Below are 72,089 nucleotides of genomic sequence, written 5' to 3'. Positions count from 1 at the left end.
GACTTTGTGTTCTTGAGCTGATTGACAAAATGACATAGAAGTTATTTACTGTCGCAGCTAAGATATCTGCTGTCTTTAGACCTTAGCGAGATGCTACAGCTAAATGAGCCTCTTTAAGGTTTGGATCTGCAGCTCATACACTGGATTCCTCCAGACACATGATCTGTCCAGCATAAAGAGCTGCAGGGTTTGACCTGGTAGTGGCAAGTGCAGGAGAGGACGCAATGCACCGCTTGGTCTCTAACCAGGGTGTGTGCTCCTCCTCCTCCTGTTGGTATTTAACCTTGTGCAGTTGTCAGTGTAAATATGGAAGAGTTGTTTTACAGGTTTTAAATCAGTGTTGATACTTGGATTCATCAAGTCGTTTTGAGATGAATAATTAAGAAGCTCCAGTTATTAAAACTTGGATAAATGTGAGTTGCCCAGATTTCACATTCATGTCATTGTGGTTGAGGTTTTTTGCTCCCGTCATAATAATTAGATCTTGAATCATTTTGAGTTTATGACTCCGTGTCCTTTTCTCACTCTTTAACCTTGTGAATGGTTCTCTAACCACACCAGTTAAAGAAATGAAATCTGACAAGGCGGAGACAGACTCCTTTAGCAAATACTCAGATTGTCTCAGCTGGGCTCTATCCAGATAGCACACGATGTTAAATCAAAGTTGAAAAATAGTTAGAATCGTTCCTTTTTGGTTGAAGTCGACAAATGATGGTGGAACAACCATCAAACAACCATCCAATCAAACCGTTGAAACTGTCAATGAATCAATGTTGTTTTGTGGTTGAAATCTAATGACTGATATGCCGAAGTCTGATCAACGTCTGATCAATGTTGAATCAATGTCAGCTGTTTTGCCACACACCTTCTTCCCCTCCTCCTCACCAGAGCTCTGGGTGAGAGCATTTTATTACTGAGCGGGGTTATCACATTTTTAATAACACTGTAGAGGATAGTGAGTGGTGTTTACTTTCTGTAGACTTTTTTTACTTGAAATAAAAATTCTTACTGTTAGTGTGTGATATATTGACACGAAAACATCTACAACTTAGTATGAGCAGTGAAGCGGTCCACCCCTACCATTTATGAGTGGGATGGTCCAAACTCGCTGTTTGCTTGTTTGCAAAAGTTGTTAATTCAATGTTGAATTATGATCACAAAGGTTGAATTTATGATTGAGGTCAATGACAGAAGCTGGGTAGGTTGACATGATTTTAATTGATGTCTGATTAACAGGGTTTTGCTGAAATGAAAACACGCAGGTCAGTTTGCCTTGAGGACAAGGTTTGGGGAAGAACTCGTGATCTAAATGTTCAATCAATGTACGCTGTTTTTCACAACCCTTTACACACACCCTCTTCCCCCTTCCTCACCTGGCCCCATCTACCCCTCAATCTCCTCCCCCTTTCCATTCTCCTCCCCTCCTCTTTGGGCTCTGGGTGAAACAATTTTAATTTTAGGTGAGGGTTTCAAATTTTCACATTTTATTTTGCTAAAGATGCTTTTTGGCTCTAGTGGCCTTTATTTGATAGTTAATTGACAAGAAAGGGGGTAATGAGAAAAGGGGGAAGACATGCAGCAAAGGTTGCCAAGGCCGGGAATCGAACCTGCGACAGCTGCGTCAAGGACTAAGGCCTCCAACTACAGGTGAGGGTTAATCACGTTTTAACTTAAGCACTGTGTGTTACGATTCTGTTCTGTACCCAGATTGCACATGATGGCAATTCAACATTGAATTAACATGTTTTGCCAACAAGCCAACAGCAAAGCAGCTATTTACTCATGTAAATAGCAGGGGTGGACCACTCCACTCCTTGTAGTAAGTTGTAGATGTTTTTGTGTCAAAATATCACAGTCAGTAGGAATTTTTATGAACAAGTAAGAAAATGTGCAGAAATGAATCATCACCCACTATCCCACTATTTACAATGTGATAACCCCCACTCAGTAATAAAATGCTCTCACCTAGAGATCTGATGAGGAGGAGAGGAGGGGAAGGGCAAAACAGCTGACATTGATTCAACATTGATCAGACGTTGATCAGACCTCGGCATTTCATTCATTAGATTTCAACCACAAAACAACATTAATTCAATGACACAGTTTCAACATTGGTTACTTGGTTAGAGGTGGATGGTTGTTTGATGGTTGATCCACCATCATTTCTTGACCTCAACCAAAAACCAAACTTTCTGACTATAATTCAATGTTGATTTACCATTCTGTGCAATCTGTGCAGTTTGTTGCACCCCTCATCACCTTCTCATCTCCCCCTACTCCCTCCCAAAGCTCCCTACACCCATCTGCTCCTCCCAGCCTTCCCCTCTTTACCCTCTCTCATCCCCTCTTCCCTCCCCCATCCTTGAGCTCTGGGTCAGAACATTTTATTACTAAGTGGGGTTGATCATGTTTCAAATTACGCACTACATGTTGAGAACATTGGGTTGTGATTCCTTTAAGTACATTTTCTTACTTGTCTATAAATATTATTACTGACTGTGCATAATGTTTGACAGAAAAACATCTCCAAGTCTCTACTAGGAGTTGTTCAGTCCGACTCCCCCTTTTTACACTAGTGGTTTTTCCCAATCAAACAGCCACTTTGCTGCTGGTTTGTTTGCAACCGGCTTCTGAATTAAATTCTCCTCTGAGCAGTTTTATAGTAAGTTTTTCAATATTACTTTGATCTCAAATGTGTTTATTGAAAAATAAGGTCATTGTTTTGTGCCTATAGTAATCCTGGTTATTTTGGGGCAAAACGGATATTTTTAATAATTGAGGTCATGTCTCATTTTGCATTATTTTCATCCTGCCCACCGCACCAGGCCTAAGTATGAAATCCTGTGAGATTTTGTGAGATTTGAGTTTTTAAAATAGGGTGGGGCCTATTGTTTGGTCTGGGAGAGCATGTGGTGGACAAGGAGTATAAGGCTGGCTGCTCCAGGTGGGTTTTAAATTGTTGTGATAGTAATCACTTGTTTTTCCTTTTTTTATTATGATGTGTCTCTGTTCCAGAACAACTGAGTTAGATGATTGCATGACAGTAGTGATGGGTAAATGAGGCGTCATGAGGCGTTTCGACTCATAGCAACACTGTATTGATACTGTGTCGATACTGTGTCACTCAATACTGACACCTGCTGGACATTAAAAATTCCTACAGGCAACGTAGTGATTTGATGACCAAGTCTATACAATAAGATTTAAGTCTTTGTATTTTATTGAACATTATATGTTGTATTATGTCATATCTTCAGTTACATTTAAAATATATTTGATATACAGTCAATAAAGAATGTGAACATGTACCATAAAGTGACAATTTAAGTAAATGTGTTTGGAATGAGGATGCATGGACTGTTTTTTCCCACACATTTTTATTAAAAAAATAGTTTTTACAACCTTTTGAAATTGAGCCTGTTACGCTTTTTTGGCAAAACTTCTGCTGAAGAAGAAAATGAAGAAAAACACTACATTTACAACGAACCTTTGTTTTTCTTTGGGGTTGCGTTCCGAAAATAACTCGTGATAGGCGAAATCCGTGAAGTAGTTACCTTTATTTTTTACAGTTATTGCACAGCATAAATAAATACTCTACATTGAAACCAAAGAACAAAACCTGTTTTCAGGTCAGCGCATGTGCGTGTTCATCAATCGGGCATTAATGTGATCTGGAGTCATGTCATTAAAGCTTCTTCTCCAAGCTGCCACGCCAGATTCACAGCTGTATCTACGGCAGAGCGACGGATCTCATTAGACGAGCCTCCGGTCGGGTTTTGCGCTGCCTTTGGTCACAGTTTTTTTTTTTCCAGCAGACATTGAAAGTTTCAGTTTCCATCTCCTGAGTGGCCAATCTGTATTAAACACCGTAACGTTATTGGCACTCAGGTAGCGCGGAGACTGTTTTTACCAATCATATGGTCAATTAGGACGAAGAACACTGTGGAAAAAAAACTGCACAAAAAAATCTGCGAAGCAGCGATACCGTGAAAAGTGAACCGCGTTACAGCGAGGGTTCACTGTATATGAAATAATTTATAAAAAGCAACTGAGTAATTTGTAGAATGGCTGCATATCTGAGTTTATCTAGGTGTATCTGGGACTTCATTCTCATGCCTGGCCTCATAATGCCTCAGCATTGAAAAGGTGGATTTATTTAAATAAGACAGTTTAGTTAAACATATGCGACACTTAACCTGCAGAACATAATATAAAAGTAAACTAAAAGTCAGTTTCAGCTGAATTTGGGTTCAGATTAAGTAGAAACTGACAAGAACCGGATGAAACGACAAAAATGAAAACAAATTTATTTTCCAATATAAGATCAAAATGGTCCCACACTGTGGAAACATTTCCTTTGAAGCTGCTCCATAGATGACAATGTAAAAGATCAAGAATTTGTTTGGCAAATGCTTTTGACAGATTTGCTTCCTTATAAACATCCAGTGTCATTTCGAAAAACTTCCTGTATTGGTCACCTGACTTGCTGAAACCAATACGCGCACCGACACGGGTGTTGGTCTGTGGGCTTGATGCATGTGCCGGCGCATCGGTGTTGTTGGACCAATCACTACATGTAGCTTATAAACATGGTGTTACATAAAACCTAAAGATAAAATGTACACTTGTCATTTATAAAGCTACAATTTTACCGGTCGTACTCCATGTTTCTCTTTCTTGTTAAAACTCTGACATGCTAAACAACCGTTGGAGGATGGTTGTGGGGAGGATCGGTTCAACATGATGCGTTCTGATTGTGTCTTAATGTGACTTTTACTACTTTTACTACTATGGAACTCCAGTGGTGTCCAATAATAAAGAAGCAAAGAAAGAAGGCAGCAAACGTACATGTTGGTTCCACAATGTTCCCCTGAAAATATGGATAAAATCAGACAATACAGGGTAAAAGTAATTTGAACAGGGGGGAAGCATATAAACAAGTCAAGTCAATAACAGGTCAATGACATGATGCAAGCTGCATTTTTAACTCAGATAACTTAACTTTTTTTTTTACCAACTTAATACATTTAAATTGCTGCACTGACCTATTGTAAATTAGTGTTTTATAAATCAACTGAATTGTATTAAGAAATTTTACAATTTTCCAAACAGACTGGACTGAAGAGAAATGATGTGTTATAGCTTGATGAAAGTAAAGATTGGTATTTATTTGGTAACATCAAAAGTTCATTTTGAGGCAAAACTACTAAATTATATAATTTTTCCAATACATTTTCCCACATACCATAACTTGGTGTCAGAGCAGGTAAATTTCATCCCTTGCAATAATAAGAAGCTGTTGTCAGATTCCATGATCTTAAGTTTCGCATGCAAACAATTTTGAAAGATATAAGTCATAATATCCTAACGGTTAATGGGCTCTGGTTGCTGGTCAACATCTGGCGCCATCTTGTGGAGAAAAATTAACACTGAAGCAGATAATTTAAGGTTTCAGCATAAACTGTCACCTTAATTGGTTCCATTTGCTAATATTTATTATAGATGGATATTTTGTTGTCAAATCATACACATTTGGACCAGTTTAACTCATACTTACCCAAAGTTGCTTTATTTTTCAAGATGATTGTCATGGCGAATTTATTTTTGCACTAAAATCACCAATTAGATGAATCCGTTTGGTGTCGAATCATAGCCTAAATGTTTTAAACACTTTAAAAAAAGAAAACAAGCAGAAGCTAAATATAAATTGCTCCTTTTAAAAATTAGCAGAATTTAACACCAACCATTAAAATTATTGTAAAATCAGTGACACAAAGTCTGTGAAGCACGTCTTCATTCCCTCCAGGTGACTAATCCATCCAACTGTTCATCCAACTGTTCATCCAACCAACAATCCATCCAACTGTTCATCCAACTGTTCATCCAACCAACAATCCATCCAACTGTTCATCCAACCAACAATCCATCCAACTGTTCATCCAACCAACAATCCATCCAACTGTTCATCCAACCAACAATCCATCCAACTGTTCATCCAACCAACAATCCATCCAACTGTTCATCCAACCAACAATCCATCCAACTGTTCATCCAACCAACAATCCATCCAACTGTGCATCCAGCTCTGGAGGTGTGTGGTTTTCTGAACAAGATAGCACCAAAATGTATAAAATAAATAAAAATTGAGAGTTAAAGATTAGAGAAAATGTTGCTTTGCAAAGGTTTATAAAATCTGAACAATTTCCTGCCAGAACCAAAATAAAATGGGAAAAAAAAAATTATATCGCAGCAGGTAAAGAAAACCACACTCTAAATCTATTACTTATTAAATATTTAGTTAATATTGCAGTTTGAATCGGGCAGAACTGATCTGATCGTTTCCATAGCAACGATCAGAAGCAAGACCTTGCTCCAGAACTACAGCGAGCTCACTGATGAGGTCATAGATTACATCATATTCATCACAGCAGATCAAAGACATTCAGAGGTTTTGAATGCTGGAATCTCAACACATCAGCCAGAATCCAAACGCTTCTCTAAGATTAGTTTCTGTCTAGTGAGTATTTTACTTTTTGAAGATGCCATACCCTTTTGTTTTATCACTCGGCTTAGGCGTCGGGTATCTGGTGACAAAAGGAATGAGGAAGGTTTTTGATCATTTCTTCCCAGGAGACGAATCGGACGAAAGGAGCGGGGACGAATTGGACGAAAGGACCACTCAGGACGACAACGAGAGAGATTTGTTCTTGGACGGACTTCCATCCCATCCCACCCCACAACCTGACCCGGCTGGGGATGAAGATAGAGATTTGTTCTTGGACGGATTTCCATCCCGTCCCGAAGCACAATCTGACCCGGCTGGGGAGGATGAGAAAGATTGGTTCTGGGACGGACTTCCATCCCGTCCCAAACCACAAGCTGACCCGGTTGGGGAGGATGAGAGAGATTGGTTCTGGGATGGACTTCCATCCCGTCCCAAACCACAAGCTGACCCGGCTGGGAACGTTTGTGTAGAACAGGCGGCAGATCCTGAGTCTACAGAGACTTTACAAAACAGGACTGCAGAGAGTCGAACTGATCAAACCGACCCAGCTGGAGAGGTTTCAGGGAACGTCACAGCTTCCAAGCTGTTTTTGGGAGGGACTGTTCCCAAAAACAAAACGACCGCGGACAATACAGATCACTCGAAGGATCAGGAAAGACTAAACCACCCAGCATGGGGTGGTTCGACATCTTCTTCTGAAGATAGACTTTGGGCCCAGGTTCTTAACGGTGCACAAAAGAAGAACCACCCCTGATGGGTGGCTCATCGTCGGAGGAAGAAGACAGACTTTTGGCCCAGGTTCTGAACTGTTCACTGATGAAGGACCACCCCGGACGGGGTGGCTCACCGTCGGAGGAAGAAGACAGACTTTGGGCCCAGGTTCTGAATGGCGCACAACAGAAGAACCACCCCGTCCGGGGTGGCTCACCGTCAGAAGAAGAAGACAGACTTTTGGCCCAGGTTCTGAACGGTTCACTGATGAAGGACCACCCCGGACGGGGTGGCTCACCGTCAGAAGAAGAAGACAGACTTTTGGCCCAGGTTCTGAACAGTTTACAAAGTATGAACCACCCCGGACGGGGTGGCTCACCGTCAGAAGAAGAAGACAGACTTTTGGCCCAGGATCTGAACTGTTTACAAAGTATGAACCACCCCGGACGGGGTGGCTCACCGTCAGAAGAAGAAGACAGACTTTTGGCCCAGGTTCTGAACAGTTTACAAAGTATGAACCACCCCGGACGGGGTGGCTCACCGTCAGAAGAAGAAGAAAGACTTTGGGCCCAGGTTCTTAACGGTGCACGAAAGAAGAACCACCGCGGACGGGGTGGCTCACCATCGGAGGAAGAAGACAGACTTTGGGCCCAGGTTCTGAATGGTGCACGAAAGAAGAACCACCCAGGACAGGATGGCTCACCGTCAGAAGAAGAAGACAGACTTTTGGCTCAGGTTCTGAACGGTTCACAGATGAAGGACCACCCCGGACGGGATGGCTCACCGTCGGAGGAAGAAGACAGACTTTTGGCCCAGGTTCTGAACTGTTTACAAAGTATGAACCACCCCGGACGGGGTGGCTCACCATCGGAGGAAGAAGACAGACTTTTGGCCCAGGTTCTGAACTGTTTACAAAGTATGAACCACCCCGGACGGGGTGGCTCACCGTCAGAAGAAGAAGACACACTTTTGGCCCAGGTTCTGAACAGTTTACAAAGTTTGAACTACCCCGGACGGGGTGGCTCACCGTCGGAGGAAGAAGACAGATGAGGAGAAACTCTGGGACCAGTTTTTACTGTGTTCCCTACAGAAAATCTGATCCAGATGGTGAAGTTTTCTATGACTTTCTAGAACAAAAAGATTATTTTGTGATTACAGCTGCCGTAAAGATGGGAGCCTCATGACAACGACGGAGGACAACCTCTGTACAAGTTTCCCAACAGTCTCAGAAATTGTTGGCAGTTTTTAAAGCGTTCTGAAGACGACGTGTACAAGAAGGAGATTCATCATGAAAATCAAACACATGAAGAGAAACACCACACGCTGCAGAGAATCCTAGCTAACGATTTCTCCTGCCACTCCTCTCAAAAACAACCAAGTTGGTTTTTGGAGAGGAGCAGGAAGCATTGAATTTTGTGAATAAACTATAAAAAGTTAATATCCTGTTTGCAGGTTTCTCTCCGGACGCTCCGGCTTCCTGCTAGAAATCTAAAGTCATCATTGTTGGGTTGATTAGTCTCTAAATTTTCCTTTGGTGAGAATAAAACATTCATTTTGTGAATAAAACATCAGGGCTGCACAGTGGATCAGTTGGTACCACTGCTGCCTTGCAGTAAGAAAGTCCTGGGTTTGAATCCCAGCCTGGTTCTGTCTGCATGGGATTTTCTGCTTCTCCAGCTTCATATGTGGGTTCTCTCTGGGCGCTCCGGCTTCCTCCCACAGCCCAATAAGATTTACTGCACTTTATTATGGATGGGTATTATATTATATTATATTATTATAATAATATAATAAATAATTATCAATTATACATAATCATAATTAATTATAATTAATTAATAATTAATTATATATATATATATATATATATATATATATATATATATATATATATATAGATATATATATATATATATATATATATATATATATATATATATATATATATATATATAAATTCCCTTCTCACCCTCCGCGGGTGGTCTGTTTCATCCTCTGAGCTCGGGTCCTCTACCAGAGGCCTGGGAGCTTGAGGGTTCTGCGCAGTATCTTGGCTGTGCCTAGAACTGCACATTTCTGGACTGAGATGTCTGATGTTGTTCCTGGGATCTGTTTGAGCCACTGCTCCAGTTTGGGGGTGACTGCCCCGAGGGCCCCAATGACCACAGGCACCACTGTGGCCTTCACCTTCCAGGTCTTTTCCAGTTCCTCCCTGAGGCCCTGGTATTTCTTCAATTTCTCATGCTCCTTTTTCCTGATGTTTTAGTCACTTGGTATATATATATATATATATATATATATATATATATATATATATATATATATATATATATATATATATTTCACTACAGGGTTGAGAAAAGGCTCTAAAACATCTCATTCTGAACTGAACATTACCTAAGAAGGATTTTAAATAAAGAATATAATGAACATTTTTTATGTTCATTTTTTATGTTCTTTACATAAAAAATGTTTGGGTCGGTCTGTTGGGTCAGCCAACAGACCGACCCAAACATTTTCAGGTCACTTTTAAAGTGTATGGAAGTATTTTGGTGTCATGATCACGTTGATGTCGTCTCGTCCAGAAGCCGATGTGATCATGTTGATCCGGGTGGATCCATAGCCAGAAGTTCTGCTGCTGCCTGGACCGTCCTACCATCCAACCGGGTCGTGACCCCAGTCTGTTGTTCTGATGTTCTTCTTCATCTCTTTGGATCGTTTGAACAAACTGTAAGTTTGCTTTGTTTCCTACTTGAACTTTGTCTTCAGGAACTTTCCTGCTTGTTTCTTCTCTCTGATGTTTGGAGAAAATGTTCACTTCTGATTTAAACTCAAAGTTTAATCTCTCTTCCTTTGGAAAGTTAATCTGCAGGATGATTAGATTACTGATGAACTGGAATCAAACAACATGATGAACAGCTGATGTTTCTCTGTTTTCTTCTCTGAACAAAAGTTTCAACAAATTTGAACACTAAACATCTAAATAAAAACTAGTAACATAAAATTACAACTGTAAGAATGATAACAAACATAATAATTCTAACACGCCTTATACTGAGTGTGTATTGGACGACCTTTAAAATATTTGGGATGTCATGAACTCAACATCTGCTCCTTCTCAGAATTGCCGAATAGACAAATTTATCTCAGATTGTTAATCTTATCTTGTCCAGAAAGGATTCTTTCCAAGTCAGTTTTTGGTTCCATTTGTGCTTTGCACGCAAATGGAAGGAAAGGGGTCAGGTCAGGTTGACCAACAGAGGCGCCAAAATCCTTTTGCAAAAACAACTCCTTAAATAGTATTTCCACTCTTACATAATCCACACTATTCCGCTTTCAAGTGGAATCCTAATTAACCTTACCAGTTGTTTTTGTTAATTGCTATACTAAGTTTACATAGCTTCCCGAGAGTACAACTCTGTATATAAACCTTTAGAAATATACATAAAGTCACCTAAAGGTGAAATAAATGAATAGTGAGGTTAAACATTGTTTTCTGAGTAAATGTAACTAATATAATAACTCCAATACATTGATTATACACAATGGGCCATTGCTTCCATGATTGTTCTTCCATTTGTATAAGATCGAAAACTCTGTTGGCCTTTTGTTGATTTGTGTTATTTCCAGGAAAAAAGCTACCTTATGGCCCCCGCTCGCCATGGGCGACCGCCAGTTTTCCATAATCTGGCACAAATGTAATACAATCATGGATCCACAGTGACCCAAATCATAGATATTCATGGTAATGTCTAATACTTCAACATTGATACATAATCTTGATGACAATTATGAATAAATGTCCATAACGCACATATAATCAGAGTGATTGTGTGATTGAAATACTAATCATAATAATCAAGGTATTGGTTGCTTAATGCTTGTGCTCATCCACACACTCTTACATTGTCATTCATACTCACATTCTCGTTCATACTGCCTCACACATTCAGGCTCACTCACATGTGTTCCGATTGTGTTAGCTATGTGTGGGCCACCCGTGTTCCATTGTATATAAATTGTATATAAATATGTGTAATGGTGTATAATGGTGAACGCAAATCGTGTCTGTCCCATGAGTCAATTTATTCCAACCCAAGTTCTGTTTCATTTCCCTTGAACCTTTTAAATATTTCAACATCCCATAAGCACTTTGAGTTCAGGCATCAATTGTCTTTGAGCTCAGCAGCCCTTTGAATTGGTTATGGGTTCACTGGTCCAAGCGGCCTTGTGCTTAGTCAGTCTCATGTTCACTGTCCTTGGTCATCCATCTGTATACAGTCCCCAAGATCCATTTCCTCATAATAGGGATCACACAACACACAAGCAAATAAATAACAATTAGTATTACTATCAGAGTTTTACCTTTCTTTGTTGCTAAGGCTCCCCATTCACCTAAAATTTCCTCCAGACTTTTCCATGACCAGGTGTCCCTGCATTTCCTTTAAATTCTGATTTCAGTTTCCTCAACTTAGTCATTACCGCTCTAAATGTACCTTTTGGTGAGGTATTCATTGGTATATAAGTGCAGCACTCATTGGCAAACATATGGCAAACTCCTCCCATATTGGCCAAGATCAAATCTAATGCTTGTCTGTGTTGTTTTGCCATTCTACTTGTTTCATGGAGTTTTTCTCCTAGGGCCATAAATCCTTCAATGGTAAAGTTGACCATTCTCTGTCGGTTGTAATAAACATAATTAATCCATTCAACATTTTTTTAAGTGTGATCCAAGGTAATATAGATTCAAAACCTGCGCGGAGTTCATGTTGCTCCTTGAATTCATCTGGAATTCCTCTTGGTTGACCTATAAGATTCAAATAAACTGCTTCATTCAACCCATAATATCCCAGGCTTCTATGAAGCCTTGTTTTATTATGGTGAGTACCTATTAAGTCTTTAACTCCTTCATACACTAGGGTTACTGGTACTTTCATTTGAACAAGGGCACAAAGGCCTACCCATTTTAAGGGCAATGTGTTGATTAAAACGTCATCACCACACATCCAGTAGCTGTCTGCTACCGGATATGTTTGATCACATAGAAAAAATAGTGTGGGAACAGTCCTAGTTAAATTTTCACAATTTTGTTCTTTAAATTCTGGATTTTGATACCACACAGGTGTTGCAACAAATATCGGTGTCATCTTAGCATGTTTGAACCAAGATAAAACCCAAGTAACATTACATTGAACTGTTGTATTACCTACATGTATTCCTCCATCATTTTCAAATCCTCCATTTGCAAAATATGGACCTTACCAAGCTCTGCCCTGAAACGCCCCTCGAAAGTCCCATGTGACTTCATGTCTTACAGTAACAGATTAGCTCCTATGTCTAAAAATAGCATTTTTCGTTTCGACTGACTCTGCAGAGTATTTCTGAGTCGATTAGTTTAGCATTTCTGCTGGATTTTCACAAATATCAGCCACGACAATGAACAAGGGAACCAACAAATTTATGTCGTCTTTTTGGATGACATCAAGGTGTTTTAGCCACGCGATGCCTCTAGCATTGTCACAGCTAAATGCTACCAGTCGATGGGGAAAACAGCAGATTCTCACACCCTCAGCATAAATATAGCTGTGGACAAGATCACTGACGCCTATTGTTCTTGCAAGCCTGGGTAAGTCGGACATTCATGGTTTTGAGGGTTCGAATGTGCCTCGGCCTGATACACGGTACTCGGGGCTAGCATGGCTAACACGATTACAGTTTAGTAAAAGCCTTTTCAGGTGAAATAAAATCTTTAATGTATGTCAGATACGGTACACATTGCATATTGATATGTTCAGCTAACGTAACACTGTAATAGACAGGCTTCAAGATGTAGAAGTTGTATCGGTACTGCCATTATGCTGTACTTGGCTAAAAGGTTTTCATAATGGATGTGTTTATTATTGACTTTATTTTTTTCATTCACTAAACACAAAGAAAGCAAAGCAATAAAACTTACGCCAGCAGACAATCCTTTGTTCTTATTGATCCTACGACGGTTGAGCTGCAAATGCGGTCGTGCACAAGCTTTAATCCAAGCAAGGCTTTCCGTTTCAGATTTTGGAAATCTGTGAATTTAGTTCCACAAACACGATCAGGATACCTGACATCGCCTGTACAGATACCCCACTGACGGTGGTGCATAAAACAGAGACTGAACAGCTGAATTAGAACAGCTGAGTCAAACCAAAGAGGAAACGTTGAAACATTTAAAGGAGATTCTGCTCTGCTGTGACAGAGATGAAGAAAATATAATAGATGCCAGTTTCAAGCGGTGAGGACTTGGCATTTTATTTCAAGACCAGTCGAGACCGCAACTGTCAAACTATCACTAAACATATAGCATACTGTCCAGTTTATTTAACATCTTTGTTCTCAGTGGATGCAAAATGCACCGATTAAAATCCAACCAATTACGTGTTTCTGTTTCTCCACAAAGTAACAGAAACAAGTGTATGACGATCTGACCTAACAGAACACTGTTCTTGTAATGCTCTGCGTACACTGCAGTAGCTATCAATATTTATTTAATTATGTACATTGATATTTTTTGAATTAATAAATAACTAAAACACAAGAATGAAAGAGCACACAGAGCATGCACATTGCTCTTTGGTTGTTTTAATTCAAAGTGGCAGCTGTAATGTGTGCCATGGTCTCAGACTGCCTGGCTTCATGTAGCGGGAGAGAGAATGAAAACAGTCACAATGAGTGCCTTCTGTTTGGTTACTTCTTGGTTGTTGCTCCTTGGTCAGTGTTCATAGTTGAGCGTTATTTACCATCAGGGCATTGCCTCAATTGCTATGTTTAATGGTGCAGACAGTGGTGATTTCTTACATGATCAATAAGGGCAACCGCCCAGGGCGTTATCTTTTTAGGGATGACACGAGACCACCTCGGATTATAGCAAAGAGATGGAATATTTAATATTGGTAAAATGTATTAAGTATTTAATATCTACATGTTTTTATGGGAATATGGATCTTTCAGATCAATTTGAGAAGCAATTTGATCATATTTATTATTGTGTCATGTAGCGCCGGGCGCTGATCTTGGTCTCGTCTTGGGTTAGGTGGTCTTGACCACAGCACTGCATTACAAACTGGAAAACTGTAAAATGTCTAATTAAGTTGACCAATAAATCATAAAACCAACAAATACTGAAGTTGATCAAAGCATCAACCATTAATCTTTAAAAATTACCCACATCTAAACTTATAAGGAAGTTTTGGTTTGTTGCATCAAAATGAAAATAATTCATTTAAATAAAACTACAAAATAACAAAATCAGGTAAAAAAGTTTCAAAATAAGTTTCTTTAATATGAAACTGATGAAGTTAAAAACTGCAGCTGTGAAGTTTGGTTAAAAGCTCATCGTTCAGTGAAGTTACTGAGTAGGTAAAGTATCCAGAAACTTTACTCAAGTAAGAGCAGCAAAACTTCATCATAAAATGACTCAAGAAGACATAAAAAGCAGAATGGAAATGTTCACTCTTTTGAATTTATTTACAGCAAGTTGACATTTCTACAACCAACATATCAGAACTGAGTTTATGGTTTTCACTGGATAAAGAAACTGTTGAAGATTTAGGAGGTTTAAGTTTGTCCTGGTTTACCTGTCCTTTGTTTTCCAAGATGGCGCCCATCACTTCCGGTTCAGACTTATCGTTAACTGTGAGTAATCTTAATGTCATTAGGAAAAATGCCAAGACATATTTAAATGGATCATCTATAATAGATTTAACAAAAAGAATCACTGATGTCTAACAGAGAGAGTTAGCGTGGCAGAAACCAAGTCGAAAATACAGTTTATTCTTTCCTCTGCATTTATTTAAACTCCAAAACATTGACCATTACTCTCTACTGCCCTCTGCAGTTTGAATAATTCATGTCAAACGAAATATACTGAGGAAAACAACGTGGAAATTCTACCTACCTAAAAATAATTATGCATATTTTTAATTTAATTGATTGTAAACATATGATTAAAATGCATTTAACTATACATTATGTAATAGTACATTTATTTATTCATGCTGTATTACTTAGAAATATAATTTGTCCCTTTTAGCCCTCCATAGACCTGATGGGTCACATCGCTAAGATTCTGAAAATAATTTCACGTTCTGTCACTTGGTGTCTTGTGACCCTAACTGGGTCCCTGACCCCCACTTTGGGAACCCCTGGTATAAAAACAAACTGTATTTAAATGACCTGGATTCAGTTGAGTTACATTTCAAATGACATTTGTTATGAATAGGAACCATAAAGTCAATTATGATGCTTCCATTAAATAAAAACACAATTAAAATCCCCAGTTATTACATCTGTTAACAGATAAGTCAGTAAAAAACGTGCCACAGCTTTGACCTCCAACTACTTCCTGTTGTTTTATTCTTCATGGTTTCTGGCAGTAGCTGATGGTCATGTGACTGGTGTGATGTGGCTATTTTGTAAAGCTTCTTTTACAAAATAGCTAAAAACTTTGTTTTTATCAAAAAACTTGAGTTGTTTTCAAAATGGTCATGTTTTCATTAAGCATTTTATTTTTGTAATTCAAATTTGCTTTATTTTATGGGTAAGAGAAACAGAATAAACCAAAGTTCAACTAGGATTACCAAAAAAAGTTATATTTGCTGAATGCCAGAATAAAATAATAGTCACTCAGCTATAAAGATTGTAAATCAATTTAATTCAAAAACAAGAGCGATCCAGAGAAGTCCTGTCAATTTCACTTCCATGCTTGTTTGATATCTTGCTGACTAGAAAGATACCAAGTTGGCAAAATAGTGCTGTTATAAAAGCAAATGTTGATATAAAGCCCAGAACCTCCCACGTAATGTATTACTAAATGAATATGTTAGCTGTGTTGCTAGCGAGCATTGGTATTGTCTGAAACAGCAACGTGACGTAAAGCTGCTTCCATTAGCCCCGCCCCCCGGCCAGACGCTGACGTCATTGGCTGCAGTCACATAATTGTTTAAACTTTGTCAGTAAATATTAACAATTTAATAAACTGAATTACATGTAAAATGTCTCATTAATTTGATCAATAAAACATCAAACCAGCCATAAAACCAACTACACTGTAAAACACTTGAAGGTGATTTAAATTGAAAATTAAAGTCAATTTACTGTTTATTTTACTGGATAAAGGTCCAAATTATGAGATTATTAATATTAACCTAAGCAGTTTTATAGTTACTCATGACCAAAAGTTGTACTTCAGTTAGAGTGAAACATTTAAACAAAAGTAAAAAGTTTCCATCCAAATGATTCAAGAAAGAGTAAAAATCTATTTGGTAAAAAATCGACTCAAGTCCTGATCAGAAGATCATTAAATATTAAAAATTACATCATTAGACAGAACAAAATATAAACTTATGAAGAGGTTTGGTATTTTAACGACTAAAATGACAATTATCCATAAATGTAACATAAAATAACAAAATCAGACAAAAGAAAACTAAATATTCAGTTTGGAGCTAAATAATTTAGTCAGCAACATAATTATGTAGTTTGTAAAATAAACACATTCCTGACATCATTTTGCTCACATATTCAATAAAATCACATTTTTATACATCAGTTACTGAAAAACAGAAATAATTACCCAGAGATGAACAAAAAAACAAGACCTCTCACTCTGAGTGATTTTAGAATCAGAGCTGAACTCAGAATAAAGAGTCAGATGAGAAAGATTAACGCTGCCCTGCTGCTTCCAGCAGCCTGGAGATGAATCTGAATCTGATCAGAGATGAAGAAGATGATCAGATCATCTCTAGTTTCCTCTTTAAAACTCACAGTTTCAATCTGATCAATACGTTTTTATCTGGACTTTGTTCTTCATGCTGAGATCATCAGAGCTGCTGCTTCATCACTGAGATCTTCATCGGTACGATCTTTAATGTTTATCAGTGCCGTAGTATGGAAACATCTTGTCAGTGAAGGTGTGTGTGAAGGTGTGTATGTGTGTGTTAGTATCCAGATCAGAGAAGGACAGTTTTCCTCTGTCCCAGTCCAGATTCACTCTGATCCTCTGGAGATTCTTCTGGACTGAGAGACGAGTGAAAGGAGCTGATGGAGAAGATGCTGAGTATTGACCTGAAGAGAACAATATATACAACAATCCAGACTCTATATTTCCCTTCCTCTTAACAGACTCTTCTAACACACCAAGTATCCAGTATAAACTGTCTCCAACATCAACATCCCAGCTGTGGTTCCCTGAGTTGAAACCCTCAGAACTCAGAACAGAACCATAGTAAATATCATCAAATCTCTCTGGATTATCAGGAAGCTGCTGTTTCTCTCCTATCCTCCCATTGGTCAGATCTTCAGACAGATGGACTAATGAACCAGCCGTGTTTGGGTCCAGAACCAGAGGAGTGTAGGTCACCATGGTCTCCATGTGGCTCCAGATGTTGAAGGCCAGGTTGCCCAGATGTTTGGCCTGGTCTATCAGAGCTCCTGAGGGCAGCTGTGGATCCTCCAGCAGGGGGCAGCGCTGGACTCTTTCCACTGCAGCCTTGTAGTTGTGCAGGAATGAGACGTCTGCAGCTCTCAGCTCCTCCTCTGTGGCTCTGACTGTGTCTGAAAGAGCTGCTATCTCTCTGCTCAGAGCCTCCATCTTCTCCTTCATCATCCCTCTCTTCTGCTCCTCTTCCTCCCTCAGTGCAGCCAGCCTGGCCTCCTCTTCCTCTGCTAGAAACTGATGAAGCTGCTTAAACTGCTCCCTATTCTGCCTCTCTGTGTGTCGGGCCTGGACCTTCAGGTGTTCTGCTGTCTGATCAAACTCCTCCTGAACTTTCTTCCTGAGCTCCAGCTTCTCCTTTAAAGGCTCCAGAGTTTCCTGAAGCTTCTTCTTGTGTTGCTGAGCAGCTTCATCGATGGGTCTGAATCTGTGGTTGGTGTGTTTTTCTGAGTCTCTGCAGACGAGACAAACTGGCTGATGATGGTCCAGACAGAAGAGTTTGAGTTTCTCAGAGTGCAGAGAGCAGAGATCCTCTGAAGCTTTTGGTTTCTCTGCTGTAACAAAGACTCACACAGATTCTTCAGAGCCAGATTACAGGGTGGATCAGTTTTAGATGATCTCCTCTTACAAACTGGACACTCCCTTACTGGTTTCTCTCTCCACCAGTTCTTCAGACACTCCTTACAGAAGCTGTGGCTACATGACAGAAGAATTGGATCCTTAAAGATGTCCTGACAGATCGGACAGTAAAGATCATCGTCTGATCTGGAAGCCATTTTTTTCTCAGAGTGAAGCTGAAACCACAGCAGACAGAAAGTTAAACCAGGAAGTCAGTTTCCCTCCTGCAGAATCTTTATTCTCTTACTTTCACTTTGATTTCCTTGTTTTTCCTCCTGCAGCAGTCTGTGGTCCAGCGTCTAGTTGTTCAGTTCTCTGTTCTCCTTGTTCACTGTTAGTTTGATTTCAGTCAGAGACGAAGGCAGGAGTCAGTGTTCATCCTCAGGGCGTTTCCTCTATGAGTTTTTCTCTATGAACTGTTTCCGGGATTTTCCAGGTTTTCCTGTTGGAATCAGTCCAGAGGCGGAGATGTGGCGCCCTCTAGAGGATTTAATCTTAATCTGCAGTTTTATTAAAACACTACAGCTTTTCTGATTCATGACTTGTTCCTACTTGAAGTGAAAATATATTTTTCCTCTCATAAAACTCTTCCATGGTCTCCACTATCTATGAAATTCAAATGAACACATTTCATGTTCAGTTTCCTTCTGTTTGCTGTTTTTCTGTCAGTTTCAGACTCTGGAGGTGAAAATGATGTTTGGTGTTGAGGAAAGTTTGTCCTGTTTTCACAACTGGATCAGAATCAGAAATGTTTTGATTTAAATTGAATGCCATTTTTATTACTGTAGCTGAAAACTGGAAAACAGTAAATATTACAGAAAGTATTTTTTACCAGTTGTACCAGGGGAATCCGTCATGCACTGTTATTTTGTCCCATTCTTTTCCTTTTTTTCTTTTTTTGTTTTGCCCCTCACGAGAATTTCATTCCCTGACTGCAAGATCTTTGCCAGAATATGAGAAATAAAGGCAACCTACTGCGTGAACCTCCTACCTGGTTTCTAACTCTAATGTCATGCATGAATGGTTTCCAGCCCCTTGAACGAGCTGTAAGCTTAGAGCTGCAGGTTGTATTGGGGTTGAGCAAAAATCAGCTGAGAAAGTTCAGCTGCTGACAATATTTTCAAGTCACAAGACGTTTGAACTTGCTGCAGAGGAACTACTAGGATTACATGCAGTAGGGGTTGGATTATTACAACCTGCTACATATACTTTGATCTCCTGCCGTGCTCCGTCTTTCTGTCTGTCTGCCTCGGACTGATGTGACGGAGGACTTTGTGTCCTTGAGCTGATTGACAAAATGACTTAGAAGTTATTTACCATCGCAGCTAAGATATCTGCTGTTTTTAGACCTTAGCGAGATGCTACAGCTAAATGAGCCTCTTTAAGGTTTGGATCTGCAGCTCATTCACTGGATTCCTCCAGACACATGATCTGTCCAGCATAAAGAGCTGCAGGGTTTGACCTGGTAGTGGCAAGTGCAGGAGAGGACGCAATGCACCGCTTGGTCTCTAACCAGGGTGTGTGCTCCTCCTCCTCCTGTTGGTATTTAACCTTGTGCAGTTGTCAGTGTAAATATGGAAGAGTTGTTTTACAGGTTTTAAATCAGTGATTTGTTGTTGATACTTTGATTCATCAAGTCATTTGAGATGAATAATTAAGAAGTTCCAGTTATTAAAACTTGGATAAATGTCAGTTGTCCAGATTTCACATTCATGTCATTGTGGTTGAGGTTTTTTGCTCCTGTCATAATAATTAGATCTTGAATCATTTTGAGTTTATGACTCCGTGTCCTTTTCTCACTCTTTAACCTTGTGAATGGTTCTCTAACCACACCAGTTAAAGAAATTAAATCTGACAAGGCGGAGACAGACTCCTTTAGCAAATACTCAGATTGTCTCAGCTGGGCTCTATCCAGATAGCACACGATGTTAAATCAACGTTGAAAAATAGTTAGAATCGTTCCTTTTTGGTTGAAGTCGACAAATGATGGTGGAACAACCATCAAACAACCATCCAATCAAACCGTTGAAACTGTGTCAATGAATTAATGTTGTTTTGTGGTTGAAATCTGATGACTGATATGCCGAAGTCTGATCAACGTCTGATCAATGTTGAATCAATGTCAGCTGTTTTGCCACACACCTTCTTCCCCTCCTCCTCACCAGAGCTCTGGGTGAGAGCATTTTATTACTGAGCGGGGGTTATCACACTTTTAATAACACTGTAGAGGATAGTGAGTGGTGTTTACTTTCTGTAGACTTTTTTTACTTGAAATAAAAATTCTTACTGTTAGTGTGTGATATATTGACACGAAAACATCTACAACTTAGTATGAGCAGTGAAGCGGTCCACCCCTACCATTTATGAGTGGGATGGTCCAAACTCGCTGTTTGCTTGTTTGCAAAAGTTGTTAATTCAAAGTTGAATTATGATCACAAAGGTTGAATTTATGATTGAGGTCAATGACAGAAGCTGGGTAGGTTGATATGATTTTAATTGATGTCTGATTAACAGGGTTTTGCTGAAATGAAAACACGCAGGTCAGTTTGCCTTGAGGACAAGGTTTGGGAAAGAACTCGTGATCTAAATGTTCAATCAATGTACGCTGTTTTTCACACCCTCTACACACACCCTCTTCCCCTTCCTCACCTGGCCCCATCTACCCCTCAATCTCGTCCGCCTTTCCATGCTCCTCCCCTCCTCTTTTGGCTCTGGGTGAAACAATTTTAATTTTAGGTGAGGTTTTCAAATTTTCACATTTTATTTTGCTAAAGATGCTTTTTGCTCTAGTGGCCTTTATTTGATAGTTAATTGACAAGAAAGGGGGTAATGAGAAAAGGGGGAAGACATGCAGCAAAGGTTGCCAAGGCCAGGAATCGAACCTGCGACAGCTGCGTCAAGGACTAAGGCCTCCAACTACAGGTGAGGGTTAATCACGTTTTAACTTAAGCACTATGTGTTACGATTCTGTTCTGTACCCAGATTGCACATGATGGCAATTCAACATTGAATTAACATGTTTGCCAACAAGCCAACAGCAAAGCAGCTGTGTGTTTGGGCCATCCCACTCATGTAAACAATAGGGGTGGACCGCTCCACTCCTTGTAGTACGTTGTAGATGTTTTTGTGTCAAAATATCACACGCAAACGGTCAGTAGGAATTTTTATGAACAAGTAAGAAAATGTGCAGAAATTAATCATCACCCACTATCCCACTATTTAAAATGTGATAACCCCCACTCAGTAATAAAATGCTCTCACCTAGAGCTCTGATTAGGAGGAGAGGAGGGAAGGTGTGCGGCAAAACAGCTGACATTGATTCAACATCGATCAGATGTTGATCAGACATCAGCATTTCATTCATTAGATTTCAACCACAAAACAACATAAATTCAATGACACAGTTTCAACATTAGTTACTTGGCTAGAGCTGGATGGTTGTTTGATGGTTGATCCACCATCATTGGTTGACCTCAACCAAAAACCAATCATTCTGACTATAATTCAATGTTGATTAACCATTCTGTGCAATCTGTGCAGTTTGTTGCACCCCTCATCACCTTCTCATCTCCCCCTACTCCTCCCAAGGCTCCCCACACCCACCTGCTCCTCCCAGCCTTCCCCTCTTTACCCCCTCTCATCCCGTCTTCCCTCCCCCATCCTTGAGCTCTGGGTCAGAACATTTATTACTAAGTGGGGGTTAATCATGTTTCAAATTACGTGCTACATGTTGAGAACATTGGGTTGTGATTCCTTTATGTACATTTTTACATGTCTGTAAATATTATTACTGACTGTGCATAATATTTTGACACAAAAACATCTACAAGTCTCTACTAGGAGTTGTTCAGTCCGACTCCCCTTTTTACACTAGTGGTTTGTCCCAATCAAACAGCCACTTTGCTGCTGGTTTGTTTGCAACCGGCTTCTGAATTAAATTCTCCTCTGAGCAGTTTTATAGTAAGTTTTTCAATATTACTTTGATCTCAAATGTGTTTATTGAAAATAAGGTCATTGTTTGTGCCTATAGTAATCCTGGTTACTTTGGGACAAAACGGATATTTTAATAATTGAGGTCATGTCTCATTTTGTATTATTTTCATCCTGCCCACCGCACCAGGCCTAAGTATGAAATCCTGTGAGATTTTGTGAGATTTGAGTTTTAAAATAGGGTGGGGCCTATTGTTTGGTCTGGGAGAGCATGTGGTGGACAAGGAGTATAAGGCTGGCTGCTCCAGGTGGGTTTTAAATTGTTGTGATAATAGTCACTTGTTTTTCATTTTTATTATGATGTGTTAGGGACGTGCTTAGATGTGTCTCTGTTCCAGAAAATCTGAGTTAGATGATTGCATGACAGTAGTGATGGGTAAATGAGGCGTCATGAGGCGTTTCGACTCTTAGCAACACTGTATTGATACTGTGTCGATACTGTGTCACTCAATACTGACACCTGCTGGACATTAAAAATTCCTACAAATTCCTACAGGCAACGTAGTGATTTGATGACCATAAGACAATAAGATTTAAGTCTTTGTATTTTATTGAACATTATATGTTGTATTATGTCATATCTTCAGTTACATTTAAAATATATTTGATATACAGTCAATAAAGAATGTGAACATGTACCATAAAGTGACAATTTAAGTAAATGTGTTTGGAATGAGGATGCATGGACTGTTTTTTCCCCACACATTTTTATTAAAAAAATAGTTTTTACAACCTTTTGAAATTAAGCCTGTTACGCTTTTTGACAAAACTTCTGCTGAAGAAGAAAATGAACTAAACACTACATTACAGCGAACCTTTGTTTTCTTAGAGGTTGCGTTCCGAAAATAACTCGTGATAGGCTCGTGATAAATAAATACTCTACATTGAAACCAAAGAACAAAACCTGTTTTCAGGTCAGCGCATGTGCGTGTTCATCAATCGGGCATTAATGTGATCTGGAGTCATATCATTAAAGCGTTTCCTCCAACCTGCCCCGCCAGATTCACAGCTGTATCTACGGCAGAGTTATGGATCTCATCAACAAGCCTCCGGTCGGGTTTTGCGCTGCCTTTGGTCAGTTTTTTTTTTTCCAGCAGACATTGAAAGTTTCAGTTTCCATCTCCTGAATGGCCAATCTGTATTAAACGCCGTAACGTTATTGGCACTCGGGTAGCGCGGAGACTGTTTTTACCAATCATATGGTCAATTAGGACGAAGAACACTGTGGGGAAAAACTGCACAAAAAAATCTGCAAAGTAGCGAAACCGTGAAAAGTGAACCACGTTACAACGAGGGTTCACTGTATATGAAACAATTTATAAAAAAGCAACTGAGTCATTTGTAGAATGGCTGCATATCTGAGTTTATCTAGGTGTATCTGGGACTTCATTCTCATGCCTGGTCTCATGCCTCAGCATTGAAAAGGTGGATTTATTTAAATAAGACAGTTTAGTGAAACATATGTGACACTTAACCTGCAAAATATAATATAAAAGTAAACTAAAAGTCAGTTTCAGATTAAGTAGAAACTGAGAAGAACCGGATGAAACGACAAAAATGAAAACAAATTTATTTTCCAATATAAGATCAAAATGGCCCCACACTGCGGAAACATTTCCTTTGAAGCTGCTCCATAGATGACAATGTAAAAGATCAAGAATTTGTTTGGCAAATGCTTTTGACAGATTTGCTTCCTTATAAACACAGTTTGGCATCCAGTGTCATTTCAAAAAACTTCCTGTATTGGTCACCTGACTTGCTGAAACCAATACGCGCACCGACACGGGTGTTGGTCTATGGGCTTGATGCATGCACCGGCGCATCGGTGTTGTTGGACCCATCACTACATGTAGCTTATAAACATGGTGTTACATAAAACCTAAAGATAAAATGTACACTTGTTGTCATTTATAAAGCTACAATTTTACCGGTCGTACTCCGTGTTTCTCTTTCTTGTTAAAACTCTGACATGTTAAATGTTGGAGGATGGTTGTGGGGAGGATCGGTTCAGCATGAGACGTTCTGATTGTGTCTTAATGTGACTTTTACTAGGAGACTTTATGGAAGTCCAGTGGTGTCCAGTAATAAAGAAACAAAGAAAGAAGGCAGCAAACGTACATGTTGGTTCCACAATGTTCCCCTGAAAATATGGATAAAATCAGACAATACAGGGTAAAAGTAATTTGAACAGGGGGGAAGCATATAAACAAGTCAAGTCAATAACAGGTCAATGACATGATGCAAGCTGCATTTTTAACTCAGATAACTTAACTTTTTTTACCAATACATTTAAATTGCTGCACTGACCTGTTGGAAATTAGTGTTTTATAAATCAACTGAATTGTATTAAGAAGTTTTACAATTTTCCAAACAGACTGGACTGAAGAGAAATGATGAGCAATGTGTTATAGGTTGATGAAAGCAAAGATTGGTATTTATTTGGTAACATCAAAAGTTCATATTTGAGGTAAAACTAATAAATTAAACAATTTTTCCAATACATTTTCCCATATACCATAACTTGGTGTCTGAGCAGGTAAATTTCATCCCTTGCAATAATAAGAAGCTGTTGTCAGATTCCATGATCTTAAGTTTCGTATACAAACAATTTTCAAAGATATAAGTCATAATATCCTAACGGTTAACGGGCTCTGGTTGTTGGTCAACATCTGGCGCCATCTTGTGGAAAATAATAAACAGTGCAACAGATAATTTAAGGTTTTAGCAAAATCTGTCACGTTAATTGGTCCCCCTTGCTAATATTTATTATAAATTGATATTTTTGTTGTCAAATTATACATATTTGGACCAGTTAAACTCATACTTACCCAAAGTTGCTTTATTTTTCAAGATGGTTGTCATGGAGAATTTATTTTTGCACTACAATCACCAATTAGATGAATGTGTTTGGTGTCAAATCATAGCCTAAATGTTTTAAACACTTTAAAAAAAGAAATATGCAGAAGCTAAATATTAATTGCTCCTTTTAAAAATTAGCAGAATTTACACAAACCATTAAAATTATTGTAAAATCAGTGACACAAAGTCTGTGAAGCACGTCTTCATCTCCTTCAGTTGACTTAATCCATCCAACTGTTCATCCAACCAGCAATCCATCCAACTGTTCATCCATCCAACAATCCATCCAACTGTTCATCCATCCAACAATCCATCCAACCAACAATCCATCCAACTGTTCATCCAACCAACAACCCATCCAACTGTTCATCCAACCAACAATCCAACCAACTGTTCATCCAACCAACAAACCATCCAACTGTTCATCCAACCAACGATCCATCCAACTGTTCATCCAACCAACAATCCATCCAACTGTTCATCCAACCAACAATCCATCCAACTGTTCATCCAACCAACAATCCATCCAACTGTTCATCCAACCAACAACCATCCAACTGTTCATCCAACCAACAAACCATCCAACTGTTCATCCAACCAACAATCCATCCAACTGTTCATCCAACCAACAAACCATCCAACTGTTCATCCAACCAACAATCCATCCAACTGTTCATCCAACCAACAATCCATCCAACTGTTCATCCAACCAACAATCCATCCAACTGTTCATCCAACCAACAAACCATCCAACTGTTCATCCAACCAACAATCCATCCAACTGTTCATCCAACCAACAAACCATCCAACTGTTCATCCAGGTCTGGAGGTGTGTGATTTTCTGAACAAGATAGCACAAACATATATAAAATATATAAAAATTTAGAGTTAAAGATTAGAGAAAATTTTGCTTTGCAAAGGTTTATGAAATCTGAACAATTTCCTGGCAGAACCAAAATAATAATGGGAAAAAAACATTTATATCGCAGCAGGTAAAGAAAACCAAACTCTAAATCTATCGTTATTCTCTGCATGTTAAATAAATGAAAAAATATATTACTTATTAAATATTTAGCCATTATTGCAGTTTGAATCAGGCAGAACTGATCTGATCGTTTCCATAGCAACGATCAGAAGCAAGACCTTGCTCCAGAACTACAGCGAGCTCACTGATGAGGTCATAGATTACATCATGTTCATCACAGCAGATCAAAGACGTTCTGAGGCTTTGAATGCTGGAATCTCAACACATCAGCCAGAATCCAAACGCTTCTCTAAGATTAGTTTCTGTCTAGTGAGTATTTTTATTTTTTGAAGATGCCATACCCTTTTGTTTTATCACTCGGCTTAGGCGTCGGATATCTGGTAAAAAAAGGAATGAGGAAGGTTTTTGATCATTTCTTCCCAGGAGACGAATCGGACGAAAGGAGCGGAGACGAATCGGACAAAAGGACCACTCAGGACGACAACAAGAGAGATTGGTTCTGGGACGGACTTCCATCCCGTCCCAAAGTACAATCTGACCCGGCTGGGGATGAAGATAGAGATTTGTTCTTGGACGGATTTCCATCCCGTCCCGAAGCACAACCTGACCCGGCTGGGGAGGATGAGAAAGATTGGTTCTGGGACGGACTTCCATCCCGTCCCAAACCACAAACTGACCCGGTTGGGGAGGATGAGAGAGATTGGTTCTGGGACGGACTTCCATCACGTCCCAAACCACAAGCTGACCCGGCTGGGAAAGTTTGTGTAGAACAGGCGGCAGATAATGAGTCTACAGAGACTTTACAAAACAGGACTGCAGATAGGGAAAGACTAAACCACCCAGCATGGGGTGGTTCGACATCTTCTTCTGAAGACAGACTTTGGGCCCAGGTTCTTAACGGTGCACGAAAGAAGAACCACCCCGGACGGGGTGGCTCACCGTCACAAGAAGAAGACAGACTTAGGGCCCAGGTTCTTAATGGTGCATGAAAGGAGAACCACCCTGGACGGGGTGGCTCACCGTCACAAGAAGAAGACAGACTTTGGGCCCAGGTTCAGAACGGTTCAGAGATGAATGACCACCCCGGACGGGGTGGCTCACCATCAGAGGAAGAAGGCAGACTTTGGCCCCAGGTTCTGAATTGTGCACAAAAGAACCACCCCGGACTGGGAGGCTCACCGTCAGAAGAAGAAGACAGACTTTGGGCTCTGGTTCTGAACTGTTTACAAAGTATGAACCACCCCGGACGGGGTGGCTCACCGTCGGAGGAAGAAGACAGACTTTTGGCCCAGGTTCTGAACTGTTTACAAACGAAGAACCACTCAGGACGGGGTGGCTCACCGTCAGAAGAAGAAGACAGACTTTTGGCCCAGGTTCTGAACTGTTTACAAAGTATGAACCACCCCGGACGGGGTGGCTCAACCTCTTCTTAGGAAAAACTTTGGGAGAGGTTCTGAATCGTTCACAAAATAAGAACTACCCCGGACGGGGTGGCTCACCGTCGGAGGAAGAAGACAGATGAGGAGAAACACAGGGACCAGTTTTTACTGTGTTCCCTACAGAAAAACTGATCCAGATGGTGAAGTTTTCTATGACTTTCTAGAACAAAATGATTATTGTGTGATTACAGCTGCCGTAAAGATGGGAGCCTCATGACAACGACAGAGAACAACCTCTGTACAAGTTTCCCAACAGTCTCAGAAATTGTTGGCAGTTTTTAAAGCGTTCTGAAGACGACGTGTACAAGAAGGAGATTCATCATGAAAATCAAACACATGAAGAGAAACACCACACGCTGCAGAGAATCCTAGCTAACGATTTCTCCTGCCACTCCTCTCAAAAACAACCAAGCTGGTTTTGGAGAGGAGCAGGAAACATTGAATTTTGTGAATAAACTATAAAAAGTTAATATCCTGTTTGCAGGTTTCTCTCCGGACGCTCCGGCTTCCTGCTACAATCTAAAGTCATCATTGTTGGGTTGATTAGTCTCTAAATTTTCCTTTGGTGTGAATAAAACATCAGGGCTGCACAGTGGATCAGTTGGTACCACTGCTGCCTTGCAGTAAGAAAGTCCTGGGTTTGAATCCCAGCCTGGTTCTTTCTGCATGGGGTTTTCTGCTTCTCCAGGTCCATATGTTGGTTCTATTATATTATATTATATTATATTATATTATATTATATTATATTATATTATATTATATTATATTATATTATATTATATTATATTATAATAATATAATAAATAATTATCAATTATACATAATCATAATTAATTATAATTAATCAAAAAATAATTACTATTTTTATTATTAATTATATATATATATATAATATATATATATAAACATCTCATTCTGAACCGAACATTACCTAACAAGGATTTTAAATAAAAAATGTAATGAACATTTTTTATGTTCATTACATAAAAAATGTTTGGGTCGGTTTGTTGGGTCGACCCAACAGACCGACCCAAACATTTTCAGGTCACTTTTAAAGTGTATGGAAGTATTTTGGTGTCATGATCTCGTTGATGTCGTCTCGTCCAGAAGCCGATGTGATCATGTTGATCCGGGTGGATCCATAGTCAGAGGTTCTGCTGCTGCCTGGACCGTCCTACCATCCAACCGGGTCGTGACCCCAGTCTGTTGTTCTGATGTTCTTCTTCATCTCTTTGGATCGTTTGAACAAACTGTAAGTTTGCTTTGTTTCCTACTTGAACTTTGTCTTCAGGAACTTTCCTGCTTGTTTCTTCTCTCTGATGTTTGGAGAAAATGTTCACTTCTGATTTAAACTCAAAGTTTAATCTCTCTTCCTTTTGAAAGTTAATCTACAGGATTATTAGATTACTGATGAACTGGAATCAAACAACATGATGAACAGCTGATGTTTCTCTGTTTTCTTCTCTGAACAAAAGTTTCAACAAATTTGAACACTAAACATCTAAATAAAAACTAGTAACATAAAATTACAACTGTAAGAATGATAACAAACATAATAATTCTAACACGCCTTATACTGAGTGTGTATTGGACGACCTTTAAAATATTTGGGATGTCATGAACTCAACATCTGCTCCTTCTCAGAATTGCCGAATAGACAAATTTATCTCAGATTGTTAATCTTATCTTGTCCAGAAAGGATTCTTTCCAAGTCAGTTTTTGGTTCCATTTGTGCTTTGCACGCAAATGGAAGGAAAGGGGTCAGGTCAGGTTGACCAACAGAGGCGCCAAAATCCTTTTGCAAAAACAACTCCTTAAATAGTATTTCCACTCTTACATAATCCACACTATTCCGCTTTCAAGTGGAATCCTAATTAACCTTACCAGTTGTTTTTGTTAATTGCTATACTAAGTTTACATAGCTTCCCGAGAGTACAACTCTGTATATAAACCTTTAGAAATATACATAAAAGTCACTTAAAGTGAAATAAATGAATAGTGGGAATGGCCAATTGTGTATAATCAATGTATAGGAATTATTATATTAATTAAAGTTACTCAGAAAACAATGTTTACCCCTTCCATGATTGTTCTTCCATTTGTATAAGATCGAAAACTCTGTGGGCCTTTTGTTGATTTGTGTTATTCCCAGGGTAAAAACTACCTTATGGTCCCCACTCACCACAGGCGACCACCAGTATCTCATAATCTGGGACAAATGTCATACAATCATGGATCCACAGTGATCCAAATCATAGAAATCCATGTTAATGGTTAATACATCAACACTGATACATAATCTTGATGAGAATTTATGAAGAAATGTTCATAACGCACACATAGTCAGAGTGATTGTGTGATTGAAATACTAATCATAATAATCAAAGCATTGGTCGCTTAATGCTTGTGCTCATCCACGCATTCTTACGCTCACGTTGTCATTCATACTAACATTCTTCTTCATACTGTCTCACACATTCAGGCTCACTCACATGTGTTCCTATTGTGTTAGCCATGTGTGGGCCACCCGTGTTGCATTGTATATAAATTATATGTAAGTATGTGTAATGGTGTATAATGGTGTATGCAAACAGTGTATTTCCCATGAGTCCATTTTATTCCAACCCAAGTTCTGTTTCAAATCCCTTGAACTCTTTAGATCTTTTCACAACCCATAAGCGCTTCTAGTTCAGGCATCAAATGTCCTTGAGCTCAGCAGTCCTTGGTCATGGGTTCACTGGTCCAAGCGGCCTTGTGCTTAGTCAGTCTCATGTTCACTGTCCTTGGTCATCCATCTGTATACAGTCCCCAAGATCCATTTCCTCATAATAGGGATCACACAACACACAAGCAAATAAATAACAATTAGTATTACTATCAGAGTTTTACCTTTCTTTGTTGCTAAGGCTCCCCATTCACCTAAAATTTCCTCCAGACTTTTCCATGACCAGGTGTCCCTGCATTTCCTTTAAATTCTGATTTCAGTTTCCTCAACTTAGTCATTACCGCTCTAAATGTACCTTTTGGTGAGGTATTCATTGGTATGTAAGTGCAGCACACATTGGCAAACATATGGCAAACTCCTCCCATATTGGCCAAGATCCAATCTTATGCTTGTCTGTTTTGTTTTGCCATTCTACTTGTTTCATTGAGTTTTTCTCCTAACGCCATAAATCCTTCAACGGTAAAGTTCAACATTTTTCAACATTCAACATTTTTTTAAGTGTGATCCAAGGTAATATAGATTCAAAACCTGCGCGGAGTTCATGTTGCTCCTTGAATTCATCTGGAATTCCTCTTGGTTGACCTATAAGATTCAAATAAACTGCTTCATTCAACCCATAATATCCCAGGCTTCTATGAAGCCTTGTTTTATTATGGTGAGTACCTATTAAGTCTTTAACTCCTTCATACACTAGGGTTACTGGTACTTTCATTCGAACAAGGGCACAAAGGCCTACCCATTTTAAGGGCAACGTGTTGATTAAAACGTCAACACTACACATCCAGTAACTGTCTGCTACCGTATATGTTTGATCACCGAGAAAAAATAGTGTGGGAATCGTCCTAGTTAAGTTTACACAATTTTGTTCTTTTTAGTCTGGACTTTGATACCATACAGGTGTTGCAACAAATATTGGTGTCATCTAAGCATGTTTGAACCAAGATAAAACCCAAGTAACATTACATTGAACTGTGGTATTACCTACATGTGTTCCTCCATTATTTTCAAATCCATCATTTGCAAAATATGGACCTTACCAAGCTCTGCCCTGAAACGCCCCTCGAAAGTCCCACGTGACTTCATGTCTCACATTAACAGATTAGGTCCTATGTCTAAAAATAGCATTTTCGTTTCGATTGACTCTGCAGAGTATTTCTGAGTCGATTAGTTTAGCATTTCTGCTGGATTTTCACAAAATATCAGCCACGACAATGAACAAGGGAACCAACAAGTTCATGTCATCTTTTTGGATGACATCAAGGTGTTTTAGCCACGCGATGCCTCTAGCATTGTCACAGCTAAATGCTACCAGTCGATGGGAAAAACAGCAGATTCTCACACCCTCATCATAAATATAGCTGTGGACAAGATCACTGACGCCTATTGTTCTTGCAAGCCTGGGTAAGTCGGACATTCATGGTTTGAGAGTTTGAATGTGCCTCGGCCTGATACACGGTACTCGGTGCTAGCGTGGCTAACACGATTACAGTTTAGTAAAAAGCCTTTTCATGTGAAATAAAATCTTTAATGTATGTCAGATACGGTACATTGCATATTGATATGTTCAGCTAACGTAACACTGTAATAGACAGGCTTCAAGATGTAGAAGTTGTATCGGTACTGCCATTATACTGTACTTGGCTAAAAGGTTTTCATAATGCATGTGTTTATTATTGACTTTATTTTGTTCATTCACTAAACACAAAGAAAGCAAAGCAATAATACTTACGCCAGCAGACAATCCTTTGTTCTTATTGATCCTATGACGGTTGAGCTGCAAATGTGGTCGTGCACAAGCTTTAATCCAAGCAAGGCATTCCGTTTCAGATTTTGGAAATCTGTGAATTTTAGTTCCACAAACACGATCAGGATACCTGACATCGCCTGTACAGATACCCCACTGACGGTGGTGCATAAAACAGAGACTGAACAGCTGAATTAGATCCGAGTCAAACCAATGAGGAAACGTTGAAACATTTACAGGTGATTCTGCTCTGCTGTGACAGAGATGAAGAAAATATAATAGATGCCAGTTTCAAGCGGTGAGGACTCGGCATTTTATTTCAAGACCAGTCGAGACCGCAACTGTCAAACTATCACTAAACATACAGCATACTGTCCAGTTTATTTAACATCTTTGTTCTCAGTGGATGCAAAACGCACCGATTAAAATCCAACCAATAACGTGTTTCTGTTTCTCCACAAAGTAACAGAAACAAGTGTATGACAATCTGATCTAACAGAACACCCGTTCTTTGTTCTTGTAATGCTCTGCGTACACTGCAGTAGCTATCAATATTTATTTAATTATGTACATTGATATTTTTTTAATTAACAAATAACTAAAACACAAGAATGAAAGAGCACGCAGAGCATGCACATTGCTCTTTGATTGTTTTCATTCAAAGTGGCAAGCTGTAATGTGTGCCATGGTGTCAGACTGCCTGGCTTCATGTAGCGGGAGAGAGAATGAAAACAGTCACAATGAGCGCCTTCTGTTTGGTTACTTCTTGCTTGTTGCTCCTTGGTCAGTGTTCAAAGTTGAGCATTATTTACCATCAGGGCATTATCTCAATTGCTATGTTTAATGGTGCAGACAGTGGTGGTTTCTTACATGATCAATAAGGGCAACCGCCCAGGGCGTGATCTTTTTAGGGATGACACGAGACCACCTCGGATTGTAGCAAAGAGGTAGAATATTTAATATTGGTAAAATGTATTAAGTATTTAATATCTACGTGTTTTATGGGAATATGGATCTTTCAGATAAATTTGAGAAGCAATTTTGATCATATTTTATTATTGTGTCATGTAGCGCCGGGCACTGATCTTGGTCTCATCTTGGGTTAGGTGGTCTTGACCACAACACTGCATTACAAACTGTAAAACTGTAAAATGTCTAATTAAGTTTGACCAATAAATTATAAAACCAACCAATACTGAAGTTGATCAAAGCATCAACTGTTAATCTTTAAAAATTACCCAAATTTAAACTTATGAGGAATTTTATTTGTTAGATCAAAATGAAAATAATTCATTTAAATAAAACTACAAAATAACAAAATCAGGTAAAAGAAATTTTCCAAATCAGTTTCTTTCAATATGAAACTGATGAAGTTAAAAACTGCAGTTGTGAAGTTTTGGTTAAAAGCTCATTGTTCAGTGAAGTTACAGAGTAGGTTAAGTATCCAGAAACTTTACTCAAGAGCAGCAAAACTTCATCACAAAATGACTAGCAGACATAAAAGCAGAATGGAAATGTTCACTCTTTTGAATTTATTTACAGCAATTCATCATTTCTACAACCAACATATCAGAACTGAGGTTATGGTTTTCACTGGATAAAGAAACTGTTGAAGATTTAGGAGGTTTAAGTTTGTCCTGGTTTACCTGTCCTTTGTTTTCCAAGATGGCGCCCATCACTTCCGGTTCAGACTTATCGTTAACTGTGAGTAATCTTAATGTCATTAGGAAAAATGCCAAGACATATTTAAATGGATCATCTATAATAGATTTAACAAAAAGAATCACTGATGTCTAACAGAGAGAGTTAGCGTGGCAGAAACCAAGTCGATGCGTAAAAATAAATTATATTCTTTACTCTGCCGTTATTTAACCGCCAATACATTGACCACTGCTCTCTACTGCCCTCTGCAAGTTGAATTCATAACAGAAATATACTGAGGAAAACAACGTGGCATTTTACCTTAGTGCTGTTCAGCTAACGTTTTGTTTTAAGTTATTCAAACTAAAATGTCCCCTTCTAATGAAGCTCATCAAAAGTTAAGCAATAATTTATAATGCAAGTAAACCTTTTGATTGATCATTGACAATTTACGTAAAGAAGTTTCTGTATTTTATTTTAAAAATATCTACGGAGCTCCCTAAGGACACAAATAATTCTTCTCATTGAATTCCTTAACACTAAATTTAAAATTCACCCAGAATATACAGTCAAGCTGCACAAATGTAAACCTTTAATGAAATCAGATTACAGTAAAATAAATAAGTGTCCAGACCTTTTCATTATTTTTAGGAGTAATTTGAACCGTAAACCTTCAGCAACTTCCTGAATCCAAATGAATCGTGACTCAGGTTGCTAAATGTGCTGCTGGCTTTTATTAACAACCACAGGATGAAACTGCATCACATAAAGGAGCCGTTAGCAGGTCGGCCCTCCGTTCACGTCTCCATCATCATGAGGAGGATCCAGGATGTCGGAACTTGAAACGTCCGTTTGGATTAAAATGTCCCAGAATCTGAGGACAAACCTGGAAAACAGAAACATCTCAACCAAGCAAACATGAGACACAGAGACAGAATCCACATTTCCTCCAACAACAACAACGTGATTAAAGTTAAGAAACGTTAAAAATTAAAAGACAAAAGACTAAGAGAAGCATCAGAGTTCATTTTAATAAAATCCTGAAGAATTTCACAGAAAAGCTGTAAAACATGAGGTAAAGAAGGACAATCAGGAGAAACGGGTTAAAAGTCACTTCAGGAGGACGAAGCTCCTCCAGATGATTACAAACTGGTTCAGCTCATTCACTTTTTTTACATGACAGAAAAACTTTCTACCAAACGCCTCACAGTAGTTTACATCCCACCTCCACTAGAATAAAACGTAATAAGATCAGATTTTATGCTGCAGGTTCAGGTGAAGGACCCGTTTGGGCTCAACGGACAGAACCAGCAGAACGACGCAGCTGCTGGTTTCCTCCAAGCGTTCAGTGGATGCTAGGCTACGCCGCTAACGCTAACCGCTTCCGTCAGTCGCTGGCGGCCATCTTGCTAAAAATAAGTCTCTATTTAAAAATAATCCTGAGTTAAACGACATTGTGAGTCACGCGGGTGACCTCTGACCCCCGGTAGCGGCGGTCGTCTCTTCGGTGAGTGTTTTCGAGTCATTAGTTCGGAGCGAAGCCCGCCGGGAGGGATTCCTCCGTCACTTCCTGTCTGGCTCATCCGCAGAAATAAAATCCTCCTGCTGCAGCTTCGCTCCACTCGGCCGTCCGATCAGACGTCCGATCAGACGACCTCCGGCCGCCGCCGCCTCTCCTGGGCGCCGCCGTGCGCCGTCGCGCGCCGCCGGATGCTCTGGCCGCTCGAGATGAGGTTGGCGTAGCCGGGCGTGTGCGAGAAGGCGTAGGCGGAGCGGCGGGAAGCTCGGTTTCTCACAAAGGCTGAGGGCTCGTCCTTCCTCCTCCCCCTCTTCTCCTCCTCTGCCTGCTGCAGGTATTTACTCTTGTTCCTCTGGACCTGCAGGCGGCAAACAGAACCGTTAAAAAGATGAAACAGTCAGCGGATAGTTTCCACAGGATGTAAGGAAATGCAAAACAAAAGCATATCAGAGTTTCCATTGAATAAGTAACAGTTAAAATCACATGTGAATAAGTTATTAAAACAACGATGCGTCACACTCCTTCCACTTCCTGTTTGTCGTCTTTGTTGTTTCTGCCAGTAGTAACATCCGGTCACATGACTGGTGATGCGAAAAATGTTTCCATTACAGTTTTTAAAGACATAACAGTGATGAAATACAGACAATGTAGACAGAAAAACAATATCTGAGATTACCTTCAGAAACTTCCTGGAATAAATGAGTTTTCTGATCTACAAAAGTCAAAAATTTGAGAGAAAAATTCAAATTTTGAGATTAATCTCAAGTTTTCCAGAAAAAAAACAGAAAATTTCTGTTTGGAAAGTAGAACATTTTTGACAAAAGGTAGAAATGTCCATGTTTTTTCTAGAAATTTTAATCTGAAAATGTGAGTTTTACAACTCAAATTATTATTATTTTTCATTTTTTACATACAAGGACATTTCTGAGCCCCAAAAGTCAAAAATTTGTGAGAAAAAAAACAGGCAATTAAGATTCATCTCAGAAATTTTCTCACATTCATCTGAAAAAGTTTCTCACATTTTTAACTAGTTGAAGTCAGAAATTTCAAAGATTTCCTAGGAAATTTCAGAAATAAATCTCAAATTTGTCTTTTTAATGTTTTTCAGTCTACGATGCTCCTAACAGCTCATTATAAAATATACTAACTTTGATACAAACCTCATCCCAGCACAAACATGTTCATGAAATTATGAGTTCTTTGATAAGCAAATATATTTTTGTCATTCCAATTTGTTCAATTATCAACAAACCTGAATTACAAAAGTCTCTAAAATGACGTTAATGCAGACGACACTTTGGAAAAATTTTAATCAGAATCTGTAAATAACTGAAAACTCCTGGACATGTTGGTGGTTTTGTTGCGTCACATTTATAAAACCCTCCTCAGGTCAGGAGCAGCGAGCTCCTGACCTCCTCAGGAGCGAGGATAATGTGCTAGCGTAGCATAGCACATTATGCTGTGCTATGCTACGCTACGTTGCTATGCTACGCTACGTTATTTCACTCAGGTCGTCTCACCTTGTCTCCCACAGACGGCCAGATGGTTTTATGGAGGAACTGGATGCAGATGACGGGCAGCAGGCTGATCCCCACCGTCAGGATGATGGTCAGCCACAGGTAGGGCTGCCGCAGGGCGTTGGGCGCCGCGCCTGCACACACACACACACACACACACACTCTGCAGTTAGCATCCTGCTCTGCTAAACTCTCGGCTCCAGCGCCGCTGAGCAAACGCCCAGACAGACAGACAGCCGACCTGTGAAGGTGAAGACGGAGGGGAAGATGACGTGGATCCCGGCGCTGTGGATGTCAAACATGACACCGAAGTAAATGGCGATGCTGCCCAGAACGGCGAAGCAGCTGACGAAGGTCCAGTACGACGTGTCCAGAGAGATCTGGAGGCAGACGGGTCAGAACACCTGAGGGTTAGTAACTTCACCTGAAACTCGTTAACCAAAAACCTTTTCTAATCAAGTCAGAGGAGAAAAACTTTAACAGGTTTTTACTCAAGTAAAAGTAAAATTAGTCGTCCAAGAAATGACTGAAGAGTAAAAAAGTGTTTGGTAAAAAGTAGACTCAGGTTCTGAGAAACTGATCGAACATTTTAGCTCAAATAAATGTAACTAGTTAGTGTTTGACTGCAGACCTCAGAGGATCAGAGCTGAAATCTCAGCTTCCTGAAGTAAGTCAATAAATCTGCTTTGGTTGATATTATGAGAATAAAATCATAACATCATGCTGAGCCTATTGCTGTACGACTTCATCCTCAGAGTCAGGCGACTCGTTACTTTCCTGTCCTGACCTGCAGGTTGACGATGAAGACGAGCGACGAGGCCGTAACCACGGCGAAGGACTGGTAGTCGGAGGGCGCCTCGCCGTCCTGCCCCATGGTCTGCAGGAACGCTCCGTACGGGATGAAGAAGATGGCGAGCGACACGAAGATGCCGTGGAACAGGCTGATGAAGAAGTTCTTGTAGTTGAACAGCGTCCCCTGCTGGCCGGGCAGGTACAGCGTTGGGACCTTCAGGCTGAGCTCGTCGTTCACGTCCTGCAGGAAAAAAACACCAGGAAGCACATTTCACTGCGTTTGTCCCTAAATAAGGTCAACTTCTAAACCCGATTCTGATAAAAGACTCAATAAATCAGTTAAACTGATTTATACTGATATTTACTGAGACCTTCAAAAGGTTTTAGCTTTTAATTTTGCTCGTTTGGAAAGAAAACCAAACAAAAAGGAAAGTGCAGCAGCACCACCTGGTGGACAGCAGGAGGCATGTCTGTGCATTTTAATAGTTTTGGGTTTTTCATTGTAGTTTAGTTTCATTTTATCATTTTGTTCATTTTAATTAGTTTCTAGAGCATGTTGCTAGTTTTTATTAGTTAAATATCGTTTAGTATTAGTTTACATTTTGTTTTCAAACTGATGGAAAATTGATTTTTCTCACAAAAGCAGTTTATGTCAGCTGTCTACAAATTATGTTACTCCATAATCCTCCTGGTGGCTACGCTATGCTATGTTATGCTACATTATGCTATGATACACCATGTTATACTACGCTACATTGTTACGCTATGCTATGTTATGCTACATTATCCTATGATACGCTATGTTATACTACGCTACATTGTTACGCTATACTATGTTATGCTACGCTATGCTATGATACGCCATGTTATACTACGCTACATTGTTACGCTATGCTATGTTATGCTACATTATGCTATGATACACCATGTTATACTACGCTACATTGTTACGCTATGCTATGTTATGCTACATTATGCTATGATACACCATGTTATACTACGCTACATTGTTACGCTATGCTATGTTATGCTACACTATGCTACATTATGCTACGCTACACTATACTACATTATGCTATGCTACGTTATAGTACGCTACATTATGCTATGCTAGCTACATTATGCTATGCTATGTTATACTACGCTACATTATGTTATACTATGCTGTTATGCTATGCTACGCTATGTTATGCTATGCTACACTATGCTATACTACATTATGCTATGCTACGGTATACTACGCTACATTATGCTATGCTACACTACGCTATACTACACCGTTATGCTATACTACATTATGCTGTGCTATGCTACGCTACGTTATAGTACGCTAAATTATGCTATGCTACACTATGCTACGCTACGTAACACTACTTTAAAATTAACTGAATTATACAAACCTAAAGTCACCACAAAATAAAACTAAACCGTCATGAAAAACCAAAAAAACTCAGCAGTTTCTCCAAATGTTAAAGTTTCTGATTCACAAAAAGGAACCATTTCAAATGAACAGCCAACCACCATATTCCCTGCATCTCCAATCAGCTGACGTGTTTCGCCTCTGGAACCTGCAGGGCAGCTCGACTGGAAACGACACAAACAAAACCTCAGACATCCAGAGGAACCAGTTTCTACCTGATCCAGGAGTCCGACCAGCAGGACCGGCAGGCTGCTGTAGGCCAGGTTGTAGAGCGTGATGAACCAGTCTTCATAGGCCGTCTGCAGGAGACAACAGGTTCATTCATCCTCACCGCGTTCAGCAGCCAGAGGCTTAAAACAATAATCTGTTTTTCTAAGGGACAAACCGCTGAAGGAGGTCAAAGTTCATCCTGAAAAACTTTGAAACAAGCCTGAAGAGTCTGATAACGTCTCAGCACACTTAAAATAAGACAAAACTTTTCAACAAGAAACAGGAACTTGTTTTACGTCAATAGTTTAATTAGTATTGATGAAAAATTACTAGATTCACCGACAGATTATTTCACTTTGTCTTTAGTTACCATAGCGACGCAGTGATCGTAGCCTCGGCTCAGTTGGGGACCAGAGTTGCAACATTTGCTACATTTTCATCATCTGGTGTGATTCACTTTCACACTGCACTGTCAAAATGATCCAAACTAATTAAAGTCCTGTTCCCCTCCTGGCCTGTGGGGGCGCTGCGCCAAGAACTACGGAAGAAAACTCCATAAAAAACCTCTGAAGACACTGAGCAAAACGTCCCTCTACAGAAAATGTAGATTATTTTATTAGATTTTCATTCCCACCTCAACAAATGAACCAGAGTTCAAACAAACTACAGTTTGATTAAAGTGAACCAAGCATCGCTGGTGTGAATGCAGCCTCAGAGGTCAAAGGTCACACAAAGTGTCGGACTGTGCAGTGCTGCTGCTGACCTGAGAGGAGTATCCGTTGAAAAAGGAGAACCAGAAATGGACCAGAGTGAAGGCGAAGTTCTTGAAGAAGAAGAAACGGAGGAACTTGCACATCCTGATGTAGGACCAGCGGCCGTGCACCAGCAGGAGGCGCTGCAGGTAGGAGAACTGGGCGAAGGCGTAGTCGCTGGACATGACGGCCTGCATCCCCTCCTGACCGCTGATGCCCACTCCGATGTCGGCGGCTGGAGGGACAGAGGGCCATCGGTCAGGTCGGGGTTTAAGGGTCAGAGGTCATTAGCCTCCTTACTTTTGATCATGTTGACGTCGTTGGCTCCGTCTCCGATGGACAGCGTCACGGCCTTCTTGTACTTCTTCACCAGACTCACGACGTTGGCCTTCTGCTTGGGCGTGACGCGGCAGCAGATCACCGCCTCGCACTCGCAGGCCATGTTCACGAAGTCCACCTGCGGGACAAAGAGGTTCGACACGTTGTTCCAAGATGGCCGCCGCTGACCACGAGCTGCCCCCAAGGCGGCTGCGGTGCAGCGGCTCCCTCTAGTGGCGGTGCATGCTGCTCTCACTTGTCTCATTTCCTTCTCCTGGTCGTTCATCGGGTCCTGGGGGTTGCCCGGAGTTTGTCTCCTTCCCAAGCGGCGGAGACGCAGCCGGCGGCGTTTCTTCTTCTTCTCATAAAGAATCTCGTTCTAAGAAACAAACTTTATAATCAGTTATGAGACCAACTGCACTGACCAGGAGATAAAAGGTTTGGTCTCAATAACTGCCTGCAGAGCTTTGGTCATTTTCTACGGTTGCTGTGAGTGGGTGAGTCTCACCAGCCATCCTCCGGTGATGATCAGAGCGTTGTTGTTGGTTCCAGGGAAGAAAGGTTCATCGGGTATCTTTTTGCCAAGGCGAAGTGAATTCGGACCTTCATTTCTCCTGGCGGCTTGACGGGTCAGCAGCTTACCGCTGCAAACATTAAACAAATACAACATTAAAGTGTTACGGCTCAGGTTAAAGACATTCTGGTGAATCTTAGATTTGCTCTGAGGCTGTGGATCATTTGTTAGCATTTATCTGCCTGTATTAGCATGGTGCTAACCAGTGGTAGCCACACTTCTGCTAACCAGCTAAGAGCTAAACTAATTTTTTGCTCAGTGCTTTAGCATTAGCTTCTGCTAATTACTAAATTGGTATAGCGCGTTTGCAGAACTAATGTTTATGATTATTTAGGGCTAACTAGCCGTTTAGCTAGCAGCGCCCTCTGCTGGTGGCAGCACTGAGCATCAGATTCCGATTGGTAGAACCTGGTCAGACTCACTTGACGTCCTCTCCATAGTGGATCTGCATCTTGTCCGTCAGCAGCTGACATGAGAATCCGATGTTTTCTGCCGTTTCTGAAGGAAAGACAGAAACTTTCAGACTCGGTTCCGTCTCTACACGTTGGATCGGATTCCCTCTGCTCTACGGTCTGAAGGGGAAGTTACCTTTCTTATCGCCGGTCAGGACCCAGATTTTGATGCCAGCTTTGGCCAGGTTGGCGATGGTCTCTGGAACGCCATCCTGAAGTTTATCCTCAATGGCTGTTGCTCCAATCATCTGCAGGAAACAAACGTCACCAATCAGCAGAGCTGGATTTACAGAAGCCGACGTTAGTTTGAGTTTCCCACCAACCATCAGGTCCTTCTCGATGTCCTCATAGACTCTGTCCAGGGCGGCTTCTCTGTCCACCATGTCCAGCTGGGCCTCTTTGTGTCTGCGGGACCAAGCCTCAAACTCGCTGGCGCTGATGTCCTTGTAGCACAGGCAGAGCGTCCTCAACGTCTCATTGGCAAAGATCTGGAACACAAAGCGCATCCCTGTCCTTCCTGCTAGCGTTCATGTTGGTGCCTCTGAAGAGGAGCAGAGACTCACGTCCAAAGCGGTCTGGGTGGATTCCTTGTGTCGGGTGTTTGAGGACAGCCGCTCATAGATGACCGTATCGGCTCCTTTGCAGTACAGACGAATCCGTCCGTCGGGAAACTTCACTGGAAACAAGACGAGTTAAATTCACAAACACATCCGCTTCTAGTGAATGAGAAACGTAATGTTAGCATCATACATGCTGCCACAAATATGAAAGTGTTTGATTAACTCTCCCTTTGTTTTGGTTGTCTGTACCCAGAATGCACTGCTCTGTAGTTCACTTCCTGCTTCACACTTCAGCTGAACCCAGACTGATGTGACCTCAACAGAACCGGACTCTCCAGGCAAACGGACAAGCTGTTATGCTATGCTAACGTTAGCCAGCTGCTATGCTAATGTTATTTATTCTGGGCTGCTATACTAACGTTAGCCAGCTGCTATGCTAACGTTATTTATTCTCGGCTGTTGTGCTAACGTTAGCTAGCTACTATGCTAATGCTATTTATTCTGGGCTGCTATGCTAACATTAGCCGGCTGCTATGCTAACATTTATTCTGGGCTGTTATGCTAACGTTAGCCGGCTGCTATGCTATGCTAACGTTAGCTGGCTGCTATGCTAACGTTATTTATTCTGGGCTGCTATGCTAACATTATCCAGCTGCTATGCTAACATTTATTCTGGGCTGTTATGCCAACGTTAGCCGGCTGCTATGCTAATGTTATTCATTCTGGGCTGCTATGCTAATGTTATCCGGCTGCTATGTTTACGTTATTTATTATGGGCTGCTATGCTAACGTTATTTATTCTGGGCTGCTATGCTAACATTATCCAGCTGCTATGCTAACATTTATTCTGGGCTGTTATGCCAACGTTAGCCGGCTGCTATGCTAATGTTATTCATTCTGGGCTGCTATGCTAATGTTATCCGGCTGCTATGCTTACGTTATTTATTATGGGCTGCTATGCTAACGTTAGCTGGCTGCTATGCTAACGTGATATATTCTGGGCTGCTATGCTAACGTTATTTATTTTGGGCTGCTATGTTTACATTAGCCGGCTGCTATGCTAACGTTATTTATTCTGGGCTGCTATGCTAACGTTAGCTTGAGTTCGGTCTTACGGATGATTGACATGCGCTTGCGGTCTGAGTTGAAGTCCAGCAGGGCCAGCATCTCGTAGGTCGCCTCCTGGCCCATCTCAGAGATGGTGATGGTGTCCTGGGTGCGCGACAGAAACACGAAGCCAAAGTTCCTGGCTGCCGTCACGAGAGCGCCCTCATCAGGAGACGCGGCCTGTTACACCAGCTCGCCTCCTAGGAACAGGAGGAATGAGATCAGTCAGGTGGAGTTTCTCTTTTAAACATCCAGGCGTCTCCACTCTTCTCCAAATCATTTATTTACCCTTGTTGCTCTCCACCATGACCCTGTGGCACAGCGAGAGAAGCTTGAAAAACTCCAGAGCGTCTTTGTCCTTCTTGGATTTGATGTTGGCGACCAGGAAGTGGTCAATAAACTGGAACTTCCTGTCAGCGTGGCGGTTCCAGGTCCAGTCCACCGGCTGGCAGGCAGGACAGACAAAAGGGCGTTTCGGTATATTATCCATAACTTATAGTCACAACAAAAGACACTGAACATTTCATCTGAGGTTTTCATCGTTTGGTAAATAATACGGTTGAATCTGCACGTTTCATCCAGACGTGGTTTGATTTATCGATATAAATCTATCATTTATATTTCAAACCTGGTAAAAATCAGATAGTTGATCATTAAATGTGGTTGGATCAGATAAACCTTCAAACTCCAAGCGTCGACTCGTACCTTTATTTTGTCCAGAGCAACTCCTTCAGACGTGGTTGGGCCTCCTGACAGGAAAAGACAAAAACACATTTTAGTTCTCCATGTTCAGATGGTTCCCAAGGTTTACCAAGATGTACTTCTCCCTGCGTTAGCCTCAACTTTAGCCATAAACATTAAAAGTGTTTTCATTCATCTGATGCTCTGATTCGTTTCTGAAGTCCCAGCATTTGTCGCTCGTATTCACCGTAACTCCGCCCGGCGATGGTGCACTTCTTGAACTGCATGATGTTCTGCGTCAAAGTTCCCGTTTTGTCGGAGAAGATGTACTGGATCTGCCCCAGCTGCTCGTTCAGGGTCGTCGTTCGGGCCTGAGCAGAAAAACACAGGAAGGAGCCGAGATGGAAAAAGTTCTGACTCTCTGTGTCAGTAACGTTTGGTTGTTTGGTACCTTAGCTGGTGTGTCTTTCTCTGAATAATACATCTGCAGGTCCCAGTTGATGAATTTACTCTGGCCCAGACGAATCACCTCCACACTGTAAAACATAACGGTGTTACTTTAACCCAGAGGATCAACAGATCTGACAAACAGGAAGCTACTGATGATGTCAAAACTCTGCAGCTGCTCCTGACCTGACGTAGAGGGAAATGGGCACCATGGTGTTGAGGACGATGATGTAGCCCCAGAAGCTGAGGAAGCCTCTGTAGGCGACGGTTTGGGTTTTGCCGTCGTTCAGGTACCAGGAGTTGGTTCCGATGTTCTGGTACCAGAAGGAGTGACCGATGGCGAGTCCGGCCGATACCAGGATGAGCAGAGCGAAGATCTGCACAGAGGAAACACAACGCCTTCAGCAGGGGGCGCCACAGCAAGCATCTCACTGTCTGGGTGTCGAGTACGGAACAACATCAAGGCCAATAATAAAAATTTTTTACTTTTTTTCCCTAAAATTTTTTATTCTGCATCGAGTCACATCAAAATCCAAATAAATAACCAAACATTATGTTCAAATTTTAAAATTAAAAGTTGAGAAAATCAAAACTGAGAAAAAATGTCAGAAGTAAATAACTGACTTTTTTAATACCGAAATATAAAAGTGTAACAGAAACCCTGCAGAGCCTGAATAATAAACTAAATAATTAAAGTTGACGTCCGTCTCACCGTGTAAACCATGTTGTTCATCAGCTCGTCTATCTTGGTTCTCTTGAACCTCGTTTTGCCTCCGTTCCTCATGATCTTGGTATCGGCTCCTGCAGCAACAGAGCCCAGGCATCAATCATCTCTAAAACACTTCATTTAGTTTATTTTAAACCAAATTTCAAAGAAAACGACTGAATCAGTGAAGACCTGCGAAGATGACCAGGCCGTGGCAGTAGTCGGTGTTTCGGATTTTGCATCCTCGCAGCAGCATGTTGTCCAGCTCCAGAGGGAAACGCTCGCCGTCCCACAGCATCGTCCCCGTAAACTTGTCCAGTCGGTTGTTTGGTTCCTCACATTCGATCAGAGCTGCAATCAGATGGTAGGGAACAAAACAAGTGACTAAAATACTGAAACAAAAAGTTAGAAAAACTGAATAAATGAGTAAAAAAACACCAAAAAATTAAGTTTAATCATTTTTAGTTGATGATGTCAGATAATCCAGGTTTAAATTTGAAGTAGCAACAAAAAAAGAAATATACATTTCATTGAAATATTTCAAACTGATAGAAATAATTTTGAAACGGACAAAAATGTTTCAATAAAAAAAAAAATCTGAAAGAAATTTGAAAACTATAAGGAAAAAAAACAATTTAAATTTTGTATTTTCAAAATGTAAAAATAGTTTTAAAAGAACTCAGACAAACCTTATGGCCAAATTTTAGCTCCATAAAAATCTAAATTATTTGACACCATCACACTGAAAGCTATATTTAAACAATTTTGGCCCCAATTTATCTCCATACATTTCCTCCTCTTAATATTCCAAAACTATTTCCAGAGCATTTTTTTCACCCACATCAACAATTAATACATAAAACTCTGAGTTTTTGTTCATTTTCATGCAGTGCTGCACAACGTGTGTTTGTATTAACACTTTAAAACATAGTTCGTTAGATTAACCCTGAGGTTTACCGTTGAACTGGGCCAGATCTCGCTCCTCCTGCAGCCTCTGGTCCGTCACTCTGAGCCCCATCTTAAACTTCAGGTTGGTTTCTCTGCAAAAATAATCAATATCTGAATTATTTCAAACATCTGCTGAGAAATCGGAGCCGATTGGACCAGAGATGCATCCAAAAGTTACACAAACAAAGTAAAACTTCTCAGCATGTCGACAGTAAAACGTTAAAAGTTCCTGATCAGAAGTTTGTTTTTAAATTTACTCTGTCCTGCCGAGTCATGCCGACTCGGCAATCAGGAACAAAAGATCAAATCAAACTTTCCCAAGCGAGAAACGGCACCAACCAGTTGATCCTGCTGGGAAAATACTGGTTTGAATTTCTACAATAAATCCCGTAACATTAAAAATAGTTTCAGATGAAAGGTGAGCAGCTCTTACCCATCAAGCTCGGCGGTTTCTACGTAACACAAGCTGTTCGGCTCGGAGCTGGACAGCAGCAGGATGTCGGCCTGAAGGAAAACAGGAAATCAAACATCATTCCACACACAAATGATCAGGTCAATAAAATAAAATAAAAAATGTTGAATTTAAAGAATAATTTTTAAAGAGCAAATAGGAACAATCGTACCGGAATGAAGTCGTTTTTCTTCATGCGGACGACGTCGCCCACCTGGATGTCCATCCACTTCGATTCCTTAAACCTGAAGCAAACACACAAGATTCAGCTTTTCATGCAATAAAGAACAAAATAATTAGGAACTGAAACCTGATCCGACCGTCCATCCAGCAAAACTTCACACTTCCTGTTGTTGACTTCTTTGTCCATCCTGTGACGCGCCTGAAGGACAACAGAGACTGAGGTCCAGCGTAACCCGACCAGCATTTTGCTTCATTTATCCGATTTAAACGCGTCAAAAAGCAGCTAAAATCTGTGGATCCAACATGGCCGCCTCACCAGGTCGTCTATCAGGTCTTTGATCGCAGTGATTCCCAAAACGATGACCAGAGGAATCAGAGTGGTGTACCAGGGGAGCGTGGAGATGTCTGGGATGATCTGAGACCGAAAAGAAGAAGCAGTTAGTAATTCAGTTCTACAGAACTAAACCAGAGAACAAAACCCCAGAAAAACCAAACTAAACCCCAGAATAAACTAAAACAGAAAACAAACTAAACCAGAGAATAAACTAAACCAGAGTACAAAACTCCAGAAAACAAACTAAACCCCAGAATAAACTAAAACAGAAAACAAACTAAACTAAACCCCAGAAAAACAAGCTAAACCCCAGAACAACAAACTAAACCCCAGAACAACAAACTAAACCCCAGAAAACAAGCTAAACCCCAGAAAAACAAACTAAACCCCAGAAAAACAAGCTAAAACCCCAGAAAAACAAGCTAAAACCCCAGAAAAACAAGCTAAAACCCCAGAAAAACAAGCTAAAACCCCAGAAAAACAAGCTAAAACCCCAGAAAAACAAGCTAAACCCCAGAAAAACAAGCTAAACCCCAGAAAAACAAGCTAAACCCCAGAAAAACAAGCTAAACCCCAGAAAACAAGCTAAACCCCAGAAAACAAGCTAAACCCCAGAAAACAAGCTAAAACCCCAGAAAAACAAACTAAACCCCAGAAAACAAGCTAAACCCAGAAAAAAAAACCAAAACCCAGAAAAACAAACCAAACCCCAGAACAACAAACAAAACCCCAGAAACAAACTAAAACCCCACAAAACAAGCTAAACCCCACAAAACAAGCTAAACCCCAGAAAACAAACTAAAACCCCAAAAAACAAGCTAAAACCCCAGAAAACAAACTAAACCCCAGAAAACAAACTAAACCCCAGAAAACAAACTAAACCCCAGAACAACAAACTAAACCCCAGAAAACAAGCTAAACCCCAGAAAAACAAACTAAACCCCAGAAAAACAAACTAAACCCCAGAAAAACAAACTAAACCCCAGAAAAACAAACTAAACCCCAGAAAACAAACTAAACCCCAGAAAACAAGCTAAACCCCAGATAACAAACTAAAACCCCAGAAAACAAACTAAACCCAGAAAAACAAGCTAAACCCCAGAAAACAAGCAAACCCCCAGAAAACAAGCTAAACCCCAGAAAACAAGCTAAACCCCCAGAAAACAAGCTAAACCCCAGAAAACAAACTAAAACCCCAGAAAACAAGCTAAAACCCCAGAAAACAAGCTAAAACCCCAGAAAACAAGCTAAAACCCCAGAAAACAAGCTAAAACCCCAGAAAACAGCTAAACCCCAGAAAAACAAGCTAAACCCCAGAAAAACAAGCTAAACCCCAGAAAACAAGCTAAAACCCCAGAAAACAAACTAAAACCCCAGAAAACAAGCTAAAACCCCAGAAAACAAACTAAACCCCAGAAAACAAACTAAAACCCCAGAAAACAAACTAAAACCCCAGAAAACAAACTAAAACCCCAGAACACAAACTAAAACCCCAGAACACAAACTAAAACCCCAGAAAAACAAACTAAAACCCCAGAAAAACAAGCTAAAACCCCAGAAAAACAAGCTAAACCCCAGAAAACAAACTAAACCCCAGAAAACAAACTAAACCCCAGAAAACAAACTAAACCCCAGAAAACAAACTAAACCCCAGAAAACAAACTAAACCCCAGAAAACAAACTAAACCCCAGAAAACAAACTAAACCCCAGAAAACAAACTAAACCCCAGAAAACAAACTAAAGCACGAAGCGACGCTGACCTGCAGGATGAGCAGAGCCAGGAAGTAAACGTTGGCCACCCTCTTAAACTGCTCATACAGGTTCAGGGGCAGGAAGGTGATGACGTTGTATTTGTACGTCTTGATGGCGTTTCCCTGCAGAGACGAGAAAAAGCACCAGCGTCGTTAAACGGATGAAGACAGGACAGAAGACGGGACCCGTCCGTTGTCCAGCTGGGATCATGATCATCTGTTGACTCCCATTAAAAGTTAACTAGAGGCTGACTGACCGGGTTCGGTTCGGTCAGAGGTCCAGAAACGGTTTCAGATTGAACCGAGATACCAGAACAGCTCAGCTCGACTCTCAATGTCCCGTTGGAGGCGGACATGAATATCCTGCCCAGGTTTAGAATAAAACCCTCATCCAGGCGTTTCTCTGTCCACACCTGCTGGACTTTCACCTCAGATCTGATCAGAACCTGAAATGTCCTCAAGACCCGACTACGACATGTTATAATCCAAAGTCGGTTGAATGTTTGAGAACCAGAATCAACTGGAGGAACTTTTTACCTTTTCTTACCTGGAAACCACCTGGAAATCCCCTGGAAACCCCCTGGATAATCTAAAGATGGTGAATATTTCATCAGTAGGTTTTTAAAACCTTCCCGACTCAAACAGGAAACGTTTCTCCACTTGCATCTCTGGATTTCTGATGTTTGTCCTTTAAATTCTTCCTACCAAACTTTGATCCCGGATTAGGAAACTATGAAGATTTGGGACTGGAGGTCGGATCGACCCGGTTCTACTGGAACCAGAACATCTGTTCCATTTTTTATCCTTATGACAACAGTACCACAAAATATGGCAATACAATTTAATGTTTACGTCACCAAATATAATTCCTCAGACTAGGAAACCCGTCTAAAATAAACCATTTCCATCCTGAAGGTTTGAACAAGAAAAACCTTTAAATAAATGTTTATTTTCCACTGGGACTGAATCGCCTCCTGCCGGGTCCGACGTGTCGCCCAGCCGATCTGGAGGCTCAGGTTTCAGAACCACGTTCAGATGGTGGAGGAAGATCAGCTAAACTCACAGAGTATCGGCTCTTCTTGATGCACAGGAAGACCTTCTTCTTGAACTCGGGCAGCTGGTGGTACGCTCTGTCGTTGGCCTTCACCTTCCAGCCAATTTCTGAAAATAAACAAAGGTTTGGTCAAGATGGGTTCACACTGAGGACATAAAGCTATAAAAAAAGGTGAAATATTAAATAAGGAGCTGTAACATTACAGCTTTATTCTCCCAATTATACTTTCATTCTCAGAATGGTTTCATAATATTACGTTATCGTTTCATATCCTAAACGGGAGATCGACAGGCGGATTGGGGCAGCGTCTACCGTGAAGCGGGCGCTGTACCGGTCCGTCGTGGTGAAGAGAGAGCTGAGCCAAAAAGCGAAGCTCTCGATTTACCGGTCGATCTACGTTCCCACCCTCATCTATGGTCATGAGCTTTGGGTCATGACCGAAAGAACGAGATCACGGGTACAAGCGGCCGAAATGGGTTTCCTCCTCCGCAGGGTGGCTGGGCTCTCCCTTAGAGAGAGAAGCTCGGTCATCCGGGAGGGACTCAGAGTAGAGCCGCTGCTCCTCCACGTCGAGAGGAGCCAGTTGAGGCTCGGGCATCTGGTCAGGATGCCTCCTGGACGCCTCCCTGGTGAGGTGTTCCGGGCACGTCCCACCGGGAGGAGGGGAGACCCAGGACACGCTGGAGGGACTATGTCTCTCGGCTGGCCTGGGAACGCCTTGGGATTCCCCCGGAGGAGCTGGAAGAGGCTGGGGAGGGAAGTCTGGGCCTCCCTTCTGAAGCTGCTGCCCCCGCGACCCGACCCCGGATAAGCGGAAGAAAATGGATGGATGGATCCTAAACCCCTGATCTCCGTTTCGTCTCGCTCACCCGGCGCCCTCGCCGCCGCCGCCGCCTCCTCAACGGGTCGATCAACTTCCCGCGGCTCGTCCGCTTCGCTCTCGGATTCCTCGTCCAGGTTTTCGTCCAGCTCGTCGTCCGTCTCGTCGTCGCTGTACGGCATCTCCTCGTCGTTCGGCGCCGGCGTGTGCGCTCGCCGCCGACTCATCGTGGCGCCTCACGCGATTCCTGGAAAACAAGATGGACGAATTCAGGAAACGTCTGCATGGATTAAACGACTGGAGAAATATTTCATACACCAAACAACGGAGCTGCAGATTAGTTTACCGATCGATTATTGGTGCATTCTGATGATTCTTCATTTGAAACGCTTCAGTCTATTTTATACAATATGAGAACAAAAAACCCAAAACATTTAAATTCCTTCTTAAAAGAAAAAAAAAACAACATTTTTAGAGCTACAAACAATTATTTTAATAATCTGGAGATTTTTATTAAACCACTTAAATGTTAAAAGATGAAAAAAAATACAAATAAATTCTTATTTTAAATTAATTTATTGTCTAAATGCAAAAGCAGCGTTTTTTAGATTAAATGTTTAAAACTTTTTACAGTTATTATTTACCGCTATAAATGTTTTTCACCCAAATTTCCTTTGAGTCTTTAGACTCCAGTTAACGACGAATCGATTACTAAACTAATTTGAATAATCAATACGTCACCATTAATCTGGTTAATCGATTCCTTTAGTGAACTTTGATCATTGGAAGCAAAGGATGAATTTGCAGCTGAAAAAAAATCTTCCTTGTGTCAAAACATTGATTATCTATCGATTATCAATGAGACAGAAAACAGTTTATATAAATGCAACATTAAACCAATAAGTGACGTGATTAGAGATTTCTGATCAGGATGTCAGCCGACGTCTCAGATCTGAAATCTAAGAACATCGTCCGCCATCAGAGCGCCACAGAGCAGAGCGTTCCCAACAAGACGTTCCCAACAAGACGTTCCCAACAGAGCGGGACGTTCCCAACAGAATGTTCCCAACAAAGCGGGACGTTCCCAACAGAATGTTCCCAACAAGACGTTCCCAACAAGACGTTCCCAAAAAGACGTTCCCAACAGTGCGGGACGTTCCCAAAAAGACGTTCCCAACAGTGCGGGACGTTCCCAACAAGACGTTCCCAACAGAACGGGACGTTCCCAACAAGACGTTCCCAACAGAACGGGACGTACCCAACAAGACGTTCCCAACAGATCGTTCCCAACAGAGCGGGATGTTCCCAACAAGATGTTCCCAACAGACCGTTCCCAACAGAGCAGAGCGTTCCCAACAAGATGTTCCCAACAGAACGGAGCGTTTCCAACAGAGTGTCTTGTTGGGAACATAACATTCCCAACAAGACGTTCCCAACAAGAGCGTTCAACAAGACGTTCCCAACAGAGCGGGACGTTCCCAACAGAGCGTGAATGCTAGGGAATGTGAAGCCGGTAGAATCAGTTTGGTTACACGCACACACTCACACAGTGTGTTGAGATCCTCATGTCTCCCAGTATTCCCAGTCTGTACCCAACAAACTGATAAAAACACCAGAACATGAAACACTTTGAGGCTCCAGAACTGATTTCATTATAAAAGTTAAACTAACATTTAAAGACTTTATGACATTTTAAATAAATAAATAAATGTTTAATCAACAGAAACATCCAATCAAATCTGTCAGAATAGAAAATTAATCACATGTTCAGGTTTATTTATTGTATTAATGTAATTTTATATCTTCAAAAATATTAAGAAATAAACTAAACTGAGGGCAACAATTTCCATTCTGCTGATTAATAATAATTTAACGTGAGACTTTAAAACCCGATTTGGGTTAAACATGAAGATTCGTTTCATATTTAACTTTCTAATCTCTGGAGATTAAAAATCAAACCAACTGCTTTCATTCATTGTGTCCAAATTATCATTTAATTTCTGGAATAATCCGGTTCCATCTTGGCGTTTTTGGTCCTTAGATTCTGATGCTTCCAGGTAATTTATCTACATCTGGGTTCGTTTCCACAAACTGAAGTGTCTGCAGACAGACGGAGCAGCTGGAGGTGAATGAATGAACTCAGCCTGCAGGTCTGAACATGAAACCACAGGAGAAAAGCTGAGAATGTTGGACTGGATGAGAACGAAGCTGCAGACGTTTCTGACCACCAACGTTCAGAGAAAACCCGTCCAGTTGGGCAAACTAACGTCGTCATTCAAACAAAGGAAGCAGCCGAACACAAAACCCTGAGTCGCGCCTTCACCAAGACAAATACGCTTTCAGAGACCTGAAGGCCGTTTATCTTCCCATCAGATCAACAAACCAGGAAGTGAAAAAAGCTCCAGCAGAGGCGGCAGGTAACCAAACAACCTGGACGGCAGCAGGTGTTTCTGAGCAAAGCAGGAAGTTTTACAGTCAAAATGTTTTTATCACTCCAGGAAATCAGAGGGACAAACCAGACCTGGACAGAAAAACGGGAGCATTCATGATAAACTGATCATCTACTGAAGCCACAACAGCGTCAGAGGATTTAAGGTCCAGATCAGCTGCTGCAGGTGCATCTCAGATTAGAATATTACAGAAAAGGTTCATTTATTCCAGTAACCATTTATTTACCAAGAGAAACGTGGATCATCCCTGGTGATTTTCTGTCAACAGCCAATGAAAACAAGACGTTTAAGATCAAAATATTACAGCAGAACAGTTAAAAATGTTACTTAAATACAGGAATCTGAGCTAGAAGTGAAACCGACCCGTGAAAGACTGGCTGAGCATCCAAGATGGCCGACATTTCAGGTCCAAACCAAACCAAACCCACCTGACACTCTGTGAACAAACTGCTGCTGCTAAATGAGCTTCATCACAGCAGGAGACGGTTTGGAAATCAAAACTAGTGGTTTGCATCTTATTGAACATCTAATTGCTGTCCTCAAATGCAAAGAGAATCTTTATGGAGATCAAATGTTTCCTCCTCAAACAGAGTGAAAAACCCACAGCGAGTCAGAGGCTCTGAAGGTTTCAGATCCTGATCAAAATAAAGACTCAGCTAAGAACAAACTGATCCAGCAGCAGCAGAACGGGTTTAGGTGTCTGGCTCTGGACGTCGCCGTGGCAACAGGCGTCAGCGGCGAGGGCGGCGCGGCGCATACCTGGGTGACGACAGTGAAACCTGAGCGGACGCAGCCGGAGCGGCTCAGGTGAGCAAACGGGTCGAGAGAAGAAGAAAACAGGCGAGGCGTTTTCCTCCTGCAGCCACGCGAACGCAAATCTGACTTCCTGAAAACCAGGAGAGGGGAAAACTCCCGGGAACGCCGTTTCTGTTTTTAATCCGGTTCTGGGTGCATTAGCGCAAAATTAGGACCGACTAGAACACCGTCTGAAATGACCTTTGAGTAAAAGTAAAAACCAAAACAGAACTTTAAAGTTAGACTTCAACCACAATATTCACATGAAGAAAAAACAGCAGATAAAAAGTCGGAAAGTTACGATAAATCTTAACGTTACAGCGATAAATGACAATACTGCTGCTTTAACAACATTTTCAAGCAATAATGCAAGTTAATATTAAAAATGTAAGATTTTAAATATTCAAAACAAATAAAACTGAGTCTGCAAGAAAAAATAAAAAAGGGACAAAAGACTGAAGACTTTTTCTCATCCAGTCTTTTCAAATTAAAATGATACGGATCGTTTAACTTAAAATGCGATTTATCGTGACAGGCTTATGAATTTTTAGAACTCAGCCCAGATCCAAAGGAAACCTGAAGGACGAGACGCCTGGAGTTTTACTGTAAAGACCGGCCGCTCCGGTCTTCCCGCATGCCGCTCCGGTCTTCCCGCATGCCGCTCCGGTTCAGCCAACTGCAAGGACATCAACTCATTTACTCCATTATTCTTTTAAAATGGAGATTAAAAGCCAAAACATAAAACTCTTTCAAGCTTCTGTCCATAAAACGGCTTCAAAAAAAGTTCCGGTGTTGAATTAACACCCTAAAGTGTCTATTTGTGTCCAAGTCAGCTGGTGTTAAAGTAACACTTTGAAAGTGTTAAAATATTGACACCCATTTTGTTGTTACATTAACATTAGTCTATAAAACTGAAATGGGTTTAACAAAAGTTAAACTTTCCATTTCTGTGTTGTTTTGAATATTTTCCACTGGATTTGATCGATAGACACCTTCTGGGTCAATTATTTACTTTTTAACACCACATTATGTTTTGTGATCAACTCTACACTGGTGTTACTTTTCATATATTTTAACACCAACACTGGTGTTAATGTTAATGTAACTCTGTGTTGTTGAATTTAACACCAGCTGACCTGGACACCTAGAGACACTTCTGGGTGTTGATTCAACTCTGGCTTTTTACCTCTTTTTTTTCTTTTTTTACTTTTCCAAACGCAAGAGACAAACGATATTTAAATTCCTGTCAGAGGGAAGAAAAAGTGTAAAATCTTTGCTGTATTTTTTCCTAAAACAAACTCAAGTTCCAGCCAAACATGCAGAGAAAAATCAAACCTTATATTCATTTAGTAAATTATGAAAAATACAATTTTAACTCCTCAAATTTAGGACTCCACTCCTGAATCCCTACAACTGAAATACATTTAAATTTGTCCTGAACTATTTTGTTTAAAAACAAAAAAATAAAAAAAAAGGAGGAATCACATCAGCCTTCTTTCACCCAGCTGACCAGCAGTGTGCAGCAGCAAATCGGTTTCTCTTTTTAAACTCCGAGCTGCAAGTTTACAAATTCATAAGCATGAATAACGGATCCTCGTGATTAAATTGGAGGCATTTATTAAAACTCAGGTTATTTTTTAAAGTTTTAAGACGTTGAGGAAACATGAAGCGTCAGAAACCCGGTCAGTGTTTCGGAGAAACTGCAGCGCGACGTTACGACCAAAACGAGCTTCAGATTCAGAGTTTTACTCACAGCTGGAGTCCAGAGAACGAAGCCAGGCAGCGAGCGTCGGCGGCTCAATCAGAACCAGAACCAGAACCAGCAGCTCCAGCCGCCACTGCTGCTGCTCAGTGAAGCTGGATTTGAATGTTTATTTACATGAGCGCAATATGTAAAGAGCAAATTGCAAATACAAATAGTAAATAAAATAACCTGCTTTAATTTGACTTTCTTATGCAATCAGCGTGTTGCTGCATTTGTCTGTCAATAAAGAATTACTCCTTAGTAAATAACATTTCATTTTATTTTAATTTGGACGAGTTCCAACAACGTTTTGCCTCAAATAAATATATTTTTTTACATTTTCACCGTGTTGACCAGCAGATCTTCTGCTTTGTTTATGTGAAAACATCTCTAAAGTGAAAATGACTCTGCAGGAATCGGTTTCTTTAAACTATAAAACTGGAAAGGGGGCGGAGCTTCAGGTCCAGATTCTTTCTAAGGTTTTTTTTCCGCAGAAATCCTAGAAAATTCACCATTTCATCCTCAGACGTCTTGACCTCGAACAACCAGTCGCTCCATTTGCCTCTCAGCTCCTGATTTTAATTCTCCATCTTGGAGTTTTCCATAAAGACGAGAAACATTTCCCTAAACAAAATCTCCTGCAGAGGAGGCTTGTTTATGGAGCAACATCGCTGTCGAATGGAGGCGCGACGTCAGAAGTCAATAAAACGTCTAAAAACAGCCGAGCGGTTTTTCAGGAGACCGGTTGGGCTTAAGGTGAAAAAATGACCGTAAAACCGTAAAACCAACCGACTATTTTAGTTTCCATGGAGACGAAGATGATAACTGGCAAAATACTTTAATAACATTTGCTTTTTTAAAAAAAAGACAGCTCCGATTTGTTGAAATGTGGTTCTGCTGTGATGTTATACGTAGTCAATATCTTACAATGTTGTGGTATGGTGTCCACAGAAATGGAAAACTGATTTTTTATTAAAGGCAGTGAGATTTCTGATTAGATATTTTTGTAGATCTTCTTTAAATTCAAAGTTAAGTCTTGTGAAAATTGATAAAAAAAGGGAGGCAAAAATTATGTAGTTCAGTCATTTAATTAAAAAAGTCTTCACCCCCTAAAAAGCGAGTAAAAACTCGACACCAATTTGCTGCCGTACCAGAGGAAAGAACCTCTTTCATCAGGAACTGGATGGAAACCAGCAGCCAATCAGAAAGCAGCTCCTCGTTTTAAACGGGGTTCCTATCTGTTGAACACAGACACTAGAGTAAAAAACAGCATCAGAATGGTTTATTTAAATATTGTTTAAATGGGTCAGCGTGTCCCTTTGGGCAGAACCGATTCCATAGAAACTGGTTCTGACCCGGTTCTTCAACATGGCGATAGCAAATCTTGATCTAAAAGATGTTTTCTGCTGAACGCGTGAAATCTGCTTTAGCAGAAAAACCCTGAAGGAGAAAATCCAACCATCGGTTTGTGACCTGAAGCTCCAGTTCACCTGGAGGAGGTTTGTGACCTTTGAACTTAAAAGGTTTCCTCCTCAGTGAGGTCACATGGTGCCAACAGAAGAACATGTTATTTTTTAGGGTGTGATTACTTTTTCCAGTCAGGCTGCTTTAGATCTTTTTTTTTTTTGGTCATCTTAACCTAAAAACATTTGTTTGATGTTGTGAAACATTTAAGTTAGACAATAACTAAAAGTAGAAGAAATCTGAAAGGAGAAAATACTTTTTCACAGCTCTAAATTAATATTCGTTTGTTTGGTCTTGGATTTTCTTAGACTGTCTGTTTTCAGTGAGAATTAATTCCCGTTTTCAAACCTGAAAATGTCTAGAGTTACCAGCTGCCAGTAGGATATTTACTACCCACAACCGTCACACAGAACCCCGCTTTCCAAACAAGCCAAAACAAAACACTGACTATGTTGAGTGTTGTTTTTTTTGTCTCCTCATTCAGATTAACCATTAGCTCAGATGAGAGCTAATGGAAGAAATTATTGGTAAGATATTGACTACTTATAAACTCTCTACCAAATCCCACTTTAAAACAAACTCGACTATTCCCTGAAGGTCCAGAACAAACCTGAAGTTATTTAGATGAAAACCTGTAAATATTTAAATAATGTGGTTCACTGCACTTCTTTGTTAGAAATATACACAACAAATGTTTTCCTTCCAATTAATTTTCCACACGTGTTCAAATACAAAACAAATTCCAGACATCTTGTCATTTGTGGTCAGTTTTTTTCGCTGTTTAACAAATATTTATGTAATGGAAATTATTCCATGCTGCCAAAAATAGAAAATCATCTACAGCTGCTAAATAAACAAGAAAATTTTTTAAATTAGTCGCTTTCTGATAACAGAGAAATTAAGAAATCATCAAAAAACTACAGACGATTTGAATCATGCTTTCATAAACCTGCAGAGTAATAAACATATGCACATTTTTACAATATTTAGAGTTTTTATAAAATGTCGTCTCATTTCTGACAACATAAAATTACAATGTCAGGAAAACTGTCCAGAATTTAAAACTCTGACAGATCTTTATATCTGGGTTAAGATCATATTAGCGTTTTGTTTGATCTTCAATCTGCCGAGACCAACTTTGACTTTACTGACAATTAATTCCCGTTTTCAAACTAGAAGAAGTGTTGAGTTACATTCAGCCAGTAGGATGTTTTCTACCTACAACCGGCCCGCAGAACCCCGCTGACAAATCAAGCCTATTATGTTAAATATGTTTTTTTACCTTTCAGATCGGATGAGAACTAAACTGAAGACGATTAATGGATTTACAGTTAAAATATTTGTCTTGTGACATCATCAGAGCTGCTATTGTTTGTAAAAGTTGCTGCTCCTTCTTCCCTCTCTGCCACGTTGACTTTGTGAATTGTTTGCTCTTCATAACACCTGGTTAAATAAAAAACTTAAAACTCTCCACCAATCTTTAATTCTGAAATATTCACAAGTTCAGATTCTTTAAATCTCTTATTTCAAAACATTTTGACCAGAAGTTATTACGTTAAGTTTGTTTAATATATTTATTAATCTTAAAAAAGCTCAACGTTTTTCCTTCCAACTAATTTTCCAGACATGTAACCAAATAAAAGTACAAATACGGATCGCCTTGTTGCGCTGGTTCATATTTTCAGTCATTGTTGTTTAAGAAATATTGCTGCCAAAAATCTAAAATCCATCTACAGATGGTGTAAACAAACATCACTAATAAAAAAAATGATTCGCTTTCTGATACCAGAGATTTGATTTAAAAATAAAAAGTTGTGCCAAGATATTAAAATACATTTATTTCTTAAAGAAACAACTAAAGTTGTGGACATTTTTCCACCAATAAACACTAAAAGTTATCAAGATGTAAAGGAACATTTTGATATGAACTCAATTCAGACATTTAATTTACAAAATTATTTTAAAAAAACGCCAAGAATTTAGCTTTAATGTGAATTTAAAGAATTTATTAGATAAAACTTTAATATCTGGGGTTTCTGGGTCCAGTTCGGCTCATTCAACATGTTGAGTTCTGGATCGGGATCAGAAACGGATCCAGTTAAACCAACTGGTTTTACTGGAGGTTCCACGTTTTACCAACAGAATAATGAGCCAGAACTGGATCAGAACCTCCAGGCTTCACCGGCGGTTCCGAATGTGCAACTGTGAGGCTAAAATAAGAGCCATCCATCAGAACCGAGTCGAACCCGAGTTCCTACAGGTGAAGCGCCGAACCTTCCCTCATTCTGGGTTTTTATTTTTATCCTTCAGCTTCAACAAAACCTGAAAACATGGAGGGAAAAACACAGAAACTCACCCAGCGGCGTGTAGAAAGTTCTGGCGAAGCTCGCAAGGCGGTTCTGCTCGGTGTTTGGTTCCGCTGTGTCACCGAACCATGTTCGATCCGAGCCGCAGCTCCTCTTCCTGCTCCAGAGGCTCCCCGCCCTGATTCACGCCGCCCTCCCTCCCGCCCGCCCGCACAAACCTGCCGGACCGGTCCGACGCCTCCGGGCCGAAAACAGCAGCGCAGCGGCGGAAACGGTCACGTGACGCGCAGGTGAAAGAAAGGCGGTAATTGGATTCTTAATTGGACCAGGTGTTGGGCTGTGGGCGGAGCCAGACAAGATTCATGTTTTCATCTTTCAGCAGGAATTATTGCGACCAAACGTTTTTTGTTTTTTTTACAGAAGCGCTTTATAAATAAAAAAACAGGAAAAAATAATTTCTAAAAAAAAAATTAAATAATTCCAAGAAAGAACAGAAATTTTGAGACAAAACTCAGAAATGATCAAATTAATTAATTTAATGTAATTTAATGTTTAATTTTTTCATATTTTGATTAGAATACTCCATTTAGTTACTAGCAATAAACATTTAGTTTTGAACTTTGAATATCATCATCAACCTGTTTTAAGAGGGAAAACTGAAGCAGAGGAAGCAGGAAAAAGGAAACAGAGGAAGCAGGAAGCAGAGGAAGCAGGAAACAGAGGAAGCAGGAATCAGAAGAAGCAGGAAGCAGAGGAAGCAGGAAACAGAGGAAGCAGGAAGCAGAGGAAGCAGGAAACAGAGGAAGCAGGAAGCAGAGGAAGCAAAGGAAGCAGAGGAAGCAGGAAACAGGAAACAGAGGAAGCAGGAATCAGAGGAAGCAGGAAGCAGAGGAAGCAGGAAGCTTTATAAATAAAAAAACAGGAAAAAATAATTTCTAAAAAAAAAATTTAATAATTCCAAGAAAGAACAGAAATTTTGAGACAAAACTCAGAAATGATCAAATTAATCTCAGAAATTGAAAAAAAAAAAAGGAAATTTCTGAGTTTGAACACCTGAAAATGTAAGATTTTTCTGAAAAAAAAGTTTGAAAAGTAAAAATATGATAGAAAAAATAGGGCATTTTTAAATGTACCTAAAAAGTGTTCTAGAGAAACAACAAGCAAATTTCTGAGTTTGAAAAGTTTTTAAAATTTATTTAAAAAAAATAAATAAATAAAAACATTTTTGGTAGAAAAACTTTTTCTAGCAATTTTTTTAACTTTTTGTAGCTCAAAAAATATTTTCCTTGGAGAAACTCTTTGAGTTTGTTGGCGCAAGAATGTACTAATGTTTATTTTTCTACTATAGATCCAGTCAAATACATAGATCTATATGTTGATCTATATGACACTGATCACATTGATGTTTGTCTTTAAGAAATAAGCTGCATTAGTTGAGATTTAATCTTTAATAATCTCCATTGAACATTAAACACAAGCTCTGCTGGTTTTAATGGTCCAGAAACTCCTGCAGTTTGAACCCAGTCCCACCAAGTCTGTGCTGTGATGGGTCCCAATCCTCATGACCGGATGAGGACAAGATGGAAGAGCAGATCCAGGAATGTGTTTCTAATAGGAGTCTCTGTTTCATTCACAGCCTCCTGCTTACCGACTGACCAGCATGCAGGATGCGAGGAGCAGCACAGCTGTAAGAAACATCAGTCGCTGCTGCTGCTGCAACTCGTTTCTGGCACTAATGTTAAATCTCTCTGCTCTGCAGCCTCTGAAAACGACATTTCTCTGAGAAAGACGACAGATTTTCTCCAGCCACTGGATTCCATGTTGCAGCAAAGAGTAAAAGCAGCAACAAAATGTAGATGAATGAAAATGGGTCTGAGGTTTTCAACAGACAAATCTGACATTCCAGATTCATTGTGTTCACATAGCATTGGGTGCCAAGTTCACCGTGGTGTATTCAGGTTGGGTTGCCCCCCCCCATTGAACCGTTTGGTTTCCCTACGGCGTTTTTACCCTTGACAATGGTCTTGTTGGTGATGGAGATGTTGTCCTTTGCTCAGTCTATAGTCAACAATTGCCATCTGCCAATCAATCACCCGGCTTTGTTCGGGTTGAAAACATACCCATTTATTGGTGGTTCCAATAAATGGAACCATTTGGTGGTTTATCGGTGGTTTATTGGTGGTTCCAATAAACCACCATTTATTGGTGGTTCCAATAAACCACCATTTATTGGAGGTTCCAATAAACCACCATTTATTGTTGGTTCCAATAAACCACCATTTATTGGTGGTTCCAATAAACCACCATTTATTGGTGGCTCCAATAAACCACCATTTATTGGTGGCTCCAATAAACCACCATTTATTGGTGGTTTATGGAGCCACCATTTATTGGTGGAACCACCAATAAACCACCATTTATTGGTGGTTCCAATAAACCACCAATAAAGGAGGTTCCAAGGAGGTGCTTTGAGTTAGTTGGGAGATCTGGATGGAAGGACCTACCACAGGGGTGGGCAGCTCCAGGCCTGGAGGGCCGGCGTCCTGCAGCCTTTAGACCAGCGCCGTCGAACTCATTTTCATTTTGGGCCGTATCGAAAATCTGAATGTTCTCAAAGGGCCGGTTGTTCAAGAATATATTGATAAAAACCATTAAATTGTTAAAATATTAATAAATAGATGTTTCATCCAATAAGTGTTTCTTAAAGTGAAATTATATTGATAATTCACACTAATTAGTCCAACCAGTACTTTGTGATTGTTTTGTGTTTTTTTTGCAATCAAAATCGTAGATTTTGTAGTGATAATATCGGAATATTTGTCAGGAATTTTTACGATATTTGCGCTAATATATGATGTTAAATGTGACTTCTTGTTAATTGCTGTATCAGTCACATATATAACTTGACATCAAGTGAGATTAAATTAATGTTTTTGGCCAGTTTCGAGAAAAAATGTCAGTAAAATCAGAAAAAATGTGGGGATCTGTTGATTTGTGTGAATTTTGCGTATTTGTGAAAAACTGGAGGTACTTATTGATGTAATCTGGAGTCTGGAGGGCCACATAAAAAGCTACGGCGGGCCAGATTTGGCCCTCGGGCCTTGAGTTTGACACATGTGCTTTAGACGTTTCTCTACTTCAACACCCCCTCGTCAAATAACGAAGTCGTTAGCAGGACTCTAGGAAACCTGACTGCACTGAGGAGGAGGTTCATCTGTCTGAAGCGTGCTGGACCAGGGAGACGTCTGAGAGTCACTGGACGTCGGCCCTTCAGGACCTGGATCCTCAAACTGAGTCAAATGGTGTCGCATTCATTTTCATTTTGGCCACCCCCAACATTTCCCCTTGGTTTATTTTCCAGTTGAGGCCTCAGCCAGCCAGGCCTTAGACTTGACTCAGGCAACCGTTGGTGTTTCTCACGGTCCCGTCTTGAGATTTGAGGCTCTTCAGTTCTGAGAGGGTTTTCTGAAGCAAAGTGTTTAAAATCTGCAGAATGACCTGATCATATGTTGCAGTATCTTGAACACAAGCAGAACTAGACCCATTGTCACGTTACAAACAGCGTATTATTACGTCAATCCTTCGTCTTTCAGGACGAGAAGCCAGAAAATATGATTTGGCCTCTGAGTCAAACTTCTGCAGTAAAGTACAAAATGCTGAATATGCATTTTACAGGAGTCTGCTCCTGTTTCCTGCCAGGCAGCGACTCCATCACCATAAATTAAACACTACGGTTCATGTAACTCGGTTCAACTTTCACCTGAAGACAGACGCCTTACCTCTGAGTCCTCTAGTTTGGAAACCGAAGGACGAATGAATGGAGGCTCGAAACAAATTAATCTGCATTGCAAAAATATATTTTTAAATGTTTATTAGGAATTATTTCATAAATATTTCACTTTATGGCTGTGTGCAGCAGCAAATCTTGACTTTATTACAAAGAATCAAAATCACTCAAAAACTGATTTTGTCCAGGAAACAAGAAGTAATTTAATGTTTATTTTTTCATATTTTGATTAGAATACTCAATTTAGTAACTTGCAATAAACATTTAGTTTTGAACTTTGAAGCAGGAAACAGAGGAAGCAGGAAGCAGAGGAAGCAGGAAGCAGAGGAAGCAGGAAACAGGAAACAGAGAAGCAGGAATCAGAAGAAGCAGGAAGCAGAGGAAGCAGGAATCAGAGGAAGCAGGAAGCAGAGGAAGCAAAGGAAGCAGAGGAAGCAGGAAGCAGAGGAAGCAGGAACCAGAGGAAGCAGGAACCAGAGGAAGCAGGAAGCAGAGGAAGCAGGAAGCAGAGGAAGCAGGAAGCAGAGGAAGCAGGAAGCAGAGGAAGCAGGAAGCAGAGGAAGCAGGAAGCAGAGGAAGCAGGAATCAGAGGAAGCAGGAAGCAGAGGAAGTAGGAAGCAGAGGAAGCAGAGGAAGCAGAACAGGAAACGAGAAGCAGGAATCAGAGGAAGCAGGAAGCAGAGGAAGCAAAGGAAGCAGAGGAAGCAGGACCAGAGAAGCAGGAACCAGAGTAAGCAGGAACCAGAGGAAGTAGGAAGCAGAGGAAGCAGGAAGCAGAGGAAGCAGGAAGCAGAGGAAGTAGGAAGCAGAGGAAGCAGGAACCAGAGGAAGCAGGAAGCAGAGGAAGCAGGAAGCAGAGGAAGCAGGAGTCAGAGGGAGCAGAGGAAGTAGGAAGCAGAGGAAGCAGGAAGCAGAGGAAGCAGGAAGCAGAGGAAGCAGGAAGCAGAGGAAACAGAGGAAGCAGGAAGCAGAGGAAGCAGGAATCAGAGGAAGCAGGAACCAGAGGAAGCAGAGGAACCAGAGGAAGCAGGAAGCAGAGGAAGCAGGAATCAGAGGAAGCAGAGGAAGCAAAGGAAGCAGAGGAAGCAGGAACCAGAGGAAGCAGGAACCAGAGGAAGCAGGAATCAGAAGAAGCAGGAAGCAGAGGAAGCAGGAACCAGAGGAAGCAGGAAGCAGGAGGCAGAGGAAGCAGGAATCAGAGGAAGCAGGAAGCAGAGGAAGCAGGAAGCAGAGGAAGCAGGAAGCAGAGGAAGCAGGAAGCAAAGGAAGCAGAGGAAGCAGGAAACAGGAAACAGAGGAAGCAGGAATCAGAGGAAGCAGGAAGCAGAGGAAGCAAAGGAAGCAGAGGAAGCAGGAAACAGAGGAAGCAGGAATCAGAGGAAGCAGGAAACAGAGGAAGCAGGAAGCAGAGGAAGCAGGAACCAGAGGAAGCAGGAAGCAGAGGAAGTAGGAAGCAGAGGAAGCAGGAAGCAGAGGAAGCAGGAAGCAGAGGAAGTAGGAAGCAGAGGAAGCAGGAACCAGAGGAAGCAGGAATCAGAGGAAGCAGAGGAAGCAAAGGAAGCAGAGGAAGCAGGAAGCAGGGGAAGCAGGAAGCAGAAAGCAGAGGAAGCATGAAACAGAGGAAGCAGGAATCAGAGGAAGCAGGAAGCAGAGGAAGCAAAGGAAGCAGAGGAAGCAGAACCAGAGGAAGCAGGAACCAGAGTAAGCAGGAACCAGAAGAAGTAGGAAGCAGAGGAAGCAGGAATCAAAGGAAGCAGGAACCAGAGGAAGCAGGAGCCAGAGAAAGCAGGAAGCAGAGGAAGCAGGAGCAGAGGAAGTAGGAAGCAGAGGAAGCAGGAATCAGAGGAAGCAGGAAGCAGAGGAAGCAGGAAAAAGGAAACAGAGGAAGCAGGAATCAGAGGAAGCAGAAGAAGCAAAGGAAGCAGAGGAAGCAAGAAACAGAGGATGCAGGAATCAGAATAAGCAGGAAACAGAGGAAGCAGGAAACAGAAGAAGGAGGAAGCAGAGGAAGCAGGAACCAGAGGAAGCAGAAAGCAGAGGAAGCAGAAAGCAGAGGAAGCAGAAGCAGAGGAAGCAGAAAGCAGAGGAAGCAGGAACCAGAAGAAGCAGGAAGCAGAGGAAGCAGGAAGCAGAGGAAGCAGGAAGCAGAGGAAGCAGGAACCAGAGGAAGCAGGAAGCAGAGGAAACAGAGGAAGCAGTAACCAGAGAAGCAGAGGAAGCAGGAATCAGAGGAAGCAGGAAACCCAGGAAGCAGGAACCAGAGGAAGCAGGAAACAGAGGAAGCAGGAAGCAGAGGAAGCAAGAAGCAGAGGAACAGGAAACAGAGGAAGCAGGAATCAGAGGAAGCAGAGGAAGCAAAGGAAGCAGAGGAAGCAGGAAGCAGGGGAAGCAGGAAGCAGAAAGCAGAGGAAGCATGAAACAGAGGAAGCAGGAAACAGAGGAAGCAGGAGGCAGAGGAAGCAGGAAGCAGGAAACAGAGGAAGCAGAGGAAGCAGAGGAAGCAGGAAACAGAGGAAGCAGAGGAAGCAGGAAGCAGGGGAAGCAGGAAGCAGAAAGCAGAGGAAGCATGAAACAGAGGAAGCAGGAATCAGAGGAAGCTGGAAGCAGAGGAAGCAGGAAGCAGAGGAAGCAGGAAACAGAGGAATCAGAGGAAGCAGGAAGCAGAGGAAGCATGAAGCAGAGGAACCAGAGGAAGCAGGAAGCAGAGGAGTGATGATGGACGTTCTGGTTTCACTCCAGTCCAGTGTAAATGCAGGATCAGTATCACCAACAATGACAGAAAACTTTTCAGTGTTCTGGTTTCAGACTTACGACCTTCAGGTGTTTCTTTTCTAGGAATCATTTACTTTAAACATTGGGTATAACTTGAACTAAATGTAAAGGTTTCTTAAAAATGACTTTAATAACATTGACAGGGGGCTACACAGTGGTGCAGTTGGTAGAGCTGTTGCCTTGCAGCAAGAAGGTTCTGGGTTCGATTCCCGGTCTTTCTGCATGGAGTCTCCATGTTCTCCCTGTGCATGGTGGGTTTTCTCCAGGTACTCCGGTTTCCTCCCACAGTCCAAAAACATGACTGTCAGGTTAATTGGTCTCTCCAAATTGCCCCTAGGTGTGAGTGTGTGTGTGTGTGCATGGTTGTGTGTCTCTGTGTTGCCCTGCGACAGACTGGTGACCTGTCCAGGGTGACCCCACCTCTCGCCCGAAACGTTAGCTGGAGAGGAACCAGCAACCCTCCCGACTCCACTGAGGGACAAGGTGTTAGAAAATGGATGGATGGTTGAATATTTACAGGATAAACGGTAAAAACAAAACAAAAATCTTGTTTCCCTGAAAGTAAAGTTTCAATCTGATACAGATGCTGAATGAGTATTGATATTCAGGATTGATCCGCCCGTCTCTGGCAAGAAGACAAGAGGAAACAGAATGCTGTGAGGGCCTGAGTATCACTATACGAGTTCAATTTCTCTTTTACTTTCCTATTTTAATAGGAATAGTAATTTAAACACGCATCCAAACTTCCAATATAGTAAAACAGGCTGAAATGTAGCTTTAGATCATGACCACCAGAGGGCAGTAGCACACAGCAAAACCCAGCAACATTTCACCAGAGACGCGTTTCCTGGTCATTACTGGATCCAAACGCTTCCAGATTCAGATACTCACAGAGTTTCAGTCAAAGGAACCGAGACGTTTCGTAACAAAGTCTGTTATTCTTATGGTTCAAAATCAAGACTGCAGCCGGGGGCAGAGCGAGGAAATGGATGGATCAGAAAGATGAGTCAGCAATGTGACGAATGTGCTCAGGTTGATGCAGCCAAGACAAAATGAGAGTTTCTCATTAATTCACCATCATCTGGTTACAGAAGGACGTTAATGAATGCTGAAGTTTATTCATATTTTCTCTCAGAGCTGCTGCCCATGTCTCAGGGTTGGTTTTTCTCCAGAAGCTTCTGAAGGTCTTTTAAAGTTTTTTGTTCTAAAAATACCACCTTCAGCAGACCAACAGCGGGTCCAGTCAGACTCTGACAGCTTCTCGTTCCTCTGAACATGGTTAGAGGGGGACTGGGAAGTGGTGAGAAAACCTTTAGAAGACTTAAGGAGCAAGACGAGTTGAAGATATTACAAGGAAATCTGTTTGGACGGTAAGCTAAGAAAGTTGTAGGTTGTTGTCCCATCTGATAGTCTGAGAAACTCGGTTCTATTGGGACCAAAACTGCATCATCTGCTCCACCTCCAGCTGCTAGTTCTCTGTCTCTTTCTGAGTCAAACCAACCTGTTCCCCTCCTGGCCTGCGGGGGCGCTGCACCAAGAACCACTGAAGGAAACGACATAAAAACCTCTGAAGATGCTGAGAGCAGCTTCCTGCTTCACCAGATGGAAACAAGATGGAGGCGTCAGAAGCTGTACGATTTGTCCTGCCATTTCTTATACTATCATTAGACTAGCATGTTAGCTTTGGTTGTATTTACCCAGAATCCCCTGCGCTGTAGTCCACTTCCTACTTTTGGAGCGGCCTCCGGTCCACTTGGCGTTCACACATGCATCCAGATCGCATCAGAGTTTGAAACCTGTTGAGATTTAAGCTCCAAACACAGCAGGTTCTTCTCCTCCAGCCCAGCGGTGAGGACAGCAGAGTCACCATTAATGTTCACCTGGTTCCTATCGGACCGGTTCTGGTTCACGCCTCGCCAAACAAACCGGACATTCTCAGAAAACAGGCTGGAGTTTGATTCAAACGGGCTGAACACGGCTGCTGCGCCTTCCTGATGCTCATCTGCTGCCTGAAACCCCCAGGAGGCTGTTGAATGTTTAGCTTTGAACAGTTATTTTGTTGATGTAACTTGATCCCTGGTGCCAGACTCTTTGCTGCCAACACAAGCATTTACTGCACATCCATCTTTTACAAAAGGAGAAACCAGAAGACAAGCCTTGAAATCCTCAGTGGGAGTCACTTTGAAAGCTAGAAATCTTCCTGACTCTAATGTGATCCTCTGAGGCTGCTCTTCCCATCCTCCAGGAAACACCCGGAGATTTACGGCCGCATGTGGAACAGGGAGCAGTGACAGTGTTGGCCAGCAGGGGGCAGCAGTGATCAGTGGGTTTACTGACTCTCCTCCATTGTTTCTCTGTTTACTCTGGGGTTTTCAGGTTGAAGCTTCCAGCAGCTCGTTATGGAGCCTGATGACACACAGAGGTTCTCCGTCAGAGATCGGCTGGTTCAAGAGTTCAGCAGTGACCCAACACCACCCAACACCACATAGCACCACCTAATACCACATAACACCACCTAATACCACATAACACCACCCAACACCACATAGCACCACCTAACACCACCTAACACCACCTAATACCACATAACACCACCCAATACCACCCAACACCACATAGCACCACCCAATACCACCCAACACCACCCAATACCACATAACACCACCCAACACCACATAGCACCACCCAATACCACCCAACACCAACCAATACCACATAACACCACCCAACACCACCCAACACCACCCAACACCACCCAACACCACATAACACCACCCAATACCACCCAACACCATCCAACACCATCCAATACCACATAACACCACCCAACACCACCCAACACCACATAGCACCACCTAATACCACATAACACCAAACAACACCAACCAACAACACCTAACACCACCCAATACCACCCAACACCACATAGCACCACCTAATACCACATAACACCAAACAACACCACCCAACACCACATAACACCACCCAACACCACATAACACCACCCAACACACATAACACCACCCAACACCACATAACACCATCCAACACCACATAACACCACCAACACCACATAAAACCACATAACACCACCCAACACCACATAACACCATCCAACACCACATAACACCACCCAATACACATAACACCACATAACACCATATAACACCACCCAACACCACATAACACCACCCAACACCACATAACACCATCCAACACAACATAACACCACCCAAACCACATAACACCACCAACACCACATAACACCAACCAACACCACATAACACCACCAACACCACAAACACACCCACCACAAACACCACCAACACACAAACACCAACAACCACAAACACCACCCAACACAAAACACAACCAACACCACAACACCACCCAACACCAAAACACCACCCAACACAAACACCACCACACAAACACCACAAAACCATCCAACACCACATAACACCACCCACACACATAAACACAAACACCATCCAACACACATAACACACCAACACCACATAACACCACATAACACACATAACACCATCCAACACCACATAACACCACCCAATACCACATAACACCACCAACACCACATAACACCATCCAACACCATAACACCACCCAATACCACATAACACCATCCAACACCACATAAGACCATCCAACACCACATAACACCATCCAACACCACATAACACCACCCAACACCACATAACACCACCCATACCACATAACACCACATAGCACCAACTAATACCACCCAACACCACCCAACACCACCCATACCACCCAACACCACCCAATACCACATAACACCACCTAATACCACTCAATACCACATAATACCAATCAATACCACACAATGCCGCCCAATACTATCCAACACCACCCAATACCACCGAACACCACCCAATGCCACCCAATACTATACAACACCACCCAATACCACCTAATACCACCCAACAACACCCAACACCACCCAATACTATCCAACACCATCCAACACCACCCAATACTATCCAACACCATCCAACACCACCCAATACTATCCAACACCATCCAACACCACCCAATACTATCCAACACCACCCAATACCACCCAACACCACCTAATACCATCCAATACCACCCGATATCACCCAACACCACCCAATAACACCCAACTCCACCCAACACTATCCAACACCACCCAATACCACCCAACAACACCCAACACCACCCAATACTATCCAACACCATCCAATACCACACGATATCACCCAATACCACCCAACACAACCCAATAACACCCAACTCCACCAACACTATCCAACACCACCCAACACCATCCAATATCACCCAACAACACCTAATACCACCCAATACTATCCAACACCATCCAATACACCCGATATCACCCATACCACCCAACACCACCCAATAACACCCAACTCCACCCAACACCATCCAATACTATCCAACACCATCCAACACCACCCAATACTATCCAACACCATCCAATACCACCCAATACCACCCAACACCACTAATACCACCCAATACCACCCAACAACACCCAACACCACCCAATACTATCCAACACCATCCAATACCACCCGATATCACCCAATACACCCAACACCACCCAATAACACCCAACTCCACCCAACTCTACCCAACACCACCCAATAACACCCAACAACACCCAACACCACCCAATAACACCCAACAACACCCAATAACACCCAACACCACCCAATAACACCCAACTCCACCCAACACCACCCAACACCACCCAACAACACCCAACACCACCCAATAACATCCAACACCACCCAATAACACCCAACACCATCCAATACCACCCAATACCATCCAATACCACCCAACACCACCCAACACCACCCAATACCACCCAACACCACCCAATAACACCCAACACCACCCAATAACACCCAACTCCACCCAACACCACCCAATACCACCCAACTCCACCCAACACCATCCAATACCACCCAACAACACCAACACACCCAATACTATCCAACACCATCCAATACCACCCGATATCACCCAATACCACCCAACACCACCCAATAACACCCAACTCCACCCACACTATCCAACACCACCAACAACACCCAACACCACCCAATACTATCCAACACCATCCAATACCACCCGATATCGCCCAATACCACCCAACACCACCCAATAACACCCAACACCATCCATACCACCCAACAACACCTAATACCACCCAATACTATCTAACACCACCCAATACCACCGAACACCACCCAATACCACCCAACACCACCCAATACTATCCAACACCACCTAATACCATCCAGCTCCATCTAACAAACACCATTTCCAAGCTACTGCAGCATAAAAACTTTTCTGTGAAATTCAGGAAGTTATATTGAATTTTATAATTTCTAACGTTGATGGAAATGCAACTAATGACTGCAAGATGATCAGGTGCTGTGGCTGCAAAACATTCCCACATCATCCTCCCTCCACTGCCGTGCTTTCCTACTGATAAAAGGTGTTTCTGATGCTGAACATCTCGTCTGCCCAGAGGACGTTTGTCTTGGCCTTCTGCATATTCCTGACCCACTTTAAGGCTCTCCGGAGTTTATTTTACAGAAACTACGTTGACTTTAATCATAGCTCTGCTGCTGTTTTGAAATCAAATCAACCTCAAAGAGCTGGACGTCTCATCGGTTCAGGTTGTTTAATTTCCACGAGGAAAGCCGGGCTAATTGGCTGTCAGGGAGCGAACGGAGCGCTGACGGATCCGTTCGCTACTCATTTTGAAGAAGATTAGCAAACGCAGCGGCAGAGCTGTGATCCAGAATGACCGGCAGAAAATCACTAAAGACTGGACATTTAAATCTGCAGAACAAGGAACACTTAGGAAACCTGCAGAGAAGTTCAACTCGCATTTCTTTTACATAAACTCTGCAGTATAATAACTTAAAATAACCATCAGAGTCCTGCTGCAGGGGAAACACTTCTGAGCCGGCATTCCCAGGGGGGAAGTTTCATCATCCCAACACGGAGAGAAAATAACCAGCAGCCATCAGTGTCATCGCAAGTTTGAACCAAATATAAAGTGATGAAAAACCTAAAGAGGATTTTTTTTGTTTAGTTCAAACCCAGTTTGTTTCCTTGGACTGAGGCTGCAGGTTCTACTGCAGGGAAGCAGGAACAGCATCTGTGTTTTCCCTCCTGACAGACTTCAGATTCAGAACCAGAACTTCTGCTCCACCTCCAGCTGCTCTGAGTCAAACCAACCTGTTCCCCTCCTGGCCTGTGGGGGCGCTGCACCAAGAACCACTGAAGGAAACGACACAAAAACCTCTGAAGACGCTGAGAGCAACTTCCTGTTTCACCAGATGGAAACAGAAATGGATTGTAGGGTTTTTTTTCTTGTCTTTTGCCAAAAGTCACGTCTCCTGCTAGCGCTACGCTAACATGTTTGTTTTGTTTGTATTT

The 72,089-nt window shown here is 41.3% G+C and overlaps 1 protein-coding gene and 1 pseudogene across 1 annotated transcript; both read right to left on the bottom strand.

Annotated features, from left to right (window-relative positions):
* Positions 1-17,073: 17,073 nt before the first annotated feature.
* On the bottom strand, positions 17,074-18,817 carry LOC145554105 (nuclear factor 7, ovary-like; annotated as a pseudogene).
* A 15,882-nt stretch (positions 18,818-34,699) lies between these two features.
* Positions 34,700-59,232, bottom strand: LOC145554108 (phospholipid-transporting ATPase IC-like). Its single transcript, XM_081613441.1, is given in 30 exon segments — positions 34,700-35,565; positions 36,728-36,858; positions 36,966-37,104; positions 37,512-37,757; positions 39,152-39,235; positions 39,910-40,133; positions 40,199-40,355; positions 40,473-40,595; positions 40,725-40,860; positions 41,213-41,288; positions 41,379-41,490; positions 41,566-41,730; positions 41,806-41,918; positions 42,918-43,106; positions 43,198-43,354; positions 43,615-43,658; positions 43,838-43,961; positions 44,042-44,126; positions 44,224-44,414; positions 44,750-44,838; positions 44,936-45,094; positions 45,701-45,783; positions 46,125-46,195; positions 46,315-46,387; positions 46,463-46,524; positions 46,642-46,740; positions 48,421-48,534; positions 49,475-49,572; positions 50,335-50,532; positions 59,095-59,232. Coding segments are annotated over 29 exon segments (3,753 nt in total). The 5' UTR covers positions 50,513-50,532; positions 59,095-59,232; the 3' UTR covers positions 34,700-35,334.
* Positions 59,233-72,089: the final 12,857 nt, after the last annotated feature.

Source organism: Poecilia reticulata, chromosome 12 (genome assembly GCF_904066995.2).
Source record: "Poecilia reticulata chromosome 12, P_reticulata-male-v2, whole genome shotgun sequence".
NCBI lineage: Eukaryota > Metazoa > Chordata > Actinopteri > Cyprinodontiformes > Poeciliidae > Poecilia > Poecilia reticulata.
This window is presented reverse-complemented; position numbering and strand designations above follow the sequence as displayed.